The sequence below is a fragment of the Anomaloglossus baeobatrachus genome, chromosome 5 (assembly GCF_048569485.1).
Source record: "Anomaloglossus baeobatrachus isolate aAnoBae1 chromosome 5, aAnoBae1.hap1, whole genome shotgun sequence".
Classification (NCBI taxonomy): domain Eukaryota; kingdom Metazoa; phylum Chordata; class Amphibia; order Anura; family Aromobatidae; genus Anomaloglossus; species Anomaloglossus baeobatrachus.
In genome coordinates, this window is record NC_134357.1 from 384,426,730 (window position 1) to 384,498,818 (window position 72,089).

Sequence of the window (72,089 nt, forward strand, 5' to 3'; positions counted from 1 at the left end):
GAGTGTGTGATCTGATGTATGCGAGTGTGTTGGCCAGAAGCAGGGGAGGACCGCGTGGATCATAGGTGGTGGAAGCGTCTGCCAAAGATCGCAGGAGGACCTGGGAGCCACGCAGTGGTCTGGTAAGTATGAGTCTCTTGGGAAGGGAGGGTGGTGTCTGCTTTTTTGGGGACGCGGGGGAACTTACCCCCGACCGTGTTTCCCCAAAAAGAAGACCTGCCTGAAAATGAGCCCTAGCGCTTCTTAAGGGTCAAAAATAGAAAAAAAATATAAGACCGTTTTAGTTTTTAGAAAAACAGTATATTATATAAGATTGTTTACCTGTAACCATGACTCGTACAAGAAAAAAAAAATGCGCGTCATTTTAAATGTTTAAGGTTAGCCCCTTATGTTACCGCTTTGCTAATCTTTGTATGCTGCAGAGCTATAAAGTCTTGGACCCAAGAAGAACATATCCTCGTAAAAAGTGAATTGTTTTGTTTGAAAACTTTCCTTTATTCTGTTCATAGTTGGAGATCTGAAGATCAAGTTGGTAAATTCTGAACCCAGGCTGACACCTGATTTCCTGATATACATTTAATTGCATTTGGACTTCTGCAATCCTTATTCATGAATGAGACTGGCTTAGAAATTCCTGCTGTGTGTGAAGATGACAATCATATTTTGTCCAGTTTCTCTGGACAAAATATGATCCTCTTAGCTAAGGATTTAGGGGGAAGGAGCATGACATAGGACTTCAAAGATAAGCAAAGCCCATTGTCATGGCCCAAACTAGGCATAAGTGTTATTTTTGCTTGGAGGGTTCCTTGAACTTGTCTGATGCTACTCAGACAGGGATGTGAATGCTAGGCAGAAGCACAGAGATAAGGGACACTCCACCTTTGATTGCATTTAAAGCATTCTCGCTTTATTTAGCCTAAACAAGAGATAAGCGTCAGGATTACGGCAGCTCTGTGGCTGATGAGGAGAAACATTGAATTCAGACTTCTACAGAAGGGAAATGGAGTACGGACCCTCAGAATATAATAGTTTTATAAACAATTAGCCAAAAATAAACTCCATGATAAGTTCACTTTAAGAAACAAAGTAGTACTCAACAATTACTAAGGAGTAAAACTGCACATATCCATTAGAAAGGAACATTCATGTGTCAGTGAGTTATATATATCTTTTCATGACAAGCTGTAAGAAGGAGAAAAAAATCTTGAAGCTTGCACCCGTTATATATTGTGATCATGTTAAATCCCCTCTTTTATTTAAATTATAAGGTTGGTGATTGCTAAAAATGCAAATACAACATAGGTCAGAGACTGTGACGGGAAAGGAACAATGATTTTCTGGTATAAATAGAAGTACACGGGTCTCTACGCTATGGAAAGCTGTGGAAATTCCTGTCCTGGCAACAGGTATGAATGCAACTATAATTGAAGCTTTTACACTTAAAAACATTGGAAGAGGGGAGATATTAAGGCACCTTCCTTTAGGGGAGAGAGCAGCGTAAACACAGGAATGTTCTAGTCCAGCCAACAGCATGGGGTCAGGTAATGTAGATACGCTCTCCCCCCAGCTAAATCCTTCATGTTTAACAGCAATAGTAAATCCTATGCTGAAAAGTGCTGACATACACATAGCGGATGTGTAGTCCAGACGTGGACACATTGGTGGTCTTGAAAACTCTACAATTTGCTTGATGAGGACCCACCAGCAGTATGATGGCTTCTACAGAGTGGTGACAATTACTATTAGCATTATTGGGCTTAGAGTCTCACACCGGATGATTCAGGGCAGCCCAAACATATCTGGAGGAGTTCCAACTTGGAACGCAATGGCATCACTTTTGGGGTCCCACAGAGTTAGGATGGTTTTCACTTGCATTACAGCTTCTTTGGCGCGAGGTGTGTCTTGAAGTGCTTGCTGACATGGTCGCTGCGTGTGAACCTCTTCTGACAGTGAGGACATTCAAAGCGCTTGTCACCTGTGCAGGGACAGCAGAGTAAAATCAGTATACATGTCATACATGTGGGACAGAGTGCCTTACACGTGCATGCGTGCATACATGCGCCACACCTGTGTGAGTGCGTGCGTGCCTTTGCAGCTCATCGCTGCGGGTGAACCTTTTAGTACAGAATCCCCAGTTGCACACGAATGGCCTCTCCCCGGTGTGCAGACGAACGTGGGCTCTCAAGAGTGAAGTCTTGCGAAACGTTCTCCCGCATTCAGGGATGTGACACACGTGCCTCTTCCTGCCAGGGGGACCCCACCTGCTGAGAGAGAGAGAGTGTCTCTCCTCAGCACAATAATCCCTCCATCAATCCCTTCCCACCCATGCCCCCTTATGGAACTAGCCTCACACAACTTTGCCTCCACTTTGTGAACACTCTCACCCCTTCTCCCCGTCCTTGCAGTTTGGACAAGTACAGGCCACCCTCCTCCTCTTCTCTCCCGGCTGTAGATCCCCAGACAAGGCCTGTTCCATCTGTAGCTGTATCTGGGAAGGGCTGAGGCCACTGATGGAAACGTTATTACTGGACACGTTCTGCACACTGATTTGCTGCTGCCCTGATTGGATACACAAACACAAGGGTGTGTTGATTCATTTAATAGAGGGATAAGATCAAGCAAATCATATTAATGTGGTAAATGTTCAGGAGGTAAGGGCAGTAGCTTAGCTTTTTGTTTGGCTACATATTCATATTGGGATATACACCTGCAGCATTGGTGATGGTAACAGGTACTCCTTGCACTGGGACTCCATTGATACTGATAGTCTGTATGCCCTGGGCAGTAGCTGAAAGTTGTGCTGTATTCAGGTTAATGACGCTCCCCGCTGGGGCAATTTTGGCTAAAGACCGCTCTTTACGAGTGACATTCTTCTTAGTGGGAGTAGCAGAGAGTGTTAAGGAACCTGTGCCTCCCATGGAGCATGGCGCAGGGGTAGACTCTTGCACCATCAGTGCTTGGACATCTCCTGATGAAGTGCGGAAGTAGAGCTGTGAAGAAGAAAAAAAATATCAGAAAAACAAAAGGACAAAAACAGCATCAACATAAACAAAGGACAAAAGTCTAGTTTCTGCTCTTAAGGCCGCTTTACACGCTGCGATATCGGTACCGATATCGCTAGCATGGGCACCCGCCCCCATCTGTTGTGCGACACGGACAAATCGCTGCCTGTGCCGCACAACATCGCCCAGACCCGTCACACGTACTTACCTGCCCGGCGACGTCGCTGTGACCGGCGAACCAAACTCCTTTCTAAGGGGGCGGTTCGTTCAGCGTCACAGCTGCGTCACTGAAACGCCGCCCAATAGAAGCAGAGGGGCGGAGATGAGCGGGACGTAACATCCCACCCACCTTCCTTCCTCATGGCAGGTAAGGAGAGCTTCCTTGTTCCTGCGGCGTCACATGGAGCGATGTGTGCTGCCGCAGGAACGAGGAACAACTTTGTTACTGCTGCAGTAACGATATTTGAGAATGGACCCCCATGTCACCGATGTGCGATTTTGCACGTTTTTGCGAAAATGCAAAATTGCTCATAGGTGTCACACGCAACGGCATCGCTAATGTGGCCGGATGTGCGTCACCAATTCAGTGACCCCAACGACTTCGCATTAGCGATGTCGTAGCGTGTAAAGCGGCCTTTATTCTATTTCCACTATTTCCCTGAGTATATTGATTTTAGTTTTTTTTAAAGACTATTGTTATCCAGGTATATGAGCCTTTTTAGTTAGTGATAGCTTTTATTGTCTTTTCCAAAGGGGTGTGGCTTATTTTATAGTAAAGGCCATAGAAAGTAGCACTAAAGCTGGCGGTCATATGACAAAATTGAAAAAAAACAAAAAAATTGGTTTGATTTTCATCCATTCTTACTCGTCATCCGTGTGCAATTTGTTTGAGTTCTTAATCATTTACAGGAACATCAATATATATAGTTTCCTATGTTACAGAATTGTAATCTATCCATAAAAAAAATTAGATGCTATAAAGTGACAATGAATTTTTTTTTTTCTCGCACCCATAGATTTGAAAGGGTGAGTAAAATTGCAACATGTGCAATCTGTTACCAGATCCGTTCTCAATAGACTCCAATGTTAAAAAAACCCAAACAAATCCGGCAGACATAATTTTACCAATGGATCTCTGCAGGATCCATTCTAAGGGATCATTACATGACATGTGAACTCAGCCTTATAGGAAAAAGAAGTACTGCACAGAGCACCAGAACAGCCCTGGCAATAATTCCTCTTGCTGTCTGATGAATAAATGGAATAGATGGAGAAATTAACATTCATATAATACAGCAGGGTGCATATTCATTACACAGAGTATACAGCAGTGTACATGTATACACACCCTGCTTTGCACATACAGATACAAGCAGGGACATATATAGAACTTCTGCTATGGGACCCCATGATTTCTAATTACCTCCCCACAGTCCTCCATATATTATAATAGACAACACAAAGACCTCTCACCCACATAATCCTACATATATTATAATGCACCCCCATAGTCCTCCATATATTGTAAAGCACCTCATAAGCTAGTATTATGGCCATTGGCCACCAGTGTACTTGCCGACTTAAAAAACCTCACCTCTGATCTTTCTTCCGCTGCTCCGGTCTCTGCAGTTCTAAATATCTCTGCACAATGGACACGCAGTAATGATATCATGTCGCCCCTGCTCTGAGACGTCAGAGCACAGACAGAGTGGTAGAGTGATGGAGGAGGGAGCGGATAAATCCCTCCATCATTGCTTTCAACTGTATCAGCATCCGAGATGCCAATACAGTTGACAGTGCGATGCTAGGCGGGGGAGGCTGATACTGGCATCGGGTCCCCCCAACTCATACTCTGCATTGGCATTACGCCACTGGATATGAGAGATAGAGCTGGTCTGCAGGAAGGGGTGTATGCAGCAGCATACGCAGGAACAGCAGACTGGAGCCACCCTTAGGCTGCTTTCACACATCCGTTTTTTGCTGAGCGGCACAATACAGCGCTTTGCAGAAAAAAACGCAACCGTTTTTTTTGCCGCCGGTTGCGTTTTTTCCGCATAGACTTGCATTATGCCGTATTGTGCCGCATCGCCTTGCGTTTCGTCCAGTTTTTGCCGGATGTGGCATATTTAGCCCATGCGGCAGCCGGATGGAACGTTGCCTGGCAAGTTTTTTTGTGTGGCGAAAAAAACGCATCACGCCGGATCCGGCGCGATTTACAATGCAAGCCTATGGACGCCGTCCTGCGGCAAAAAACGCATCCAACCGCGGTTTTTTGCACTGCACATGCTCAGTATCAAGCCGCATCCGTCAAAAAACGGACAGGCCGCATGGAAAAACGTATGCAACGGATCAATTTTTTTCGCCGCATCCGTTGCATAGGTTTTTGAGCCGGATTGAGCCACACTGCAAAAAACGGATGTGTGAAAGCAGCCTTACTCAACAAGTCCTGCCAATGCATCAGTTTCTACAGCCCAGAACTAACAAGAATCACAGAAGCCAGGAGATTCTCAGCCTGAGATCATGTGACCAGAAGAGCAGCTCAGGTTAGGATTGGATTTGACAAAGCAAGGTATTTAGTGAAGTACTTATCTATGGCGGTTCACAGGAAAAGGACGCTTTTAAAGGGAACTTAAAGGGAACCTGTTAGGTGCAATATGCACCCAGAACCACGAGCAGTTCTGGGTACATATTGCTAATCCTCGCCTAACTGTCCCTGTATATAATAGTAGAATAGATAAAGAGATCTTTAGAAAAAGTATTTGTCAAGATCCTTTCTGATATGCTAATGAGTGCAGGGGACTAGTCACAAGGGAGTTATATCCTGCACTCAGTCCGTCCTCTTAGCATGGTAGCACGCCCACAGGGGCATACTAACATGTTATTCAATGCAGCATCACCAGCGGTGACGCACATATCTGTGTCTGGAGTCCCGGCATTTCCAGTCATGCACATTAGACCTCTCTGATGCCAAGACGCGTACACCCGGCTTCATACTGTGCATGACCGGAAGTGCTAGGACTGGTGATGCATTGAACAGCAAGTTTGCACGCCCCTCTGGGTGTTCTAACATGCTAAGAGGGTGGAATGAGCACAGAAATTAACGCCCTTGCAACTAGTCGCTGCGCTCATTAACATATCATATAGGATCTTTAAAAATACTTTCTTCGGCGCTCCATTGGGAGACCCAGACGATTGGGTGTATAGTACTGCCTCCGGAGGCCACACAAAGCATTACACTAAAAAGTGTAAGGCCCCTCCCCTTCTGGCTATACACCCCCAGTGGGATCACTGGCTCACCAGTTTTCTGCTTTGTGCGAAGGAGGTCAGACATCCACGCATAGCTCCACTGTTTAGTCAGCAGCAGCTGCTGACTATGTCGGATGGAAGAAAAGAGGGCCCATACTAGGGCCCCCAGCATGCTCCCTTCTCACCCCACTTTATGTCGGCGGTGTTTGTTAAGGTTGAGGTACCCATTGTGGGTACGGAGGCTGGAGCCCACATGCTGTTTTCCTTCCCCATCCCCCTGAGGGGCTCTGAGGAAGTGGGATCTTACCGGCCCCCAAGCCCTGAGGCCGGGCTCCATCCACAGACCCATGGAACCTGCTGGATACGGAGCTGGGTACCGTTCAGGGACAAGGCCCTGCGACATTCAGGTACTCTGTGTCCCAAACAGGCCGCGCACATTCCACACTTGCTGGGTGTGCTAGTGCGCCGGGGACAGTAGCGCTGCGCGCTGGGGTTACAGTCACTACAGTTTTTCTGAGTGACTTTATGTGTTGGGGACTGCCGCGCCGGCCGCCCCTGGAGCGGCGGCGCGGCTGCGACTTGTAGTGCGCCGGGGACTTAGCGCCGACCGTGCTTTTACGACGGCGTCGCTTATAAATTTAGTCCCCGGCTTCTGCGGCCTAGCTCCGCTTCGTTCCCGCCCCCACCCTGTCAATCAGGGCAAGGGAGAGACGCTGTACGATTAATCAGCGCCGAGGGCTGGAGTCTTATTTACATGCTCCAGCCCTCTCACTGAGCACAGGGGGACGCAGGTTTCCCGCTCTTTGTCTGCACACGCCCAGGGCCCGCCCCTCTCCATAGGACGCCGGCAGCCATTCCTACATGCAGTCTGGCTGGAGAACGGACACAGGCTCTGGGAGACCCAGACAAGGGATTTCTGGCGACCACACACCCGCGTTAAGCGGGCGGTAAGCAGCACTTTAGTGCTGGCCCCACTAGTGCCACAGTGATATTTTGGTGTACCTTTTTTCTCTATACCCTATATATATGTATATATATATTGCACTGTAAGGTCGCTTCTTGGCTGTATACCCTATCTTGCTCTGAGGAGACGACAACATGTCATCCGCAAAACGCAAGGGTGCCAAGACACAGGCTGTAAGCGCTGCTTGTGCCGCTTGTGGGGCTGATCTACCGGCAGGTTACAATGACCCCCATTGTGTGCAATGTTCGGTCCCTGTGCCACTTCGTCAGCCGGAGTCTATGGTGGTAGTGGCCCAGGCAGAGTCGCCGGTGAACCCTGTCCCGGTGACGGGGACAGAGTTTGCAGTTTTTGCTGACAAGATGTCTGTCACTATGACAAAGATACTAGAGACCTTGCAGGCCAGGCCAGTTACTCAGACCATGGACACTGCTGCGGCAACGTTCCCCGGTCCCCCTCAGTTGGAGTTAATCCGTGATTCAAGGGGGTCCCAGGCATCTCAGCCTGACGGCTCTGATTCAGATGACAGTCCCAGGCAGCCTAAGCGTGCTCGCTGGGAGAGACCCTCCACGTCATCACGCGGATCAGGGTCTCAGCGAGAAGAGTCTCTACATGATGAGACAGAGGAGGGTGATCAGGAGTCTAATCCTGAAACCGCTCTCAATCTGGATACTCCTGATGGTGACGCCATGGTAAATGACCTTATAGCGGCCATCAATAGTCTATTGGAAATTTCTCCCCCTGCCCCTTCTGCAGAGGAGGCAGCTGCACAGCAGGAGAAGTTCCATTTCAGGTATCCCAAGCGTAAACTGAGTACTTTTCTGGACCACGCTGACTTCAGAGAATCAGTCCAGAAACACCATGCTTACCCAGACAAGCGTTTCTCCAAACGTCTTAAGGATACACGTTATCCCTTTCCCCCTGACGTGGTCAAACGCTGGACCCAGTGTCCAAAGGTGGACCCCCCAATCTCCAGGCTTGCGGCTAGATCCATAGTTGCAGTGGAGGATGGGGCTTCACTTAAAGATGCCAATGACAGACAGATGGACCTTTGGTTAAAGTCTGTCTATGAAGCTATCGGCGCGTCGTTTGCTCCAGCATTCGCGGCCGTGTGGGCACTCCAAGCTATTTCAGCCGGTCTGGCACAGGTGGACTCTATCATACGTCCAGCAGTGCCGCGAGTAGCGTCACTAACCTCGCAAATGTCTGCGTTTGCGACTTACGCTATCAACGCTGTCCTGGACTCTACAAGCCGTACCTCAATGGCGTCTGCCAACTCTGTGGTTTTGCGCAGAGCCTTGTGGTTAAAGGAATGGAAAGCGGATTCTGCTTCCAAAAAATGTTTAACCAGCTTGCCACTATCTGTAGATAGACTGTTTGGTGAACAATTGGCTGAAATCATTAAACAATCCAAGGGTAAAGACTCCTCCTTACCCCAGCCCAGATCAAGCAAACCTCAACAGAGGAAGTGGCAGTCGAGGTTTCGGTCCTTTCGAGGCTCCGGCAAGACCCAATTCTCCTCGTCCAAAGGGACTCAGAAGGAGCAAAGGAGCTCAGATTCCTGGCGGGCTCACTCACGCCCCAAGAAAGCAACCGGAGGAACCGCTTCCAAGGAGGCTGCCTCATGACTTTCGGCCTCATCCCTCCGCATCCTCGGTCGGTGGCAGGCTCTCCCGCTTTTGCGACATTTGGCTGCCACAGGTCAAAGACCGGTGGGTAACAGACATTTTGTCTCACGGGTACAGGATAGAGTTCAGTTCTCGTCCTCCGCCTCGGTTCTTCAGAACCTCCCCACATCCCGACCGAGCAGATGCCCTTCTGCAGGCGGTGTGCTCACTAAAAGCAGAAGGAGTGGTGATCCCTGTTCCTCAGCAGGAACAAGGGCAAGGTTTTTACTCCAATCTCTTTGTGGTTCCAAAAAAGGACGGCTCGTTTCGTCCTGTTCTGGACCTAAAGCTGCTCAACAAGCATGTGAACGCCAGGCGGTTCCGGATGGAATCCCTCCGCTCCGTCATTGCCTCAATGTCTCAAGGAGATTTCCTTGCATCAATAGACATCAAAGATGCTTATCTCCACGTGCCGATTGCTACAGAGCACCAACGTTTTCTACGTTTCGTGATAGGAGACGACCATCTCCAGTTCGTAGCTCTGCCATTTGGTCTGGCGACAGCCCCACGGGTTTTCACCAAGGTCATGGCGGCAGTGGTAGCAGTCTTGCATTCTCAGGGACATTCCGTGATCCCTTATTTAGACGATCTACTTGTCAAAGCACCCTCTCAAGAGGCATGCCAACACAGCCTGAATGTTGCGCTGGAGACTCTCCAGACTTTCGGGTGGATCATCAACTTTTCAAAGTCAAACCTGGCACCGACTCGATCACTAACGTATCTTGGCATGGAGTTTCATACTCTCTCAGCGATAGTGAAGCTTCCGCTGGACAAGCAGCGGTCACTACAGACAGGGGTGCAGTCTCTCCTTCGGGGTCAGTCGCACCCCTTAAGGCGCCTCATGCACTTCCTAGGGAAGATGGTGGCAGCAATGGAGGCAGTCCCGTTCGCGCAGTTTCATCTGCGCCCACTTCAATGGGACATTCTCCGCCAATGGGACGGGAAGACAACTTCCCTAGACAGGAAAGTCTCCCTTTCTCAGACGGCCAAGGACTCTCTGCAATGGTGGCTTCTTCCCACCTCATTATCACAGGGAAGATCATTCCTGCCCCCATCCTGGGCAGTGGTCACGACAGACGCGAGTCTGTCAGGGTGGGGAGCAGTTTTTCTCCACCACAGGGCTCAAGGGACGTGGACTCAGCAGGAGTCCACCCTTCAGATCAATGTTCTGGAAATCAGGGCAGTGTATCTTGCCCTATTAGCCTTCCAGCAGTGGCTGGAAGGAAAGCAGATCCGAATTCAGTCGGACAACTCCACAGCGGTGGCATACATCAACCACCAAGGAGGGACACGCAGTCGGCAAGCCTTCCAGGAAGTCAGGCGGATTCTGATGTGGGTGGAGGAAAGAGCATCCACCATATCAGCAGTTCACATCCCGGGCGTAGAAAACTGGGAAGCAGACTTCCTCAGTCGCCAGGGCATGGACGCAGGGGAATGGTCCCTTCACCCGGACGTGTTTCAGGAAATCTGCCGCCGCTGGGGGGTGCCGGACGTCGACCTAATGGCGTCTCGGCACAACAACAAGGTCCCGACCTTCATGGCGCGGTCTCGCGATCAAAGAGCTCTGGCGGCAGACGCCTTAGTGCAAGATTGGTCGCAGTTCCGGCTCCCTTATGTGTTTCCACCTCTGGCACTCTTGCCCAGAGTGTTACGCAAGATCAGATCCGATTGCGGCCGCGTCATACTCGTCGCCCCAGACTGGCCGAGGAGGTCGTGGTACCCGGATCTGTGGCATCTCACGATCGGCCAACCGTGGGCACTACCAGACCGTCCAGACTTACTGTCCCAAGGGCCGTTTTTCCATCGGAATTCTGCGGCCCTGAACCTGACTATGTGGCCATTGAGTCCTGGATCCTAGCGTCTTCAGGATTACCCCAAGGGGTCGTGGCCACCATGAGACAGGCTAGGAAGTCCACTTCTGCTAAGATCTACCACAGAACGTGGAAGATTTTCTTAGCCTGGTGCTCTGCACAAGGAGTATCCCCCTGGCCATTCGCGTTACCTGTCGTTCTTTCCTTCCTGCAATCTGGGTTGGAAAAGGGCTTGTCGCTCGGCTCCCTTAAAGGGCAAGTCTCGGCACTATCCGTGTTTTTTCAGAAGCGTCTAGCACGACTTTCTCAGGTGCGCATGTTCCTGCAGGGGGTTTGTCATATCGTACCTCCGTACAGGCGGCCGTTAGATCCGTGGGATCTAAACAAGGTCCTTGTTGCTCTCCAGAAGCCGCCCTTCGAGCCTCTGAGGGATGTGTCACTTTCTCGACTCTCACAGAAAGTGGCCTTTCTGGTAGCGGTCACGTCTCTTCGGAGAGTGTCTGAACTAGCAGCGCTGTCATCCAAAGCTCCTTTCCTGGTGTTCCACCAGGACAAGGTAGTGCTGCGCCCCATTCAGGAGTTTCTCCCTAAGGTGGTATCCTCTTTTCATCTTAATCAGGATATCTCCTTGCCTTCCTTTTATCCGCATGCAGTTCATCGGTATGAAAAGGATTTACATTTGTTGGATCTGGTGAGAGCACTCAGAATCTACATTTCCCGCACGGCGCCCCTGCGCCGCTCGGATGCACTCTTTGTCCTTGTCGCTGGTAAGCGCAAAGGGTCGCAGGCTTCCAAAGCCACCCTGGCTCGATGGATCAAAGAACCAATTCTTGAAGCCTACCGTTCTGCTGGGCTTCCGGTTCCATCAGGGCTGAAGGCCCATTCTACCAGAGCCGTGGGTGCGTCCTGGGCATTACGACACCAGGCTACGGCTCAACAGGTGTGCCAGGCAGCTACCTGGTCGAGTCTGCACACTTTCACCAAACATTATCAGGTGCATACCTATGCTTCGGCGGACGCCAGCCTAGGTAGAAGAGTCCTGCAGGCGGCAGTTGCCTCCCCGTAGGGGAGGGCTGTCTTTGCAGCTCTAACATGAGGTATTTCTTTACCCACCCAGGGACAGCTTTTGGACGTCCCAATCGTCTGGGTCTCCCAATGGAGCGCCGAAGAAGAAGGGAATTTTGTTACTTACCGTAAATTCCTTTTCTTCTAGCTCCTATTGGGAGACCCAGCACCCGCCCTGTTGTCCTTCGGGATTTTTGGTTGTTTTTCGGGTACACATGTTGTTCATGTTGAATGGTTTTCAGTTCTCCGATGTTACTTCGGAGTGAATTTGTTTAAACCAGTTATTGGCTTTCCTCCTTCTTGCTTTTGCACTAAAACTGGTGAGCCAGTGATCCCACTGGGGGTGTATAGCCAGAAGGGGAGGGGCCTTACACTTTTTAGTGTAATGCTTTGTGTGGCCTCCGGAGGCAGTACTATACACCAATCGTCTGGGTCTCCCAATAGGAGCTAGAAGAAAAGGAATTTACGGTAAGTAACAAAATTCCCTTCTTTTCTAAAGATCTCTTTATCTATGCTACTAGATACAGGAACAGTTAGGCAGAGATTAGCAATATGCACCCAGAACTGCTCATGGTTCTGGGTACATATTGAACCTCACAGGTTCACATTAATTAGGAAATCCATGTTGTAATAAAGCATAATAGTAAGTTCATGTTTTCAACAAAGAACCCCTAAAGGCCGCTTTACACGCTGTGATCTCGCTAGCGAGATTGCTAGCGTGCGTCCCCGCCCCCATCGGTTGTGCGCCACGGGCAAATCGCTGCCCGTGGCGCACAACATCGCTCGGACCCGTCACACGTACTTACCTGCCTAGCGACGTCGCTGTAAACGGCGAACCGCCTCCTTTCTAAGGGGGCGGTTTGTGCGGTGTCACAGCGGCGTCACTAAGCGGCCGCCCAATAGAAGCAGAGATGAGCGGGACGTAACATCCCGCCCACCTCCTTCCTTCCTCATTGCCGGCGGCCGCAGGTAAGGTGAGGTTCCTCGTTCCTGCGGTGTCACACATAGCGATATGTGCTGCCTCAGGAATGACGAACATCGTACCTGTAGCAGCAACGATATTTGGGAACTGGACAGAGTGTCAACGAGCAACGATAAGGTGAGTATTTTTGCTCGTTAGCAGTTGCTCGTACGTGTCACACGCAACAACGTCGCTAACGAGGCCGGATGTGCGTCACTAACGATGTGACCCCAACGACATCGCGTTAGTGATGTTGTTGCGTGTAAAGCGGCCTTAAGTGTTGGATATGGTTTGACTAAAGCTGGAATCACACATACTATTTCTGGCAGTTTTTTGAGTCAAAGCCAAAACTGGGTTAAAACAAACCCTGAAAATATAAAAGGAAAGACAACTTCTTCCATCTGGATCCGCTTCTAGCTTTGGCTAAAAACCTGCAGAACTAAATGTATGATCCCGGCCTGAGGGTGTGCGCAAACAACATCTATATTTCCCCATGGAGCTGCCAAGGTTTTCTAGGCAAAATTCATTCATGAAAACACCAGCGGTATTTTTCCTACAGAGGTGTCCCTACAGGTGCCTAGTCTTTGTGTTTTACACTATAGTGGCATAGAATGAATATGCTACTTCTTTGAACTGCATTTGTGACCTCTGAAGCAGAAAAGCACAGCATTGTCATTTTTACATTGCTGTGCACCATATTTACTTTTAGCTTCCGTTTTACAGTGCATTTTCAGGCAGGTAAGGCTACTTTCACACATCCGGCTTGAGCTGTGCGGCTCAATCCGGCTGTGCAAGCTATGCAACGGATGCAGTGTTTTCACCGCATCCTTTGCATAAGTTTTTCCCTTGCGGCCCATCCGGTTTGTGCCGCTTGCGGCATGCTACTGAGCATGCGCAGTGGCAAAAACCGCATGCGGCGGCCGGATGCGTTTTTTGCCGCATCCGGCCGCCATAGGCATGCATTGAAAAAATGCGCCGCATCGGCCAAATGCGGCGCGATGCGGTTTTTTTTTTGCCGCACGAAAAACGTGCCAGGCAACGTTCCATCCGGCCGCCGCATCGGCTAAATCTGCCGCATGCGGCAAAAACCGGATGGAACGCAAGGCCTTGCGGCACAATGCGGTACTAATTAAATTAAAGTGCCGGATTGTGCCGCATTGCAGAAATCGGAGGTGTGAAAGCAGCCTTACAGGCGTAATCCACCTGAAAAAGAATACGCATGCCCATATTCTAAAACTAACTAAATAAAACAATTAACTGTTTTGCAACCAGATTCCGAAAGGGCTGACCAGAGGCTTTAATAACAACCATTTGCCTAATGTTATAAGGATAAAAAAAAATTAATATAGCGCTCGCCTTCCTATGATTATTTTTTAATAATACACAATACCCCCCCCCAAAATATATTTGTTCAACTAACCAATCCCATGGTTCCTTTTCCAACACCACACGATTGCCCTGCCGGTCCATGTACATACTGTTCAGACCATACCATCCCATGACCGCTACAGCCACTCACTGGCATGGTCACCGCTGTGGCCGGCATTTAGCTGCAGTGATCTTACATCCATCCAGCCAGAAAAGGAAGCACAAAGATCGACGGGAGCCAAAGCACCAATGGGTAATGTCAGCCTACATCTTGTTTTCGAGGTTTCAGTATTCTGGCCATTTTATAATATTAATTCAACTAAATTAACCTTGAAACCAAGCAATGAAAAACATACAAGAGTTAAAAGACAGGAGAAAATGCCTTCATACCTGTGTGGGAAGCATTTCTGTGCTCTGGACAGTCTGTACTGGCTTTTGCGGCACCGTTGGCAGTGTAGCCGAGGCGGCTTGTACCACTCGCAGTGCCTGCTGTGGTATTTGCACCAGCTGCGTTTCAGCTTTGGGCTGTACAAGCTGTAGTACAGCATGCTGACCTGCATTGGGACTCTGGACGATCAGCAGGTTGTTTCCAGCTTGCAGGATATTGTCTGCAGTTGTTTCAATCACTACAGTCTCCACCTGCTCTTGGGTGGGAGAGCCGGGTGTTGGCCCCAGTGGCAGGGACTTCTTACGAGGCTTTTTACTTTGTCTGCTAGGGACAAGTTGGCTGCAAATTTCAGAGGTGGCGTCTCCCAGATTATTGAGAGGCAGTGCCAAAGTGAGGTTGTTGCCAGCAGTTCCAGTCAACTTCATAACATTGCTGTTTTTCTGCGGAGGGGCAGGCTTTATGGGCACATGTTTTGTGGAACTGGAGTGTGGGGTAAGCTGAAGAGTTGTTGCACCATCATTAGGGTTAATAATCTGAAACTGAGTGCTCACAGTCTGTTGAATTGCCTGAGGGGACGTCTGCAAAGCTTGATAGCGTCCAGCTTTACCCCCTGGGTTCTGTATGGTGAAGAAGAGCTGCCCGTTTCCTGTTCCCAATTGCGGAATCTGGATCACATTCCCTTTGGCATTTAATAGTCCTATACTTGTTTTTCCTGGACTCACTGGTAATGGTGCAGGTTTTATTGGTATCAACCTTTTGCGACTTGGTCGTTGTGGAACAGGGGTAGTCACAGCTGTTTCAACTGCAGGAGGACCGATCTTACTGCATGTGGCTGCCAGGAGAGCCAGAGGAGAGGGTTGTGTGTCCTACACGGATGGAAGAAAACACAGATAATAGCAACCAAACACACAAATAACCCGGACAGACTCATGTATACAATGTACTACCTGCATGATATAAAGCCAACCCCACTGTATATGTGTATGGCACAGATTTCATAAAAAGGGCCTTTATATAAAAGTCTTATGTTTCATCAGATGGCATATTGTAGAGATATCTTCTCCTAGATGAAGGAACTCTAGTTAAAAATACATGAGTAGTATCCTGCAGGAAACGGTGTTAAAAAAAATAAAATGTGACATTTATTTGGATAGACATTAAAAACTGGGAAAAAAGGAAAATCTTAGCAGTCCGCATCCACATGGAATCATGACAATGTGTATGGTGGAAAGAAACGTTATTTATAGGAAAGGAATTCCCAGGAAAAGAAGAGGCACGTAATGGAAGTGGTCACACCTATATGGAAACATGTATGAAAATAGCCAAACCAAGTGCATAAAACTGCAATGTAACAATACAATATGTAGGAGTATTGCTTTTATATGTAAGTATGTATGTATGTGTATATTATACATACATACATACATACATACATACATACATATATTATGCATGAGGTCAGTTCCTCTAAAAAAAAAAAAAAAAAAAAAGTCCTATGTTCCATAGGTGCCATATTATAGAGATTTTCTTCTAGATGGGTGAACACTAGTTATGAATATATGATGAATACGTTGGTACATAAAATACACATGATATTAGAATACAAATATTGCTCTGTTATTGCTGCGCCCCTATGCATAACTGGACAGAATTTTTGGAGACTTTTCAGAGAGTGGTACTGTACCAAGCGACTGGCACAGATTTAACGTGGTGCCCATTTTCAAAAAGGGCTCCAGGTCTTTCCTACGTAAATATAGACCAGTAAGCTTAGCATCCATTGTGGGATGTTTGAGGGACTTGTAAGGGGCTTTATACAGGGGCTTATATAAGCAAGAGCGAAATAGATGGGTGATAATGTGTCAAACAATATTTATGGCACCAAATACATGACACTAATTGTTTGGCACAATCAATTTGCTTGTCTAATTTTCTCATGATTGTAGACTCTTCACCAAGTTGGGTCCCTTGGTCTTCTGGCTCTGTATCCATCTGAAGGAAGGATACTGTGGGCAGCTATAGTGTTTATATATATTTTTATTTATTATATATACACATACATACACTAGTATGTTACACTCTACAATAAAGGCTTTTTTTTTTACTATACCTGGGAAGTGGAGACCGCAGGTTGTAAGTACTCACTGGGGCTCACCGCAGCAGTTGCAGTCATAATGAACTGTAAAGAATGGCAATATATTATTACACAGATAAGACATTTCTAAATTGCTAGTTTTCACATGAACTGTAGTAATATCTCATATAAATCCCATTTTCAACCTAAATTACTGGCCCTATCCCCCTCCCCAACAGAACAACTTAAAGGCGTCGTCCAGTACTAGGACAACCCCTTCTTTTTTAAATCAGATCTTTTTTTATTAAATCATTAGGGATCAATACAGAGAGTATTTCACTTTTCATATAACTGATAACAATAAACAGATAAACACATATGATTTATAAATCAGGTTCTTTCTCTGCATATATGTAAATATAATAATAGAGTTCTCAAATCATAATTATATTATATAACTTGAGCCTACAAACCTCGTGGCTCTACAAATAAACAAAACTTAAATTATGCAATAATGCCTCAGACTAACAGGAACACCTCCTCCATCAGCCGTGTCGCTCCACATCATATTGCTATACTCTCCCGCCCCTCCCTCTCCGTGCAGTCATCCATGAAACCGTTCCAGTCCTCTCTCACCTCTTCATTCAAAGTCCACTTCGTCACAGAAAAAACTAGTTTTAATTCCCTTCCTCACACATACCATCACTGCAGGCACAACAGTAACCGGTCCAGCATTGCATCCCGAACCAGTGCACTAGAGGGTAGGCCCGGCAACTCCATCCATGGCCGCCAAATGTTGTAAAACTTTTTCAATGTTTTTCTTTTTAAATAAACTCCCCTTTCCAATCTTATGACGTTATTTAATTTGTTTTTGAGCTCTGGTAATGTTGGTGGTAGAGGGTCTAACCAGTGATATGCAAGTAGCTTTCTTGCTTGGTACAAGATACGTGCTATTCCCAGGGCTGTTGGAGAATCCGGATCCACTTCTCCTTCCCATAGGCTCAACAGGCACAGGCGGGGCGACGGTTGTATTGTGATAGGATATATTTGACCTATAAGTCCCAGGGTTTGGTTCCAGAAATCACCAATGTGTCCACACTCCCACATAACATGCATCAAATGGGCATCATCCTGTCCACACCTAACACACTGTGTGTTTGGTCTGAGTCCCATCTTAAATAGTAGACTGGGAGTTTTATATACCCTGTGGATGAGATATATTTGAGACAGCTTTTGGCACTCCGATACCGCCAGTTTAGGAACTTGTTCCAATATATCAGACCACTGGCCTTCCGTCAGGGGACCGACGTCTCGTTCCCATTTGCTTTTAACAAGCAATGGATGTGTTTCCAGATGGGCAGGTAGTAATTTTTTATATAGTTCCAAAATAAGACCCTTAGAGGACTCAGATGTAAGCAGCCTATGTAATGTTTGATTATGTGTCACTGTGACCGGGTTTGTCCTCCCCTGTCTTTCCAGTGCGTGTCTCAGCTGCAAATACTGATAAAAGAAGACATGCGGAAGGTGAAACTCCGTTCTCAATTGTTCAAAGCTTTTAAGAGTATTATTTTGTAGTACTTGTGACACTAAATGGATCCCTTTATCCTCCCATCCTCTGAACCCTACTAATTTTTTAATTTCTGGCAAGTCGGGGTTCTGCCACAGTGGCCAGAGCTCTGTAGGTCCGCTTATCCCCAAAAGAGAATTACCCCTGTCCCACACCCGGAATATCATAGCCAGTGTGGGATATCGTGCCCCATTTATCTGTCTTTGTCCCACATCCAACCGGCAACCTGGGTACTTCCATACTGATCCCTCTCTCACTATATCACCACTGGTATCATACCCTCCTTCTTTGCCCCAACCCCTCAGATGTTGCATCTGGGAGGCTATATAGTATATATATGGGTTTGGTACCGCCAGTCCTCCCTCCTCCTTTCCCCGCTGTAGCACTTCCAGTCGAATCCTAGCTTGCTTTTTCTTCCAAATAAGTTCCCGGAATATTGTATTAATTTTTACAAAACATTCCCTACATATCCACACTGGAGAATTATGTATAAGGTATAGTAATTGTGGCATCATTACCATTTTAATTAAATTGGATCTGCCGACATTTGATAGCGGCAAACGGCACCAGGTATGCACTTTTGCTCTGAATCGCTGTAACAGGGGTTCCAGATTTAGGGCCTGGAAATCCTTCGGGATTGGGCTGACAATTACTCCCAGATATTTAAACTCCCGGACCACAGGAACTGGAATCTGTAAGTCCGAAAAGTCCCCCGGAAGGGGGTCCAACGGCATTAAAGCCGACTTGGACCAGTTGATTAGTAGACCAGACCTCTGTCCAAATTCCCGAATGATATTCATTGCCGGCAAAATCGAGGAACGTACCCTGTCTAAATATAAGAGTAGATCGTCTGCGTATAATGATATCTTTTGTTCCACGGCTCCACACCGAAATCCCTCTACCTCCCTGGATTTCCGTATTGCCACTGCCAACGGCTCCACTGCAGTTGCGAATAGCAAGGGTGAAAGCGGGCACCCCTGTCTAGTACCTCTTCCAAGAGGAAAAGACTCGGAGACCCTGCCATTAACCCTAACCTTTGCCACCGGTGAGTCATATAGCAGTTTTACCCAATTTATGAATCTATGTCCAAAGCCCATTTTCCGAAGTACAGCCCACATATATTCCCATTCAAGGCTATCGAACGCCTTAGCGGCGTCTAATGACAAAATTGCCCTTTCCCCCGGTACCTCAGAACTATGTTGAATTCCCAAATATAATTTCCTGAGATTCATAGATGTGGCTCTGCATGGAATGAAGCCTGTCTGATCACTCTGCACTATAGATGAGATGACTCGGGACATCCTATTGGCGAGCACCTTGGCCAGCAATTTAATGTCTGTTTGTAGGAGAGAGATTGGGCGATACGAATCCGGGATCTCTGGATCTTTTCCAGGTTTTAATATTAAGACTATTAAGGCTTCCCTCATAGAGGGCGGGAGGACCCTCTGCCTTTCAGCCTCTTCAAATACCTTAAGTAGTTTGGGTAGCAGTAAGGGTGCATACACTTTATAAAACTCTCCAGGCAGGCCATCCGTTCCCGGAGCTTTTTCATTTTGTGTCTGGCCAAGCGCTTCCTCCAGTTCTTCCAATGAGATGTCCCGGTCCAGCAATTCCCTGTTTACATCACTCAGTGAAGGAAGAGAGAGAGCATCCAAATACTGCTCAATCTCAGTCTCCGTGAGGTCACAGTCTGATGTGTATAGCCGCATATAATAGCTCTTTATTTCTCTTATTATATCCTCGCTTTCTGTTACAAAGTCACCTGATTCCGTCTTTAACCTATTTAATATAAGAAGATCCTTCCTGTGCTCTAATGACTGTGGCCAGTAGGTGCCCCACGCCCTCCCCCGCCATAAAATAATTTTGTTTAAGGAAATAGCGTTTATTTTCTGCCACCGACATGAGATTTTCTTTGAGTGACATCTGTGCCTTCTCTAGAGTGTTTTTAGTTTCTACTGTTGGGTTGAGCACCACCGCAGCCTCCGCATCAGATACCTCCTGAATCAGACTCTGGGTGTAACATTTGGTTTGATTTTTGCGTATGCATATTTCTCTAATATATATGCCCCTTACCACAGCTTTCATAGAGTCCCAAACTATGTGTGGCGGTGCAGAGCACTCATTAACATGGAAGTATTCTAGAATGTTATCATGTAAAGATCCCCCAATAAGCTGGATCCAGAAGGGATTAAGTTTCCAGATAGGCCTGGGCAGAGTGACGGGGTTTCCCCATGCAAGCGTAACATGTAATGGTGAGTGATCAGATACGCTTCTAGGTAGGTAGGCCACCTTTTGTGTATATGAGGCCATAAGTGCGTTTCCAATAGCCAGGTCTATCCGTGACATGGTGTGGTGGGAGCTAGAGTAACAGGAGAATTGTTTGGTTGTGGGGTGTTGGGCACGCCAAAGATCTACAAAACCCAGCTCCGTTAGCATTCTAGCAAATGAAGTCGGGGCGGCGTTCTCCGATATGTTTCCCGAGTGTAACTTATCTAGATAGGGATGTAAGTAATTATTAAAATCCCCTATCAAAAGCGTCGGCACAGATGGAAGGGAATCTAAAATAGACAATATCCTTTTTACCGGTTCGACTGAATATGGTGGAGGGATATATATCGCAACCAGAATAAATTGTATACCATATAGCGTGCAAAGCAAACATACAAATCTGCCCCCCGGGTCAATCACTGATTTGGTAGGACAACCCCTTCTGCTTCCATAGGTTTGCCCCCAGGTAAAATATAAAAGCCTATACTCTCCTGCTGTGCCAGCGCCATTCTAGAAGTGTCGGGGTTTGCGTTCCCGGGGCTTACAATAGGTTGTAACTTCACGCGAGCCCAGTGTCCAGTCACCACCAGCTTGTCTCTCCATGGCTTCGGACAAATAACAAATAATTAATAGGAAGTGTGCGCTGTGGCTGCCGCTCACTTCCTGTTGCTTGTTCCTGCGTCTGAAGGCAGGAAGCCAGTAGCGATTGGATGCAGGGCTCGTGTAACGTCACAACTTGACGTGAGCCCCGACACTGCTGCAACGACACTGACACGGGAGGGGAGTATAGGATTTTTTATTTTACCTGGGGGACACTTTTGGTCAGAAAGGGTTGTCATAAAAGTGGACAACACCTTTAAAGGGAACCTGTCAGGTGCAATATGCACCCAGAACCACGAGCAGTTCCGGGTGCATATTGCTAATCCCTGTCTAAAAGTCCCAGCCTATAGTAGCATACATGGAGTATTTCTAAAGATTCTTTAAAATATGCTAATGAGGCCAGGGACTAGTCACAAGGGCGTTCGTTCCCTTGGCTAGTCGGCCCCCTTATCACGTAAGCACGCCCCTGTGGGCGTGCTAGCATGATAATGAATGTGCAGCGTCGGAGGATGATCTCACTCCCCCCTCCGCTGCCATTGCCGCCCCACGCTGGATTTCTGCTCAGTGCACATGATCCAAGACTTCCGGTCATGCTCACTATGAAGCTTGGTGTACGTGTCCCGGCTTCAAACTGGTGTAGTGCAAATGACCGTAAGTCCAGGAACATCTGATCATGTGCACGGACCCCAAGCCCGTCATTCTGAGAAGGTGCAACTGCCAATGATGATATTGGGCATTGAAATGCATGTTAGCACGCCCTTGTGGTTGTACTAACATGTTAAGAGGGTGGAATGAGCGCAGGAACCCTGCACTTATTAGCATATCATAAAGGATCTTTAGAAATACTTTTTCGAAAGATCCCGTTATCTATGCTACTACCGTGTTTTTCCAAAAATAAGACAGTCTCATATTTTTTTTGCCCCCCAAAAAAGCGCTAGGGCTTATTTTTGGAGGAGGTCTTATTCTTGGAGAAACAAGGTTGGGGGTAAGTTTACCCCCCAAAAAAGCAGACCCCCCCCACTTCCCAGGAGACTCATACTCACCAGACCAGGACGTCTGCGTGGTTCCCAGGTCCTCCTGTGATCTCCGGTCGGTGCTGCACGCCGTCCTACCCTGCTTCTAGCTGACACACACAGCAGATCGCAGGCACACACAGCCGATGACAGATACACACACAGCAGATCGCAAGCACACACAGCAGATCTCAGGCACGCACAGCCATCACAGATACACACATCCGATCGCAGACACACACAGCCGATCACAGATACACACAGCAGATCACACACAGCCGATCACAGATACACAGCAGATCGCAAGCACACACAGCAGATCTCAGGCACGCACAGCCATCACAGATACACACATCCGATCGCAGACACACACAGCCGATCACAGATACACACAGCAGATCACACACAGCCGATCACAGATACACAGCAGATCGCAAATATACACAGCCGATCACACACAGCAGATCTCAGGCACGCACAGCCATCACAGATACACACATCCGATCACAGATACACACATCCGATCACAGATACACAGCAGATCACAGATATACACAGCAGATCACACACAGCAGATCTCAGGCACGCACAGCCGATCACAGATACACACATCCGATCACAGACACACACAGCAGATCACACACAGCAGAGCTCAGGCACGCACAGCCATCACAAATACACACATCCGATCACAGATACACACAGCAGATCACACACAGACACACAGCAGATCACACACAGCAGATCACAGATACACACAGCCGATCACAGATACACACAGCAGATCTCAGGCACACACAGCCGATCACAGATACACACAGCTGATCACAGATACACACAGCCGATCACAGATACACACAGCAGATCACACACAGCAGATCTCAGGCACGCACAGCCATCACAAATACACACATCCGATCGCAGACACACACAGCCGATCACAGATACACACAGCCGATCACAGATACACACAGCCGATCGCAGATACACACAGCCGATCACGCACAGCAGATCTCAGGCACGCACAGCCATCACAGATACACACATCCGATCGCAGACACACACAGCCGATCACAGATACACACAGCCGATCGCAGATACACACAGCCGATCGCAGATACACACAGCCGATCGCAGATACACACAGCCGATCACGCACAGCAGATCTCAGGCACGCACAGCCATCACAGATACACACATCCGATCACAGATACACACAGCAGATATCACACAGACACACAGCCGATCACAGATATACACAGCAGATCACAGATATACACAGCAGATCACACACAGCAGATCTCAGGCACACACAGCAGATCACAGATACACACACAGCAGATCACAGATACACAGCAGATCACACACAGACACACAGCAGGCACACACAGCCGATCACAGATACACACACAGCAGATCACAGATACACAGCAGATCGCAGATATACACAGCAGATCACACACAGCAGATCTCAGGCACGCACAGACATCACAAATACACACATCCGATCGCAGACACACACAGCCGATCACAGATACACACAGCCGATCACAGATACACACAGCCGATCACAGATACACACAGCAGATCACACACAGACACACAGCAGATCACAGATATACACAGCAGGCACACACAGCCGATCACACACAGCAGATCTCAGGCACGCACAGCCATCACAAATACACACATCCGATCACGGGATACGCACAGCAGATCACACACAGACACACAGCCGATCACAGATATACACAGCAGATCACACACAGCCGATCGCAGATACACACAGCAGATCGCAGATATACACAGCAGATCACACACAGCAGATCTCAGGCACACACAGCCGATCACAGATACACACAGCCGATCACAGATACACACAGCCGATCACAGATACACAAAGCCGATCACAGATACACAAAGCCGATCACAGATACACACAGCAGATCACAGATACACACAGCCGATCACAGATACACACAGCCGATCACAGATACACAGCCGATCACAGATACACACACAGCAGATCGCAGATATACACAGCCGATCACAGATACACACACAGCAGATCGCAGATATACACAGCCGATCACACACAGCAGATCTCAGGCACGCACAGCCATCACAGATACACACAGCAGATCACAGACAGACACACAGCCGATCACAGATATACACAGCAGATCACACACAGCAGATCACAGATACACACAGCAGATCACAGATACACACAGCCGATCACAGATATACACAGCAGATCACACACAGCAGATCACAGATACACACAGCAGATCACAGATACACACAGCCGATCACACACAGACACACAGCCGATCACAGATATACACAGCCGATCACACACAGTAGATCGCAGATCACACACAGCCGATCACAGATACACACACAGCAGATCGCAGATCACACACAGCCGATCACAGATACACACACAGCAGATCGCAGATATACACAGCAGATCACACACAGCAGATCTCAGGCACGCACAGCCATCACAGATACACACATCCGATCACAGATACACACAGCAGATCACACACAGACACACAGCCGATCACAGATATACACAGCAGATCACACACAGCAGATCACAGATACACACAGCCGATCACAGATACACACACAGCAGATCGCAGATATACACAGCCGATCACACACAGCAGATCTCAGGCACGCACAGCCATCACAGATACACACATCCGATCGCAGACACACACAGCAGATCACAGATACACACAGCAGATCACAGATACACACAGCAGATCACAGATACACACAGCCGATCACAGATACACACAGCAGATCACAGATACACACAGCCGATCACACACAGCAGATCTCAGGCACGCACAGCCATCACAGATACACACATCCGATCACAGATACACACAGCAGATCACACACAGACACACAGCCGATCACAGATATACACAGCAGATCACACACAGCAGATCACAGATACACACAGCCGATCACAGATACACACACAGCAGATCGCAGATATACACAGCCGATCACACACAGCAGATCTCAGGCACGCACAGCCATCACAGATACACACATCCGATCGCAGACACACACAGCAGATCACAGATACACACAGCAGATCACACACAGCAGATCTCAGGCACGCACAGCCATTACAGATACACACATCCGATCGCAGACACACACAGCAGATCACAGATACACACAGCAGATCACACACAGCAGATCTCAGGCACGCACAGCCATTACAGATACACACATCCGATCGCAGACACACACAGCAGATCACAGACACACACAGCAGATCACAGATACACACAGCAGATCACAGATACACACAGCAGATCACAGATACACACAGCAGATCACAGATACACACAGCAGATCACAGATACACACAGCAGATCACAGATACACACAGCAGATCACAGATACACACAGCAGATCACAGATACACACAGCAGATCACAGATACAAACAGCAGATCACAGATACAAACAGCAGATCACAGATACACACAGCAGATCACAGATACACACAGCAGATCACAGATACACACAGCAGATCACAGGCACGCACAGCCATCACAGATACACACATCCGATCACAGATACACACAGCAGATCACACACAGACACACAGCCGATCACAGATATACACAGCCGATCACAGATACACACAGCAGATCACAGATACACACAGCAGATCACAGATACACACAGCAGATCACAGATACACACAGCAGATCACAGATACACACAGCAGATCACAGATACACACAGCAGATCACAGATACACACAGCAGATCACAGATACACACAGCAGATCACACACAGCAGATCTCAGGCACGCACAGCCATCACAGATACACACATCCGATCACAGATACACACAGCAGATCACACACAGACACACAGCCGATCACAGATACACACAGCAGATCACAGATACACACAGCAGATCACAGATACACACAGCAGATCACAGATACACACAGCAGATCACAGATACACACAGCAGATCACAGATACACACAGCAGATCACAGATACACACAGCAGATCACAGATACACACAGCAGATCACACACAGCAGATCTCAGGCACGCACAGCCATCACAGATACACACATCCGATCACAGATACACACAGCAGATCACACACAGACACACAGCCGATCACAGATACACACAGCCGATCACAGATACACACAGCAGATCACAGATACACACAGCAGATCACAGATACACACAGCAGATCACAGATACACACAGCCGATCACAGATACACACAGCCGATCACAGATACACACAGCCGATCACAGATACACACAGCCGATCACAGATACACACAGCCGATCACAGATACACACAGCCGATCACAGATACACACAGCCGATCACAGATACACACAGCCGATCACAGATACACACAGCCGATCACAGATACACACAGCAGATCACAGATACACACAGCAGATCACAGATACACACAGCAGATCACAGATACACACAGCAGATCACACACAGCAGATCACACACAGCAGATCTCAGGCACGCACAGCCATCACAGATACACACATCCGATCACAGATACACACAGCAGATCACACACAGACACACAGCCGATCACAGATATACACAGCCGATCACAGATATACACAGCCGATCACAGATACACACAGCCGATCACAGATACACACAGCCGATCACAGATACACACAGCAGATCACAGATACACACAGCAGATCACAGATACACACAGCAGATCACAGATACACACAGCAGATCACAGATACACACAGCAGATCACAGATACACACAGCCGATCACAGATACACACAGCAGATCACAGATACACACAGCAGATCACAGATACACACAGCAGATCACAGATACACACAGCAGATCACAGATACACACAGCAGATCACAGATACACACAGCAGATCACAGATACACACAGCAGATCACAGATACACACAGCAGATCACAGATACACACAGCAGATCACAGATACACACAGCCGATCACAGATACACACAGCCGATCACAGATACACACAGCCGATCACAGATACACACAGCCGATCACAGATACACACAGCCGATCACAGATACACACAGCAGATCACAGATACACACAGCAGATCACAGATACACACAGCAGATCACAGATACACACAGCAGATCACAGATACACACAGCAGATCACAGATACACACAGCAGATCACAGATACACACAGCAGATCACACACAGCAGATCACACACAGCAGATCACACACAGCAGATCACACACAGCAGATCTCAGGCACGCACAGCCATCACAGATACACACATCCGATCACAGATACACACAGCAGATCACACACAGACACACAGCCGATCACAGATATACACAGCCGATCACAGATATACACAGCCGATCACAGATATACACAGCCGATCACAGATACACACAGCCGATCACAGATACACACAGCAGATCACAGATACACACAGCAGATCACAGATACACACAGCAGATCACAGATACACACAGCAGATCACAGATACACACAGCAGATCACAGATACACACAGCAGATCACACACAGCAGATCTCAGGCACGCACAGCCATCACAGATACACACATCCGATCACAGATACACACAGCAGATCACACACAGACACACAGCCGATTACAGATATACACAGCAGATCACACACAGACACAGATCACAGATATACACAGCAGATCACACACAGCAGATCGCAGATATACACAGCAGATAGCAGGCACGCACAGCCATCACAGAGACACATCCGATCGCAGGCACACACAGCCGATCACAGATACACACATTCGAACACAGACACACACAGCCGATCGCAGAAAAACACAGCCGATTGCAGACACACACACATCACATCACATCACATCCAGCACTTACGGCAGCAAAGAAATGAGAGCAAGTCACGTGTCCGGCCGCAGGTCCTGTTCGTCGCGCTGCACCACACTGCCTCTCAGGATTCTCCCGGCGAGAAGAGATCGGTGTCACTGGATGAGGTGAGTGTGTATGCGATCCGATGTGTGTGCGATCCGATGTGTGTGTGTGTGATTTGTTTTTTGCGTGTGCGATCTGATTATGTGTGCGATCTGACTGTGTGTGCGATCCGATGTTTGTGTGTGAGATCTGATTGTGTGTGTGATCACTGCAGGTCCTCTGCTCGGCGTCTGGTGAGTGTAATTGCCGGGTGCCGCTGTGTATAATGAAGTGTCCTGCAGTATCTGTATCTTTTTTAGTTGCACGGACACTTCATTATTGATCTGGGACTAGGGCTTATTTTCGGGGGAGGGCTTATTTTTGGCAAAACATGGTAGATACAGGGACAGGTAGGCAGGGATTAGCAATATGTACCCAGAACTGCCTGTGGTTCTGGGTGCATATTGGACCTGACAGGTTCTCTTTAAAAAGCAGCCTGTCACCTCCAGAAAACACTATTTACCTACAGATATAGGGGTAATATGTAGGTAAATAACATTTAACTTCTATGTAACAGCTTACTCAAAGCGCAATTACAGGGAGAAAATTAAGTTTTATTCTCTCTGCAGCCACTCGCCTCGTTGCAGTGCAGGGATTGATTACTGTTACCGCTCACTATACAGTGACTGCTATAATCATTCCCTGGCAGCGTGATTGATAGCCAGCTCTACAGTGTATGTGTGCAGCATATGTATGGGGGGGTACGCTTCCAATTAAAATGCAGGGGAGTGATTCCTCGTCCTGATGACTGGCAGCAGAATAAAACTTCATTTTCTCCCTGCAGCCACTGCCTTGCATATTAGCGCTATATTTCCAGGTTCTGGACATGACAGATTCCCTTTAATTGCTCTTTTATGCACCTTAATACAATTTATATACAGAAATAATCTCCATATAAAACTTGAGTAACTTTCTAAATAGATTGCACTACTTATCCAGGGCCAGTCACTAATATTATATATTCTATCCTAAAGCTGCACTGACGATTCTGCAGAGAGACGAGTCCAACACCAAACTGTACGGACAGTGCCAGCCGCTGCCATGTTGGGCACAACAAGGACCGGACCAACGCGAACCGACCGGGACCAGGTATAAAGAGATGTGAAGAGGTGACATCTGTGATACTGACCTCTACGCTAATGGGACTAGTAGAGGCAATGGAGCTGGCTCATCTCAATGACTATGGTCTTCACAAGATCTTCTCATATAATAAGTCTATCCGTGAGCGAAGAACGGACATTCCTGAACGTCTCCTCTTACTGCAGAACAAGCAAATCACAAACCTAAAATAGAAGAAACAATAAGTCACACAAAGCCTGAATAATGGGGAGCAGTGCAGCAGGTATAGGGGCTTATATGGGATATTCCACCCACTGCATAAGGACAGGCCCACTCAGTATAGTACACAGCCGTATATACTGGAGTAGAAGCACCTAAGTTTACCACAAAAACTGGGTAAACTTATTGACACTAGTACAAGACTAGGATTATAAAACGCACCCCAAGTGTAGAGAAGGAACATTGGAAATAATATACCTGTTAATGCTAAAATGGGGGTCTGTGTTATAATCCCAGTGTCTTATAATAATTAGCTCACCAGGGCGGAGCGGCGGTGCCGGAAGAGCGGCTCAGGAGGCTGGGGCGGAGATTCTACAGGCTCAGAAGATGGGGGTGTCCGCGGCTAAGGGGAGTCACAGGTCGGAAGGTCGGCAATACTTCTGGCTTGGGGGTGTCACGGCTCAGGAGGGTCGGCGATACTGAGGGATCAGGGTTGTCGCGGCGCTATTGAGCGACGCGATAGACCTCAAGAAAATGGCGGCGGCGCGTGCGCAGACTGAGATCTCGGAGTGCCGAGATTTCAATCTGCGCACGCGCCGCTTCCGCGGCCATTTTCTTGAAGTCTAGCTCGGCAACTACTAGCTGGCTCAACCCTCAGCCCGCTAGCAAATTCAATGAGGTCCCTCGCCCGCCCCGACACCCTTTAGCCCCCAGTATCGCTGACACTCCTGAGCTGCGACACCCTGTAGCCCCCAGTATCGCCAACCCTCCTGAGCTGCGACACCCTGTAGCCCCCAGTATCGCCGACCCTCCTGAGCTGCGACACCCTGTAGCCCCCAGTATCGCCGACCCTCCTGAGCCACAACACCATGTAGCCCCCAGTATCGCTGACCCTTCTGAGCTGCGACACCCCATAGCCCCCAGTATTGCCGACCCTCCTGAGCTGCGACACCCTGTAACCCCCAGTATCGCCGACCCTCCTGAGCCACAACACCCTGTAGCCCCCAGCATCACCGACCCTCCTGAGCTGCGACACCCTGTAGCCCCCAGTATCGCCGACCCTCCTGAGCTGCGACACCCTGTAACCCCCAGTATCGCCGACCCTCCTGAGCTGCGACACCCTGTAACCCCCAGTATCGCCGACCCTCCTGAGCTGCGACACCCTGTAGCCCCCAGCATCACCGACCCTCCTGAGCTGCGACACCCTGTAGCCACCAGTATCGCTGACCCTCCTGTGCTGCGACACCCTGTAGCCCCCAGTATCGCCGACCCTCCTAAGCGGCAACACCCCATAGCTGCGACACCCTGTAGCCCCCAGTATTGCCGACCCTCCTGAGCTGCGACACCCTGTAGCCACCAGTATCGCTGACCCTCCTGTGCTGCGACACCCTGTAGCCCCCAGTATCGCCGACCTTCCTGAGCCACAACACCCTGTAGACCCCAGTATCGCTGACCCTCCTGAGCTGCGACACCCTGTAGCCCCCAGTATCGCCGACCCTCCTGAGCTGCGACACCCTGTAACCCCCAGTATCGCCGACCCTCCTGAGCCACAACACCCTGTAGCCCCCAGCATCGCTGACCCTCCTGAGCTGCGACACCCTGTAGCCCCCAGTATCGCCGACCCTCCTGAGCTGCGACACCCTGTAACCCCCAGTATCGCCGACCCTCCTGAGCCACAACACCCTGTAGACCCCAGTATCGCTGACCCTCCTGAGCCACAACACCCTGTAGCCCCCAGTATCGCTGACCCTCCTGAGCTGCGACACCCTGTAGCCCCCAGTATCGCTGACCCTCCTGAGCTGCGACACCCTGTAGCCCCCAGTATCGCCGACCCTCCTGAGCTGCGACACCCTGTAGCCCCCAGTATCACTGACACTCCTGAGCTGCGACACCCCATAGCCCCCAGTATCACCGACCCTCCTGAGCTGCGACATCCTGTAGCCACCAGTATCGCTGACCCTCCTGTGCTGCGACACCCTGTAGCCCCCAGTATCGCCGACCCTCCTAAGCGGCAACACCCCGTAGCTGCGACACCCTGTAGCCCCCAGTATCGCCGACCCTCCTGAGCTGCGACACCCTGTAGCCACCAGTATCGCTGACCCTCCTGTGCTGCGACACCCTGTAGCCCCCAGTATCGCCGACCTTCCTGAGCCACAACACCCTGTAGACCCCAGTATCGCTGACCCTCCTGAGCTGCGACACCCTGTAGCCCCCAGTATCGCCGACCCTCCTGAGCTGCGACACCCTGTAACCCCCAGTATCGCCGACCCTCCTGAGCCACAACACTCTGTAGCCCCCAGCATCGCTGACCCTCCTGAGCTGCGACACCCTGTAGCCCCCAGTATCGCCGACCCTCCTGAGCTGCGACACCCTGTAACCCCCAGTATCGCTGACCCTCCTGAGCTGCGACACCCTGTAACCCCCAGTATCGCCGACCCTCCTGAGCCACAACACCCTGTAGACCCCAGTATCGCTGACCCTCCTGAGCCACAACACCCTGTAGCCCCCAGTATCGCTGACCCTCCTGAGCTGCGACACCCTGTAGCCCCCAGTATCGCTGACCCTCCTGAGCTGCGACACCCTGTAGCCCCCAGTATCGCCGACCCTCCTGAGCTGCGACACCCTGTAGCCCCCAGTATCACTGACACTCCTGAGCTGCGACACCCCATAGCCCCCAGTATCACCGACCCTCCTGAGCTGCGACACCCTGTAGCCACCAGTATCGCTGACCCTCCTGTGCTGCGACACCCTGTAGCCCCCAGTATCGCCGACCCTCCTAAGCGGCAACACCCCGTAGCTGCGACACCCTGTAGCACCCAGTATTGCCGACCCTCCTGAGCTGCGACACCCTGTAGCCCCCATTATCACCGACCATCGGCCGCTGCATCACCCCTTAGCCCCCAGTATCGCCGACCCTCCTAAGCCACAACACCCTGTAGCCCCCAGTATCGCCGACCCTCCTAAGCCACAACACCCTGTAGCCCCCAGTATCGCCGACCCTCCTAAGCCACAACACCCTGTAGCCCCCAGTATCGCTGACCATCCTAAGCTGTGCCACCCCATAGCCCCCAGTATCGCCGACCCTCCTAAGCTGCAACATCCTGTAGCCCCCAGTATCTCTGACCCTCTTGAGCCATGACAACCCGAGCCACAGTATCGCTGACCCTCTGTCCTGTGACCCCGTGGCAACCTGGTAAGCGTTATCCAGATTGCAAAACGCACCCCCATTTCCCCCCAGTTTTTTGGGGGTAAAAATGTGTTTTATAATCTGGGAGTTGGACCCTCATTCGAGTATAAGACAAAGGGGACTTTTTCAGCATAAAAAATGTGCTGAAAAACTCTGCTTATACACAAGTATATACGGTAATCTCATCAAAATGGAAAACTTGTTGAAGTTCCCTCAATTCCTGAAATTACAGAAAAAGTATCTCTTCATAATTTACATGAACTTGTTCATGCTGGAATCATCAATTATTTACACAAATACCCTAATAAATGGAGTTGTAACTCAATACATATATTTTTCTTATTTTATGTTTGTTAAATCATAGTACTAGAAACTATTTTTTAATATTTTTTAAAACACTTTTTTTTTACCGATTTCACTAGTCCTCCTAGGGGGACTTTCTGACTGCTGTCCCTGATTGCTTATCCTGATCAGAGCTCTGAAGCATCAGGAGAAATGCTGTGTTAGGGCTCTTGTCCACTTGCGAGTAAAAAATTCCTGCGATACTCAGTCAGAAAAGTGAGTCGAGTGTCCTGTGTATGGTCTGCGTATGGTGTGTGTTTTTTTCTCACAAAGCATCTGTATGACGTGAGCATCATGCGAGTGCTATGCAAGCAGCGTCACACTGGCTACTGGAGGAATCTCCAGTAATACCAGGCCTGGCCGTGGTTACATGCACTGAACTCCGGAGCTGTCACCTGAGCTCCAGAGATCAGCCCGGCCTGTCTGCAGCTGTCATGAACTGAACAGCAATCGCCGGGGAATCAATCACTCAGTGCTCGCTGTTTAGTCTAGGTGCACTCCAGAGCTCAGGTGAGCGGAGTTCAGAGCATGTAACCACGGCCGGGCCTGGTATTACTGGAGATTACTCCGGTAGCCAGTCCGACGCTGTATGCAAGTGTAGATTGTTAAGGATCCGTGTGACATGCGTATGCCATCTGTTTGCCATGCGCCACCTGTATTCTAATTTTTTTTTCTCGCTGCCATAGGCTTGCATGGTGGTGCGAGAGCTGAGACTCGGTGCAAATTGCAGCATGCTGCGATTTCACCGAGAGCACGAGACGTGTCTTATAAAATTAAGCTAGTGGACAATGCCTCCTAGCTTAACACTGGTGCGAGTGCGATCCGATTTTTTTATCGGATAGCACTCGCACATGAAAGTCGCAAGTGGACAAGAGCCCTTATTGTGTGTGTCGGCGGTCTGCCAGCATTCACAGGAAACGCGTTATGGCGGTGACAGGGGTCATTATCTGACCCTGCTCGTCATGGCCCACGAGGCCTCCAGTGGCAGCTGGGAACAGCATGATCCCCGCCAGGACGCGTTAGATCGGGGTGTCAGAGTTTGACAGCACGATCTAAGGGGTTAATAGGCGCAGGTAGATCTCCGATTCACCTGTAAGCCACACATGTCTGCTGTTCAGATCAGCAGACGTGTGGGTTGACCAATGGGAGGTGACCTAGGACATACACGTCCTAGGTGTCATGAAGGGGCTAATTGGTGAACAAGGGAGTGTGGGGAAATCTTTTTTTCACATAAACTATTTCTTCCTGTTTTTAACTGTACACTTCCCAAGTTAATAATATGGGTGTCTTCTAGGCGCCTCTCCATTAATAACCTCTAGGTTTGATGCCAGCTGTCAATTCACAGCTGACATCAACCCCAAAAGTATTACCACGATTGCCAGGGCAATCATGAAGAACCTGGCAAAGCGCCAGAACAGTTGCGGGCTACTATTATTAGGCTGGGAAGGACCAAATAACCATGGCCTAATAATACCAGTCCCCAGCTGTCTGCTGTACCTTAGTTATTGAAACTAAGAAAATGATGTGGGGTCCCTCCTATTTATTTATTTCCTTTCTCTTACCCGCATTTACCCGCAGGTTGAACTCCCAGCCACCACTCCATTCATTCTCTATGGGACTGCTGGAAAAAGCAGAGCTCAGGGAATGAGTGAAATGGCGATTGAGCATGTGTACTGCGACTCTGTTCTAGCGGGGATAAAAGTGTCTTGTTCTACTCATTGCTGAATTTGCCTTCAAGGATTGTATGTAGTCCATTTTAATAAATCATATAATCCATGACAATGAAGTCTTGGATCCACCTTTAAAGGTGTCACCTCATATTTGTTCTTCAGGAGCATGCCACTCACCTGCTTCCTGTTTGCCATTAGGCTTTGTACTCCTAAAAATTGATAGTTTGGACCAGCAGCATAGCTGAGTTGCTGGTCCAACCTGTGTGCTCTCCCTTGCTGATAGCAGATATAGGGGGAACGAGGCTGGTTGGATCCAGCGATCTCACCACCTTCAGTGCAATCTTTACAGCTAGCAAGTAGAGTTGAGCGATGTTCGAGGTTCCCCAATTTCATGTTCGAGTGATTTTGGGGGGTGCTCGAGATCGAACTCGAACGCGAGCTTTTTGCTAAAAGCTCGACAGCTCGAGTTACGTTCAAGAACGGTTCGATCAGCAAAAAGCTTAGCTAGTTACTAGCTGGCTTTTCACTGTAATAGTGTGAGTCACTCTGTGATTCACACTATTATCAAATTTCAGCGTATAGTGTGCGGGGGAAGGGGGGGCGCGTTTAGATCAGTGCTGCTGGGATAATGGCGATCGCCTTTTTTTTTTTTTTCTTCCCTAAGCGCGCGTGCAGTGGGGCAGGCCAGCATGTCAGCCAATCCCAGACACACACACAGCTAAGTGGACTTTTTGCCAGACAAGCAAGGGCATGTGTCATAGGCTGTGACATATGACATGTGTCATAGGCCTACTCCACACTGATGAGGGGCAAATACCCCGAAACGGCTGTCTGTGGATGGATACCATGTTTGGTATAGGTGGTCTCCTTGACTGGAGACTGCCCTTCCCGTGGTTGTTCCTTCCCGGTGAAAGACCTGGCTAGTTTCCTGGCAGCGTTGAGAAACACGTGATGGTGTCTCCGCGGCTTTCTCATTTGCATACTTCCCAGGGGGCTTTGCTCTAGAATCACTGCGTTGAGAAACACGCGATGGTGTCTCCGCAGTGGATATGTTGATCTCCCTAAGGTCAACAATGCTTGCTTAAGTAGTCTTTTACTAGGCATTGCCCCCACTAGCCAGATTCCTACTCCACACTGATGAGGGGCAAATACCCCGAAACGGCTGTCTGTGGATGGATACCATGTTTGGTATAGGTGGTCTCCTTGACTGGAGACTGCCCTTCCCGTGGTTGTTCCTTCCTGGTGAAAGACCTGGCTAGTTTCCTGGCAGCATTGAGAAACACGTGACGGTGTCTCCGCGGCTTTCTCATTTGCATTCTTCCCAGGGGGCTTTGCTCTAGAATCACTGCATTGAGAAACACGTGATGGTGTCTCCGCAGTGGATATGTTGATCTCCCTAAGGTCAACAATGCTTGCTTAAGTAGTCTTTTACTAGGCATTGCCCCCACTAGCCAGATTCCTACTCCACACTGATGAGGGGAAAATACCCCGAAACGGCTGTCTATGGATGGATACCATGTTTGGAATAGGTGGTCTCCTTGACTGGAGACTGCCCTTCCCGTGGTTGTTCCTTCCCGGTGAAAGACCTGGCTAGTTTCCTGGCAGCGTTGAGAAACACGTGATGGTGTCTCCGCGGCTATCTCATTTGCATAGGCTGTTTATGTCACATGTCCTTGCATTATAATTACGGCCATTTTCCCTCACGGCGCCATTATCTGCCTTTTGCATGTAGGTATAAACTGAAAAATAAGGAGCGCTGATAGTGTAATACCAACAGATCAGTGAGGTAGATCAGGAAAAATACACTCACCTGAAAAGGTTGTGAGATAGTCACAACCACTGATAGAGCATAGGATGAAGGCGTCTGCTGCAGCCCCACAAGGATGTGCATACAAATCAGAGTGAAGAGGGGGTTAATGCCGCGCATCAGCCAAAATGAATAATGTTCACACCTAGAAAAGGTTTTTTTTTTTTTCTTTTTTTTTTTTCTTTATATAATGATTTCTGTTTTCTATTTTTCTTTTCAATATAATTTGTCACTCCTATAACTTTTATATTTGTTATTCATTATTATCTATTAGTCTATATGTGAATTTGAGTTCTACTAAATATCTGTTATGTCACTGAATCAGTGGTTCCTCCCACTAGTTTTTTTTTTTTTTCTTTCATCTAATGGGCGGTGCTCTCTGTTATCAGCTGTATATATATGTCTGACATCTTCATTTATGCTATACTATGTTGATGCACTGGTCCTGAAGAAGAGGTGTATCCTCGAAACGCGTAGACCGATGGAATAAAAGAATACGTTTATAACATCAACGTGCTACATCTTCATTTTGGCTGATGCGCGGCATTAACCCCCTCTTCACTCTGATTTTGCATGTAGGTGACAGTCACTGCTCATGCAGCTCCTGTCGCCGCTCCTGCTGTGTACGCTACACACACAGCGCTGTACAGATTAGGGACAGAAGTCTGTGTACTTAAGCTCAGGGAATTCCTTGCTGCATTTCACCATTAGGAGGAAGAGAGTGAGGCTTCCTTTCCTGTCCACTGACCCAGAGAACCCGGCCACTGTACCCACCTGCCCACTTTTGCCACGCTATTTTTATAGCAAACAGTGCTGAAACTTAGTGGCATCCAAAAAGTGGCTGCTATACTCCATTGTTGTCCCACTGGTGCCAAGCAATTTCCAGCACCTCTGCATTCAACCCTCATGCACATTTTGCTACTCTATTTTTATAGCAAACAGTGCTGAAAATTAGTGGCATTCACAAAGTGTCTGCTATACTAATTTAGTGTCCCACTTGTGCCAAGCAAGTCCCACCACCTCTGCATTCTACCCTCATGCACATTTTGCTACGCTATTTTTATAGCAAACAGTGCTGAAAAGTAGTGGCATCCACAAAGTGTCTGCTATACTAATTTAGTGTCCCACTTGTGCCAAGCAAGTCCCACCACCTCTGCATTCTACCCTCATGCACATTTTGCTACGCTATTTTTTATAGCAAACAGTGCTGAACATAAGTGGCATCCAAAAAGTGTCTGCTATACTAATTTAGTGTCCCACTTGTGCCAAGCAAGTCCCATCACCTCTGCATTTTACCCTCATGCACATTTTGCTACGCTATTTTTATAGCAAACAGTGCTGAAAATTAGTGGCATTCACAAAGTGTCTGCTATACTAATTTTGTGTCCCACTTGTGCCAAGCAAGTCCCACCACCTCTGCATTCTACCCTCATGCACATTTTGCTACGCTATTTTTATAACAAACAGTGCTGAAAATTAGTGGCATCCACAAAGTGTCTGCTATACTAATTTTGTGTCCCACTAGTGCCAAGCAATTTCCACCACCTTTGCTTTCTACCCTCCAGCACATTTTGCTACGCTATTTTTATAGTAAACAGTGCTGCACATAAGTGGCATGCAAAAAGTGTCTGCTATACTAATTTTGTGTCCCACTAGTGCCAAACAAGTTCCACCACCTCTGCTTTCTACCCTCCTGCACATTTTTCTATGCTATTTTTTATAGCAAACAGTGCTGCCAGTTTTAGGACCATAGTTGCATTGTCAGGGATAGTCTGTGTTGTTTCTTCTGCTGTCAATAAAGCTAGACCACCTCTGCAATCTACACCACCTCTCAATTTTTGCTACCACATTTTAAGTGGCTAATCTTGTCGCTAACAAAATGAGTGGCAAAAGGACAGATGCTGGTGGAAAGGGGAACAGGCGTGTTGGAAAAGGAAAAAAGTTTGTGTCCGTGGGGAAGGTGTCAAAGCTACATTAACATCTGCTGAAGATAAGCCATCTTCCAGCAAAAGTAAGATGTCTACTACTTTCCGTGGACAATCCGATGTGCTCCCTTTGTTACGGACCCAAACAACTGTAAGAAAGGTAAATGATGCACAAAAAAAGAACATGCTTGAATGGATCTCAAGTGCTCCAACAAGTGCCCTCTCCTCCACCTCAACTACCACATAAAAAAAAACAGTCCTCTGAGTTGTCATCCCAATCACACTTGCTTTCTCCCAGCTCTCAAGCCTCCACCCGCCCTGCACAGTATGGTGTAACAGAGATGGCTGAGTCTGCAGAGCTGTTCAGTCACACTATAGGCTGGGAATCAGAGGTCTGCTCCCAAGCTACAGTGAGTATAGACCAGGAAATGGTCTGCAGTGATGCCCAGAAGCTTTGTGACTCCGATTCAGGCCCTGATGACCAAGTTTCTGAGCAGAATGTAGACCCTAATTGACAAACTGTAACACCTGTTGGTGGAGACAATGAGGAACATACTGATGACGATGAGACGCAAAGTCAGGGCAGGAAGAGGCTAGGTCTGAGGGCGAGGAGAGTGCAAACACAACGCTTGATGATGAAGTTCTAGATCCCACTTACTGTCAACCCACAGTCAGGCACTTGAGGAGGTCAACAGAGGCGGTGGAGGAGGATGCAACTGACGACGAAGTTACCTTGCGCCTTCCTGGACAGAGTCGGAGTACTGGTAGCACATCTACAACCTCATCCTCAGCCACCACTCTGCCTCTGAGCACAAATCGGGGTGGCTCTGCAGGTCGCATGTCCTCTAAGCCTTGCCTAGCCTGGTCCTTTTTTGACTTTGCAAAGGATCTCCCAAATCATGTGATCTGTAAAATTTGTCGGGAATGTATAAGTAGAGGCAAAAAGCTCACCAGTTTGACAACTTCCATGAATCGTCACATGAATACCAAGCATAATTCCCAGTGGGAAGCTCACTGTGCTGCAATGCGGCCTAGCATAGCGGGCCAACCACCGCCTGCCCCTTCCAGTGCATCCGCGACTCTTCATCTTCTATGACTGTGGGGACAGCTGTCACACCTGGTTTTCCACGCACACCTTCCACCACTGTAACCGCAACAGGCAGTTTGCTTGGTAGGTCGTCAGTTAGTTTGGAAGGGGGAAACAAGTGCGGGTGTACAGCTCTCTCAGACATCGATAGCACTAACTTTGGATGAAGGCAACATCATGTCTCCGCCTGTACTTTCCTCACAAGCCTGCATTTTTCCAGGGACACACTACTCACCACCGTCTCCACACAGCAGCCAGATCTCTGTCCCTTAGATGTGGACAAATAAAAGGCCATTTCCTGCAACCCATGACAAAGCTAAGAGGTTTAGATGACCGATGGAATAAAAGAATACGTTTATAACATCAACGTGCTACATCTTCATTTTGGCTGATGCGCGGCATTAACCCCCTCTTCACTCTGATTTGAAAGCTAAGAGGTTGACGTTATCCCTCTGTAAGCTCTTGGCTACCGAAATGCTGCCTTTCCGCCTGGTGGGCACACAGGATTTTCGAGACCTTATGTCTGTCGCTGTGCCCCAGTACCAGATGCCCAGTCGCCACTACTTCTCTAAGAAAGGTGTGCCTGCGCTACACCAGCATGTCGCACACAATATCACCGCTTGCTTCAGAAGCTCTGTATGTGAATGGTTGCATTTCACCACCGATACTTGGACCAGTAAGCATGGACAGGGGCGTTACATGTCGCTGACTGGGCACTGGGTAACTATGGTGATAGATGGAGAAGGGTCTGCTGAACAAGTCTTGCCGTCCCCACGACTTGTGCGTCAATCCTCTGTATGTATAAGTTCCTCCAACGCTTCTGCCTCCTCAACCTCGTGAGGGTCCTCCACCTCCGCCCCAAGCCTGCCTGGTCAGGCCACCAGCGTTGTAACTGCACACAAGGAATCACGCACACCTCCTTACTATGCTGGCAGCAGAGTGCAACGGCATCAGGCGGTCTTTAGCTTGAAATGTCTTGAAAATAAGAGTCACACAGCGGCTGAGTTGTGGGCAGCTCTGTGGTCCGTGTTTCGTAAATGGTTGTCTCCACTCAACCTGCAGCCAGGTAAGGCCGTGAGCGACAATGCTGCAAACCTGGGTGCGGCCCTTCGCCTGGGCAAGGTGACACACATACCTTGTATGGCTCACGTGTTGAACCTTGTTGTCCAGCAATTTTTAACACACTATCCCGGCCTAGATGGCCTTCTGCACAGGGCACGAAAACTGTCTGCTCACTTCCGCCGTTCAACCGCCGTAGCTGAGCTACTTGCATCGCTCCAGAAGTCTTTCGGCCTGCTGGTTCATCACCTGAAATGCGATGTGCCGACACGCTGGAATTCGACTCTCCACATGATACAGCGACTGTGGCAGCACCGCCGAGCACTGGTGCAATACGTCATGACGTATAGCCTGGGCCAACGAGATGCAGAGGTGGGGCAGATCACCCAGATGGAGTGGTTTCAGATCAAGGACCTATGTACCCTTCTGCACAGTTTCGACATGGCGACGAATATGTTTAGCGCTGACAATGCCATTATCAGCATGACAATTCCAGTCATTTTCATGCTGGAGCACACGCTAAACACTATTCGGAGTCAGGGGGTGGGACAACAGGAAGGGGAGGAAGTACAGGAGGATTCATATGCGCAAGGGATAACAACATCACCAAGGTCCAGACGTTCATCATCACCAAGGAGGCAGGTATGGGACGATGGGGGAGAGGCATTAACAAGGGCGCATGGTAGCAGGCAAAATGTTGAAGAAGATGCAGGAGAACATGAAGAAATGGAGAACGAACTGTCCATGGACATGGAAGACTCAGCAGATGAGGGAGACCTTGGTCAAATTTCAGTTGAAAGAGGTTGGGGGGGAGATGTCAGAGGAAGAAAGCACGGTTAGCACCTCTATGCCACAAACATAGCAAGGACTTAGTCCGCATGGATGCGCAAGACACATGAGCGCCTTCTTGCTGCACTACCTACAACATGACCCTCGGATTGTCAAAATTAGAAGTGATGATGACTACTGGGTTGCCACACTATTAGATCCCCGGTACAAGTTCAAATTTTGTGAAATAATTCCAGCCATAGAAAGGGACGCACGTATGCAGGAGTATCAGCAGAAGCTGTTACTCAATCTTAGCTCGGCTTTTCCACCAAACACCAGTGGTGCACGGAGTGAATCTACCAGTTGTAACTTGACAAACATGGGACTGTCTCGTCATCAACAGTCTAACTGTACCAGCAGCACCGTATCTGTTGCTGGTAACAGGAATTTTATTGAATCGTTTCATAATTTTTTTAGACCATCCTTTGCAAGGCCAACAGAGAAAAGAAGTCTGACACATAGTCAACGGCTGCAGAGGATGATACAGGAGTATCTCCAAATGAATATCGATGCCATGACTTTGCAACTGGGCTTCAAATCTTGAAAAATGGCCTGAGCTCTCCACTTACGCCTTGGAGATCTTGTCGTGTCCAGCTGCCAGCGTTGTCTATGAACGTGTCTTCAGTGCTGCTGGGTGTGTGCTGACAGATAAGCGCACGCGTCTGTCCAGTGACAATATGGACAGACTAATGTTAATCAAGATGAACAAGTCATGGATCCGCAAGGACTTTACTACCCCTGTGTCATCCTGGGGAGAGTAAAGGCTTGTGGATTTGGAATGTGCTTCATGCAAATGTACCTGTCAAGTTTGCAACTGGGCCACAAGTACTGCCACTGAAGGGGTGTCTGTGTGGCCCAATTTTTGGAATAAAAAGGGAGACTCTGCTTGGACTCCCCCTGCTGTGTTTTTAAAAACGAGCCAAGATGAACAAGTCATGGTTCAGCAAAGACTTTGCTACTTACCCCGGTGTCATCCTGGGGACAGTTAAGGCTGGCGTATTTTGGAATGTGCTTGATGCAAATCTACCTGTGAAGTGTACAACAGGGGCACAAGTGATGCCACTGAAGTGGTGTCTGTGGGGCCCAATTTTTGGAAAAAAGGGTGACTCTGCTTGGAGTCTCCCTGCTGTGTTTTGAAAAACGAGCCAAGATGAACAAGTCATGGATCCGCAAGGACTTTACTACCCCTGTGTCATCCTGGGGAGAGTAAAGGCTTGTGGATTTGGAAGGTGCTTGATGCAAATGTACCTGTCAAGTTTGCAACTGGGCCACAAGTGCTCCACTGAAGGGGTGTCTGTGTGGCCCAATTTTTGGAATAAAAAGGGAGACTCTGCTTGGAGTTCCCATGCTGTGTTTTTAAAAGCGAGCCAAGATGAACAAGTCATGGTTCAGCAAAGACTTTGCTACCTATCCCTGTGTCATCCTGGGGACAGCTAAGCCTGGCATATTTTTGAATGTGCTTGATGCAAATCTACTTGTGAAGTATACAACAGGGGCACAAGTGCTGCCACTGAAGGGGTGTCTGTGTGGCCCAATTTTTGGAATAAAAAGGGAGACTCTGCTTGGAGTCCCCCTGCTGTGTTTTTAAAAACGAGCCAAGATGAACAAGTCATGGTTCCGCAAATACTTTGCTACCTACCCCGGTGTCATCCTGGGGACAGCTAAGGCTGGCGTATTTTTTAATGTGCTTGATGCAAATCTGCTTGTGAAGTATACAACAGGGGCACAAGTGCTGCCACTGAAGGGGTGTCTGTGGGGCCCAATTTTTGGAAAAAAGGGCGACTCTGCTTGGAGTCCCCCTGCTGTGTTTTTAAAAACGAGCTAAGATGAGCAAGTCATGGATCCGCAAGGACTTTACTACCCCTGTGTCATCCTGGGGAGAGTAAAGGCTTGTGTATTTGGAATGTGCTTTATGCAAATGTACCTGTCAAGTTTGCAACTGGGCCACAAGTGATGCCACTGAAGGGGTGTCTGTGTGGCCCAATTTTTGGAAAAAAGGGCAACTCTGCTTGGAGTCCCCCTGCTGTGTTTTTAAAAACGAGCCAAGATGAACAAGTCATGGTTCAGCAAAGACTTTGCTACCTAGGCCAGTGTCATCCTGGGGACAGCTAAGGCTGGCGTATTTTTGAATGTGCTTGATGCAAATCTACCTGTGAAGTGTACAACAGGGGCACAAGTGATGCCACTGTAGTGGTGTCTGTGGGGCCCAATTTTTGGAAAAAAAGAGTGACTCTGCTTGGAGTCCCCCTGCTGTGTTTTTAACAACGAGCCAAGATGAACAAGTCATGGATCCGCAAGGACTTTACTACCCCTGTGTCATCCTGGGGAGAGTAAAGGCTTGTAGATTTGGAATGTGCTTGATGCAAATCTACCTGTGAAGTGTACAACAGGGGCACAAGTGCTGCCACTGAAGGGGTGTCTGTGTGGCTCAATTTTTGGAATAAAAAGGGCGACTCTGCTTGGACTCCCCCTGCTGTGTTTTTAAAAACGAGCCAAGATGAACAAGTCATGGTTCAGCAAAGACTTTGCAACCTATCCTTGTGTCATCCTGGGGACAGCTAAGGCTGGCGTATTTTTGAATGTGCTTGATGCAAACCTACCTGTCAAGTTTGCAAATGGGGCACAAGTGATGCCACTGAAGGGGTGTCTGTATGGCCCAATTTTTGGAAAAAAGGGAGACTCTGCTTGGAGTAACCCTTGCTGTGTTTTTAAAAATGATCCAAGATGAACAGATCTGGGATCAGCAAAGACTTTGCTAACTACCTCGGTGTCATCCGGGCGACAGTTAAGGCTGGCGTATTTTGGAATGTGCTTGATGCAAATCAACCTGTGAAGTTTGCAAATGGGGCACAAGTGATGCCACTGAAGGGGTTTCTGTGTGGCCCAATTTTTGGAATAAAAAGGGAGACTCTGCTTGGAGTCTGCTTGCTGTGTGTTACCTGATTTTAGAAGGGCATGCCATGCCTATATCTGTGCCTCGTCCTCTTTTTCCTCGTCCAGCTGTTTTGTTTTCGCATAAGTATATGTCCTTGTCACTTTCCCATGTGTTTGTGTTGTCTTGCGAGTTGTTTGTCACCTTTTTGACATATTTGAGGGTGTTTTCCAGGCGTTTTTAGGTGTTTGTGATTGCCTCCCATTGTTTTCAATGGGGTTCGAGAGGTTCGTCGAACGGCTCGTCAAACAGGGCACCGTTCGACGAACCGAACCGAACTCGAACTCTAGGGGGGTGTCTCATCTCTACTAGCAAGTGCACCATCATTGCCTACATAACCATCCACTGCAGAGGTGGCCGGTACACTAGGTATCGAGTGGTAATCTATAAAACTTTTTTTTTTTTTTAGTTTGAGAAGAAGTTTTATAAGTAGTAAGATGCACACTTGGTTATTTTTACAAGCCATTTGCATAACTTAACTATTTATAAACATGAGACAGACACTAATAATACATTATGCAACTGAATCAGTAGCAATTCCTTGCTATAACATCTTTCTTTCAACTTGTTCTGATAATAATCTTAGCTGTACAAGGTATTTAGAAAAAGCCTTCCCTATCAGTATTACAGGGTTGTGGCAACTATTGCAGAGTAGTGAATCACCCCTTTAAAGCACGGCTTCCTATCTGTATGTGCCGATGATAGCTTCAGCAATCCCGGTCTTGGTGAGTCTCCTGCTCATGGTGATCTGTGCTGCGCTTCTGAGTTGTTCCATTCTCCCCTTTTTCGTTACTCTCCTGTACAGATATTGTCTCCCCTTTGTGTTTGAGTGTTGTGTGTATTAGTTTCCGTTCTCCCTTGTCCGTGCCTTTTAATGGGAGTTTCATCTTTGTATTTCCCGGCCTGCCCCGAGGGTGTGGGAGAGGGGGAGCAAGATCAGGGACCGGACAGTTGTCAGGGTCACGCTGGGGGCTCGGATCTGGCTACCATGAAACCTACAGTCATATGAAAAATTTTGGGCACCCCTATTAATGTTAACATTTGTTCTTTATAACAATTTGGGTTTTTGCAACAGCTATTTCAGTTTCATATATCTAGTAACTGATGGACTCAGTAATTTCTGAATTGAAATGAGGTTTATTGTACTAACAGAAAATGTGCAATCCGCATTTAAACTAAATTTGACAGGTGCATAAGTATGGGCACCTCAACATAAAAGTGACATTAATATTTTGTAGATCCTCCTTTTGCAAAAATCACAGCCTCTAGTCGCTTTCTGTAGCTTTAAATAAGTTCTTGGATCCTGGATGAAGGTATATTTAACCATTCCTGTTTACAAAACATTTCCAGTTCAGTAAAGTTTGATGGTCGCCGAGCATGGACAGCACGCCTCAAATCATCCTACAGATATTCAATGATATTCAGGTCTGGGGACTGGGATGGCCATTCCAGAACATTGTAATTCTTCCTCTGCATGAATGCCTGAGTAGATTTGGAGCGGTGTTTTGGATCATTGTCTTGCTGAAATATCCATCCCCTGCGTAACTTCAACTTCGTCACTGATTCTTGCACATTATTGTCAAGAATCTGATGATACTGAGTTGAATCCATGCAACCCTCAACTTTAACAAGATTCCGGTGCCGGCATTGGCTACACAGCCCCAAAGCATGATGGAACCTCCACCAAATTTTACTGTGGGTAGCAAGTGCTTTTCTTGGAATGCCGTGTTTTTTTGCCTTCATGCATAACGCCTTTTTGTATGACCAAACAACTCAATCTTTGTTTCATCAGTCCACAGGATCTTCTTCCAAAATGTAACTGGCTTGTCCAAACGTGCTTTGGCATACCTCAGGTGACTCTGTTTGTGGCGTGCTTGCAGAAACGGCTTCTTTCGCATCACTCTCCCATACAGCTTCTCCTAGTGCAAAGTGCGCTGTATTGTTGACCGATGCACAGTGACACCATCTACAGCAATATGATACTGCAGGCCTTTGGAGGTGGTCTGTGGATTGTCCTTGACTGTTCTCACCATTCTTCTTCTCTGCCTTTCTGATATTTTTCTTGGCCTGCCACTTCTGGGCTTAACAAGACCTGTACCTGTGTTCTTCCATTTCCTTACTATGTTCCTCACAGTGGAACCTGACAGTTTAAATCTCTGAGACAACTTTTTGTATCCTTCCCCTGAACAACTATGTTGAATAATCTTTGTTTTCAGATCATTTGAGAGTTGTTTTGAGGAGCCCATGATGCCACTCTTCATAGGAGATTCAAATAGGAGAACTACTTGCAAGTGGCCACCTTAAATACCTTTTCTCATGATTGGATACACCTGCCTATGAAGTTCAAAGCTCAATGAGGTTACAAAACCAATTTAGTGCTTCAGTAAGTCAGTAAAAAAAAGTTAGGAGTGTTCAGAACAAGAAATTGATAAGGGTGCCCATACTTATGCATCTGTCAAATTTAGTTTTTTTTCTGTTAGTACAATAAACCTCATTTCAATTCAGAAATATTACTGAGTCCATCATTTATTAGATATATGAAACTGAAAAAGCTGTTGCAAAAACCCTAATTGTTATAAAGAAAAAAGGTTAACATTAATAGGGGTGCCCAAACTTTTTCATATGACTGTACCTCCGAGATTAGGGACAGTGCAGGGTCTCAAGTCTAAGGGCCTGCCTAGGGGCCCGTGTCCTGTCTTTAACCCCTTCACGACCGTGGGCAGTAAAGTTACGTCCTATTTATACGTGACTTAACGACCAGGGACGTAACTTTACTGCCTAAAATTCATTTGATTGCCGTGGCCATAGCAACGGCTTTCAAATTATGTCCCCTGCTGTTTCTTACAGCAGGAGACCTTTGCTTGACCCCAGGAGGGATGGCATCGCCACCCCCCATCGAAGATCGTTGTGATTGGCTTTTCAAATCTGAACCGCCAACCACATCGATCTCACTGGTTTCGGCTAAAACAATACCTGAACCAGTGTGATACTGTGAAATCGTGAGATCCTGCTATGAGGTGCTGCAGCAGCTGCAGTAGATCATAGCTGGAGCTCAAACATGGCATCCCCCCCCCCAGCCCCTGCAGCACTGATTGGAGCGATCGTGCTATGACACGCAATTGCTCCAATCAGAGTGCAGTGGGGCGGGCTGATCTGGAGGTGACCGCCCTTCCCAGGCTTGTGTTGGTCTGGAAAGCCCTTCCCCAGCATGTCTGCGGCGTGCACTAGCTGGTACTTGTAGTACCACACCGCCGCGGCTGCTACCACCGCCGCCGCTGTCCGATCGTCGCTCCTGCTCCACGTGAGTATTGCGCGCTCCCCCTGATGGCCCCTGCGCACTCCCGTGATGGCCCCTGCGCGCTCCCGAGATGCCCCTGCCCCCTGCCGATGTGCCCCCCTGCTGATCTGACCCCCCCCCCGCAATCTCTATTCTGCTCCCTTTCTCCTGCCTCTGCTTTTCTGGTCTCCTCCTCCCCCTATCCATCTCCTCTCCCTCCGACGTCCCATACCTGCCTTCACCGGGTCGTCCGAGGTCTTCACTGGCCCGATCAAATCTTCCTCCATCGCTGGGTCCTTCCTGGGACTTCCGATGAGCTGTCCAACTTCCTGCTTGCTGCTCCTGTAAGAAGCTGTCCACTTGCTGCCTTCTATTCCTCCTGCAGTTCCTCTGGTCAGTGATCCTCTTGCTAATCCTCTGGGTACTGTGAGTATAATTTTTTTTTTTTTATTTGTATCCCCTGTCCGTTTTTACACCTCATCCGTTCGTGCGTCCCTTTTTTTTTTGTCCGTATCTTGCGTCGTTTTTTTGCATCTCATCCATGTGTGCGTCCTGCAGCGGCCGAGCGCTGATCAGGGATGCACATAATGGATCGGCATCCTTGCTCAATTTTTGGCGTGCCTTTTTTTTTCTGTATCCCCGACGCTTTTTGTATCTCATCTGACCGTGCGTCCTGCAGCGGACGATCAGTGATGCACGGCATCTGTGCGTTTGAAAAGTCAAATGGCGCTCCTTCTCTACCAAGCCCTGCTGTGCCCCCAAACAATTGATTTCTACCACATATGAGTTAACTGCGTACTCAAGAAAAATTGCACAATACGTTTTATGGTGCGTTTTTTTCTGATACCTGGTCGAAGCAAACATTTTGTGGTAAAAAAAAAAATAATAATTTTCACAGTTAATTGTTATCAACTTCTGTGGAGCCCTTGGTGCAAGATAAATTCCTTGAGGGGTCTAGTTCCAAAATGGGTCATTTGTGGGGGAGCTCCACTGTTTAGGCACCATAGGGGGTCTCCAAACGTGACATGGCGTCCGCTAATGATTCCAACCAATTTTGCTGTCTAATGGTGCTCCTTCTCTTCTGAGCCCCGCCATGCTCCCAAACAATTACTTTCCACCACATATGAGGTATGTGTGTACTCATGAAAAATTGCACAATACGTTTTATGGTGCATTTTTTCCTGATACCCTTGTGGAAAAAAAAAAACTACCTGGTTCAAGTAACAGTTTTGTGGTAAAAAAAAAAAAAAATTATTCATGGCTCAACATTATCAACTTATGTGGAGCCCCTTGGGGCTCACTAAACATCTAGATAAATTTCTTGAGGGGTCTAGTTTCCAAAATGGGGTCACTTGTGGTGGAGCTCCATTGTTTAGGCACCATAGGGGGTCTCCAAACATGACATGTTGTCTGCTAATGATTCCAACCAATTTTGCTGCCAAATGGTGCTCCTTCCCTTCTGTGCGCCCAAACAATCACTTTCCACCACAAATGAGGTATCTGCATACTCAGGGGAAATTGCAGAACTTGCACAATACGTTTTATGGTGCATTTTTTCCTGATACTTTTGTGAAAAAAAATTACCTGGTTCAAGTAACAGTTTTGTGGTAAAAAAAATATATATATATTTTCACGGCTCAACGTTATCAACTGCTGTGAAGCCCCCGGGGGTTCAAAATGTTCACAAAACATCTAGATACATTTATTAAGAGGTCTAGTTTCCAAAATGGGGTCACTTGTGGGGGAGCTCCATTGTTTAGGCACCTCAAGGGGTCTTCAAACCCGACATGGTGTCCGCTAATGAGTCCAACTAATTTTGCGCTCAAAAATTCGAATGGCACTCCTTCCCTTCAGAACCTTGCTGTGCGCCCAAGCAATTGATTCTTACCACATATGGGGTATCGTCGTACTCAGGACAAAATGCACGATACATTTTATGGTGCATTTTTTCCTGATACCCTTGTGAAAAAAAAGCTACCTAGTTGAAGCAACAGTTTTGTGGTAAAAAATTTTTTTTTTTCTTTTCATAGCTCAATGTTATAAACTTCTGTGAAGCTCCCAAGGGTTCAAAGTGCTCATCAAACATCTAGAAAAATTATTTGAGGGCTCTAGTTTCCAAAATGGGGTCACTTGTGGGGGAGTTACATTGTTTAGGCACCTCAGGGGGTCTTCAAACGCCACATGGCGTCCGCTAATGATTGCAGCTAATTTTGCGTTAAAAAATTCAAATGGCTCGCCTTCCCTTCCGAGCTCTGCCGTGCGCCCAAACAATTGATTTGTACCACATATGAGGTATCAGCGTAGTCAGGAGAAATTGTACAATAAATTGAATGGTGCATTTTCTTTTTTCTCGCTTGTGAAAATGCCAAATTTTATGGCTAAAGTAACATTTTTGTGTTAAAAAGTAAAATTTTCATTTTTTCCTTCCACATTGCTTTGGTTCCTATGAAACACCTGAAGGGTTAATAAACTTCTTGGATGTGGTTTTGAGCAGTGTGAGGGGTGCAGTTTTTAGAATGGGGTCACTTTTGGGTATTTTCTGTCACCTCGGCCTTTCAAAGTCACTTCAAATGTGATGTGGTCCCTAAAAAAATTATTTTGTAAATTTTGTTGGAAAAATGAGAAATTGCTGATGAACTTTGACCCCTTCTAACTTCCTAACGAAAACAAATTTTGTTTCGAAAATTGCGCTGGTGTAAAGTAGACATGTGGTAAATTTTATTTAGCAACTATTTTGTGTGACATAATTCTCGGATTCATGGGCATAAATTTTCAAAGTTTGAAAATTGCGAAATTTTCACCAAATTTCCCAAATTTTCACAAATAAACGCAAAAAATATCAGCCTAAATTTACCACTATAATGAAATACAATTTGTCACAAAAAAACAATGTCAGAATCGCCGGGATCTGTTGAAGCGTTCCAGAGTTATAACCTGTCAAAGTGACACTGGTCAGAATTGCAAAAAATGGCCCGGTCATTAGGGTGTTTTAGTGGCCGGGGGGTGAAGGGGTTAAATACTCCGTGACAGAATTATAGGGATTCCAGTGTATTGTGTGAAGATCTACCCTTCATTACAGGCTTGGGAATTTCACGCAGATTTGCAATAAAAGTAGTTTTGACCGTGCCATAAGAAGATGAAGTAGCTCTGATTACAGTTTCCTAATACAATGATTGCGTTCCATCATACCATACGAGTGGGAGTGCGTGTGGGCAACATGCTACATTGCTAGTGGAGTCCGATATTACTGCAAGAGCAGTCACACAAACAGAACAGTTTTGCTGCTCAATTTCCAGATCTTCCTGTTATAGCAAAAAGCAATATACTTGGTTTGTTGGCCGGACCAGTTTGTGACTGTAATACAAGTTAGATCTTGTGGATACGACTAATTTTCTAGTGCTATATGCAGTTTTCACAGATCGCATTCTTAGCTATTCTATGTGGATGTGCACGTCTAATTTTTTCTTCAGTATTCAATACATGTCCAACTTTGATCTCAGTGGTTGGATCAAAATCGGCCACTCTAAAGGTCCATGAAATAAAATCGGACCTCACTCTGATGACATCCAAGTGCAGCACAATTTTTAGGAACTGTCACAATGGAGAAGGCGGAGACATTTTTTTTTCCCTTTCTCCTCATATGAGAAAAACTGACGCGACTCTGATCATAATAATCCTAATTATTATTATTTATTGACAGAGCACCATTGTTTTAATGGTGCTGTACATAAGATTGGTCACATACAAAATACTTAAATACTAATATAAATTACAGTAAACAAGCTAACAATGAGAGACTGGTACAGGGTTGAGAGGGCCCTGGCTGTGCGGGCTTAGGCTGGGTTCACATGTCCTAGTGTCACGGTCGTTTCCCTGCTGTTTTGAGACCAGTGACAGCCTTAGGACTGGTGCCTCCCATCTCTATCTTGACTGCTCATTTAAACAAACTTTCCTTTCCTTTGGCATCTCATGAGTTAATTTCAGGTGTTGTTGCCGGCAGCTCTTTGCTGTGCAGGTCAGCTTTAGCTGCTTTGGGTCCATGTCCATTTAGGTTAATTACTGGAGCCTTCCCAGCAGTCCTGGCTGCTATTAGAATAATTTCTACTTTGGCCAGCCTGGTGGAAGGAACTGCTGAGGAATTGTCTTGTACCCATCCATCTGCTACTGTGAAGTTTGGTGTTGTGTATCCTTCTGTTTATTGCCCTGTCTGTCTTTCCTTTCCCTCCGTGTTTATTAGTGTAGTGGCGAGTCTAGTGTATTCGTTGGCCTACTCACTAGGCAGGGTGAGTTTAGAGACAGCTGAGGAACCCAGGTATCCTGCTCGCCGACAGGTTGAAAGAACCTGTACAGGGACGCTAGGGAGCGCAGGAGTCAGCTTGAGGACAGTTCAGTAGGTGGCCTCTCACACCTCTCCCTAGAGGCAGGGACCTCTGTTGTATTGTGACCCCAGTGTTCCCCTCTTCTTTGTTTGTGGTGTTTTTGTAGTGCATCAGACGCCGGTTGGTCTGAGCTCGTGTGTCACGCGTTATATACCGACATCTACTCCGTGCGTGACATTTGGAGTCATCCATTCACACAGATCCGTTATAGATCCATTTGCAAAAAAGTTCTGCAAACACAACTTTTTTGTCTGTTGTTAAATAATGGATGTCGGCCAGATCCATTTTTAACAAGTGGAGTCTATGGAGAGCGGATCCGTTAGCGTATTGCTACTGATCATCCATTTTTTGTAACGGATCTGTTACACATGCAAGTACAACGATTGGCTAAATAGCAATCCGTTAACGCATCCATTGTCCATAGATTCCCATGTTACAAAAAAACGGATCTGGCAAAAATCATTTTCCCAACTGATCCATTTTAACAGATGACTACAAGACCTGTGATCTTAGCCTTATATTCTATAGGATGATGGAGAAGGAGACAGCAGGTCTATTTTTCTCATATGTAGTGTGAAGCTACCCATGGGCTTTTTGGCTCATCACAGATAACGTTGGTAGTAGAATTTAGAAAATTAACAAAATATTGCTCATGTTTTCCTAAATTATAACATATAGACCATGTGGTATTTTTGATGAATTTTTTTTTGTATTTTGAGTGTGGATTAAATGACATTATAAAAATGGCCACTAGGAGGCGCAAAAACCTCATGAAACTCTACAGTCCTGGTCGACTTCTGTCTTTTTTTTTTTACTCATCGAAAATGACTGTGCTCCAGCACTGTACAGCCTTGCAGTTTACAGAACAGTTGAATTGTACCCATAGAAGTCTACAACACCCCACCGTTAATAGAATTTTTTTTTTACTGTTTGCAAAAAAGCATGCAATTTTCCATTGGATGCTGTAATGTAGAGATGTTCTCAATTATATTGAGTGTAATTGACATTTGAGGAGAACTTGCAGCATAATGTCTGCCTCTTGCTCCTTTTCTCTCCATAGAATGTTACAATCACCAACTGTCATCTTCTGTCTCAGCAATGGTAATATCTGTTGAGAACAAACTTTATCCATGAATGGAGTGAAAGCTGAATCCAAGAGGCGATAAAGGTAGATATTTCTGATTAAAATATTTTACACAGTTGCTTATTTTCATATTGATGAATGAATAAAAATGACTGTTACGCTTTAAAGGGGTTGTCCAGGTTTGAGAGCAATGTCTGCAGTCACTCTGTGATTGCAGATCTCTGAACCAGACTTTTGAATTTGTACACTGTCACAATTTCCTGGAATTGGTTGCACCGGCAATCGGTCATATGACCATGGGTATGTAATTTTTATGAGGTCTCGTGCTGACTAGTCTCATCTGTCGTCTCTTAATAGAATCGCATGATGTCATGATTCAAAATACTGGAGACTTTGCTTTCAAACCTGGACAATCCCTTTAAGGTGATAGGGGGTTGTCTGGTATAAAATGATCGAAATTGTGCGATATGCATGTTCTTGGGCAAAACCCAACTAAAGGGGATGGCCTCACTCAATACAAGTGTATTGATTGAGCGCGAATTACTAGTAGGCGCCGCCATCTAGTTATTCGCTTTGCTCTATACACTTGTATTGTGCGAGGTCTAGCCATCTAGTTGGGTTCTGCCCAGGAACATGCATAGCCCAATCGTGTGTGCGCTGGGAGGATTCAGAAGTCTGCAGTGACATCACATCACATCAGGGTGCTTTACACGCTGCGACATCGCTACCGATATATCGTCGGGGTCACGACGTTAGTGACGCACATCCGGCGCTGATAGCGACATCGCAGCATGTGACACAAAGGAGCAACGATCAACGATCGCAAAATCGTCCAAAACAGTGATCGTTGACACATCGCTCCTTTTCTTAATATCGTTGTTGCTGCAGTAAGATGTTGTTTGTTGTTCCTGCGGAACCACAAATCGCTATGTGTGACACCGCAGGAACGACAAACATCTCCTTACCTGCGTCTACCGGCAATGCGGAAGGAAGGAGGTGGGCCGGATGTTACGTCCTGCTCATCTCCGCCCCTCCGATTCTATTGGACGGCCGCTTAGTGACGCCGCGGTGACGTCGCTATGACGCCGAACGCACCTCCCCCTTGAAGGAGGGATTGTTCGGCGGTCACAGCGACGTCGCTGCACAGGTATGTGCGTGTGACGCTGCCGTGGGGCGGGTGCTATCGCGCTCGACGTCGCTAGCAATCGCTAGCGATGTCGCAGCGTGTAAAGCACCCTATAGAGTGACTGCAGACTTATCATTTTAGACCGGACAACCCTTTTAAACCCTTCACGTCCAATGACGAATAAGTACTTCATTGGTCGTGTCTCTCCCTTGGATGTGCTTTAACGTGACAATGGGGATCGTGCCATTCCCCAACACCATCGGCTGCTCTGTCACATTATCATGTGGTGCCGATGAGTTGTTATGACTGCTGGGGGTCAGCTGATGACCCCTGTTGCTATCATGATTCACTTCTTGAGCGCCTTCATTCACAGGAGATCAGCACGGCTCTGTGCAGAACAAGCGATCACACAGTACAGGCTTCAAGTCCACTTAAGGGTGCTTTACACGCTGCGACATCGCTAACGATATATCGTTGGGGTCACGTCGTTAGTGACGCACATCTGGCGCCGTTAGCGACATCGCAGCGTGTGATACCAATGAGCGACGATCAACGAGCGCAAAAACGTGAAAAATCATTGCTCATTGACACGTTAATTTCCTTAATATCGTTTATGCTGCAGGTACGATGTTGTTTGTCGTTCCTGCGGCATCACACATCGCTATGTGTGACACCGCAGGAACGACGAACATCTCCTTACCTGCATCCACCAGCAATGAGGAAGGAATGAGGTGGGCAGCATGTTCCGGCCGCTCATCTCCGCCCTTCCTCTGCTATTGGACGGCTGCCGTGTGACGTCGCTGTGACGCCGCACGAACCGCCCCCTTAGAAAGGAGGCGATTCGTCGGCCAGAGCGACGTCACAGGGAAGGTAAGTCCGTGTGACGGGTGTTAGCGATGTTGTGCGCCACGGGCAGCGATTTGCCCGTGTCGCACAACCGACGGGGCAAGTACGCTCGCTAGCGATAAAAAAAAAAATATATGAAAATTAAAAAAAAAAAAAACACAAGTTCAAATTGTCCCCTTTTTGCCTCATTAAAAATAAAACAACAATACATTTTTCTTTTTTTTGCATATTTAGTATTGTCGCCTTCAGAACGGCCCGATCTATCAAAATATAAAATAAAGTAATTCGATTGGTAAACTGAGTAACGGAAAAAAAATTAAAAACACCAAAATTCCAGGGTTTTTTTGGTCGCCGCAACCTTGCAAAAAAATGCAGTAGCAGGCGATCAAAACATTGCATTTACACGAAAATTGTTTAATTTAAAAGGTCAGCTCAAGATGCAAAAAATAAAGGGTCACTGACCCTAGATCCTGAAAAATTAGAACGCTAACAGTCACGTAAAATGGTGGAAAATTTCTGAAGTTTTTTCACCACTTAGATGAAAGTAAATCTATACATGTCTGGTATCTACAAACTCGTACTAACCTGGGGAATCATAATGCCAGGTCAGTTTTACCATATAGTGAACATGGTAATTAAAAAACACTAAAAAACACTTGTGGAATTGCACTTTTTTTTGCAATTTCAACACACTTGGAATTTTTCCGTTTTCCAGTACAATATGGTTAAAGGAGTTATAGCTATCTCCAAGATACTATCCCAATATGTAGTAGGTGTAATAGTAATATTATTAGCAAATACCGCCAATTAGAAATGTAGTATAGTTCTACTGATTATAGTTATGTCTCTTACCTCTTGTGCAGGGCATACAGTTAGGTCCAGAAATATTTGGACAGTGACACAAGTTTTGTTATTTTAGCTGTTTACAAAAACATGTTCAGAAATACAATTATATATATAATATGGGCTGAAAGTGCACACTCCCAGCTGCAATATGAGAGTTTTCACATCCAAATCGAAGAAAGGGTTTAGGAATCATAGCTCTGTAATGCAGAGCCTCCTCTTTTTCAAGGGACCAAAAGTAATTGGACAAGGGACTCTAAGGGCTGCAATTAACTCTGAAGGCGTCTCCCTCGTTAACCTGTAATCAATGAAGTAGTTAAAAGGTCTGGGGTTGATTACAGGTGTGTGGTTTTGCATTTGGAAGCTGTTGCTGTGACCAGACAACATGCGGTCTAAGGAACTCTCAATTAAGGTGAAGCAGAACATCCTGAGGCTGAAAAAAAAGAAAAAATCCATCAGAGAGATAGCAGACATGCTTGGAGTAGCAAAATCAACAGTCGGGTACATTCTGAGAAAAAAGGAATTGACTGGTGAGCTTGGGAACTCAAAAAGGCCTGGGCGTCCACGGATGACAACAGTGGTGGATGATCACCGCATACTTTCTTTGGTGAAGAAGAACCCGTTCACAACATCAACTGAAGTCCAGAACACTCTCAGTGAAGTAGGTGTATCTGTCTCTAAGTCAACTGTAAAGAGAAGACTCCATGAAAGTAAATACAAAGGGTTCACATCTAGATGCAAACCATTCATCAATTCCAAAAATAGACAGGCCAGACTTAAATTTGCTGAAAAACACCTCATGAAGCCAGCTCAGTTCTGGAAAAGTATTCTATGGACAGATGAGACAAAGATCAACCTGTACCAGAATGATGGGAAGAAAAAAGTTTGGAGAAGAAAGGGAATGGCACATGATCCAAGGCACACCACATCCTCTGTAAAACATGGTGGAGGCAACGTGATGGCATGGGCATGCAAGGCTTTCAATGGCACTGGGTCACTTGTGTTTATTGATGACATAACAGCAGACAAGAGTAGCCGGATGAATTCTGAAGTGTACCGGGATATACTTTCAGCCCAGATTCAGCCGAATGCCGCAAAGTTGATCGGACGGCGCTTCATAGTACAGATGGACAATGACCCCAAGCATACAGCCAAAGCTACCCAGGAGTTCATGAGTGCAAAAAAGTGGAACATTCTGCAATGGCCAAGTCAATCACCAGATCTTAACCCAATTGAGCATGCATTTCACTTGCTCAAATCCAGACTTAAGACGGAAAGACCCACAAACAAGCAAGACCTGAAGGCTGCGGCTGTAAAGGCCTGGCAAAGCATTAAGAAGGAGGAAACCCAGCGTTTGGTGATGTCCATGGGTTCCAGACTTAAGGCAGTGATTGCCTCCAAAGGATTCACAACAAAATATTGAAAATAAAAATATTTTGTTTGGGTTTGGTTTATTTGTCCAATTACTTTTGACCTCCTAAAATATGGAGTGTTTGTGAAGAAATGTGTACAATTCCTACAATTTCTATCCGATATTTTTTATTAAACCTTCAAATTAAACGTTACAATCTGCACTTGAATTCTGTTGTAGAGGTTTCATTTCAAATCCAATGTGGTGGCATGCAGAGCCCAACTCGCGAAAATTGTGTCACTGTCCAAATATTTCTGGACCTAACTGTACCAGCTTAGACATCCACATCAAAATTCATGCATTTTTTTCTTTATGTTGGCTTGTCTTGGTTGTGTATCAAAATAAGAAAAACCACATGCGACTTTTTTTTTTTTTAAATTATATAAATAAATCATTTTTAAAAATGGCGTGTGGTCGCTCCAATTTTGATGCCCAGCCTTGATAAAGCACAACAGCTGAGGGATGGCATTCTCAGGCTGGGGAGACATATGGTTATTGCCCCCCCCAGCCTAAAAATAGCGTACTACAGCTGCCCAAAATCGCTGCATCCATTGGATGTGACAGTCCCGGAACTTTACCCGGCTCTTCCTGATTGCCCTGGTCCTGTGGCAATTGGGGTAATAAGGGGTTAATGACAGGTTACAGCTGCCACTAAGCCCTAGATTAGTAATGTAAGGCATCTATAAGACCCCCCATTACTAATCTGTAAGTGAAAAGAAATAAACACAAATACCAGATAAAAACCTTTATTTGATATTAAATACAAAATCCCCCACCCTCTTTCACCAATTTATTAACCCCAAAACACACAGGTACAACGTAATCCACACGAAGTCTCACGACAATTTCAGCTCTGCTACATCTGAAGTCACAGCAAGCGGCCATAGAACATGACTGCCCACTGTGAGCTTCAGGCAGAGAATGAACGAGCTGCTCGATGAGTGCTGACGTCACTCAGGTGATTTGCGGTTACAGCTGGAGGTTTCCACTGCCCTCCAATTATGATCAAAAGTAACCTTATCTGTGGTCACTCAGTTTAATGACATCACCTCAGATGACGTTACCAGTGGTCACAGGTGGAGGACCGTGGGAACCTCCAACTGTGATCACAAATAACTTTAGTGATGTCACCGCTGATCGCGCTGCTTACTCAGTCTCTGCCTGGCGCTCACAGCGGGCGGTCATGTTCTATGGCTGCTCGTGTGACTTCAGATGTAGCAGAACCGGAATCATCGTGGGATCTTGTCTGGATTACGTCGGACATGGGTGCTTTTGGGGTTAATAAAGTGGTGAAAGAGGGTGTGTTTATTATTGTATTTTATTTCAAATAAAGGAATTTTTCAGTGTTTGTGTTTATGATTTTTCACTTACAGATTATTAATGGGAGTAGTCTCATAGACGCCTCCCATTACCAATCTAGGGCTTAGTGGCAGCTGTGAGCTGCAATTAACCCTTTATTGCCCCGATTGCCACCGTAACAAGGAAATCGGGAAGCGTCGGGTAAAGTGCTGGGTTTGTCACATCTAATGGATGCGGCAACTCCAGGTGGCTGCAGGCTGCTATTTTTAAGCTGGGGAGTGTCCAATAAGCATGGGTCTCCCCAGCCTGAAAATACCAGCCCCTAGCTGTAGGGCTTTATCATGGCTGGGTATCAAAATTGGGGGCACCACATGCCTTTTTTTAAAATGAATTAAATTATTTTAAAAAAGCCTCATGCGGTTCCTCTTTGATACACAACCAAACTAAGTGCACAGCTGAGGGCTGCAGCTTGTAGCCATATGCTTTCTGTGCTGGCTGTCATAATTTGGGTGCACCCTATCCCATTTTTTTTTGTTTAAATTTATTTATTTTTACACCACGATAGGGTCCCGCAGACAGGGACTGTGATTGCTTGCAGTCAGACGCTGTCACACTCAATGGCTGCGCGTCTGACTGCAACCAATTACATATGCGGACACTGCCGGTGGACATGGGTAGCAGTGAATATGGATGAGCGATAATGAGCGGCACTTGAAGCAGTTAGAGCCGAACCAGAGATTCAGTAAGTATGAAGCGCTTGCTTCATTCTTATTTTCTTTACTTTTGCTTTATTTTATTTTTTTTTTTATTTCCCGAGTTGCCGGACCCAGATCATTACCCTGAGTTCCCTGAGCACTCGGGTACATTTGAAACCTCTGGAATCAGGACTTGTACACTCCGTGTCCGCCCATGACTAATTGTCAGTAGTTTTTTTAAAAGATTTCAATGTGAGGTTTTTTGTTGTTTTGTATGTCCTTCAGTGTCAAATTTAGAGCAGATTTCATTAGTTTCTTTTTTCCCGTTGCAATTTCTTAAAAACTCAAAAACTGTGTGAACAGTTAGTAGATTTCCCACTGAAATGAATAGGAAGTGTAGTCTTAGGGGTACTTTGCACGCTGCGACATCGCAAGCCGATGCTTGCGATGCTGAGCGCGATAGTACCCGCCCCCGTCGCAGCAGCGATATCTTGTGATCGCTGCCGTAGTGAACATTATTGCTACGGCAGCTTCACATGGACTTACCTGCCCTGCGACGTCGCTCTGGCAAGCAACCCGCCTCCTTCCTAAGGGGGCGGGTCGTGCGGCGTTACAGCGACGTCACACGGCAGCCGGCCAATAGAAGCGGAGGGGCGGAGATGAGCGGGACGTAAACATCCTGCCCACCTTCGTCCTTCCGCATAGCCGGCGTGAGCCGCGGTGACTCAGGTTGGAGATGTTCCTCGCTCCTGCGGCTTCTCACACAGCGATGTGTGCTGCTGCAGGAACGAGGAACAACATCGTACTGTCGCTGCCGCGCAATTATGAAAATGTCGGAAACTACACCGATTACGACGCTTTTGCGCTCGTTAATCGTATCAAAAACGCTTTACACACTACGATATCGACAGCGACGCCGGATGTGCGTCACTTTCGATTTGACCCCACCGACATCGCAGCTGCGATGTCGTAGTGTGCAAAGTACCCCTTAGAGTTTTTGGCTTCAAAATCCGTGTCAAAATAGCCCACAAATATCTTGACATTTTTATCACTACAAATGGGCAGGAAAAAGCAGTCTCTAATCTGCATACATTGTCATTTGCACAGCACGTACGGTACATGGACAGGTTTTATGAGGGTGTTCTTTGGTTTTGTTTGTTTGGGTTTTTTTGCAGCGGTAGCAGCAATTATCTTTTTTCTTTTTGACTAATAGAACAATGGAACAGCATTTTCTTGTTCTCCATAACTATGAAATCCCAGCACACTGTTGCTAACACCGAAATGTTGGCAATATAAAATAAAGTGAGGTTCAGTTTCTGATCTATTAGGATAAAAAGCCAATTTGCTTTTTCCCTGTCAAAATTGAGGAGCCTGAACTCAGGGTGTCCACCAATGTTAAGAAAGACATATTTTAAAGTTTTTTTTATTTAGCTTCTTCTTATCTCAGTGCATGCAATAAATTTAAGTGGATTTTGTCATCTGACATTAAACAGAAAGATATATATCTGCCTTTAATGCAAAGTGTACGCCTATGTCGATTTACCGAAACATAGGGTCTATTTGTCTAAAAGTTACACGGCAGCATTCCTCAGTAATGAATGCTTATTAGAGAGAAAAAGAGCTATATACTTATAAATCTCAGATCACTAGGCATCTATATGAAAGCAAGTCTACAGAAAAAATAAATAAAATTAAAGTGGTGGCTAGTATATGGCAACAGTCGGTGGAGGTTGTACCCAGAGCTGGACTCCCCCAGTTATGTCCCAGTAATATGCCATATTATAGGAGTATAAAATCCCATTTTTCAAGCATTTTATGTGTTTTTCATAACATGTTTATTGGAGTTTTTATATTGTAATGTATTTTTCTTGTCTTTTTTTTAAAAAACTATTCAGAAGCCTATGCAAAAAAACTCTTGAACAGGTACACACTACTTTTTTTTTTAGTCCAAGGGCCACATTGTCAGATAGAACCAATTTTAAAGCTCACAATAAAATCTAAAGGGTTATAGCCATCTTGGACATGTTTAGCATATTGAAGACATATGGCTTAAAAATCTCATATAAAATAGACTTAAAACAATGCGCAAATAGAAAGATAAATATGGCACAAGTTTAAAAAAAATGAAAACACTAAAATATCAACAAAAATCAAGCGCAAATACTATGAGTTAGGCTGGTTTCACATCTCCGGTATTTTGCCGGAAGCCGGATCCAGCACAAATGCAGTACAGTTACATTAATTTACAAAGGAAGCCCGACACCATGCGGACACATGCTTCATACGCAACCGCATGTGTCATGCTTCCATTGTAAATGAATGTAACTGTACTGCATGTGTGCCGGATCTGGCTTCCGGCAAAATACCGGATATGTGAAACCAGCCTAACGGTGCTTGCACTAGATCTGGGTCAGGAGAAGCAGGTCACAGAAAGAAGAGTGAGCTGTCAATCACTGACAGCTGGTAAGGAGGCTGTACGTGTGGTGCCCCGCATGTAGTTGATCAGTGGGTCCCCAGAGTCAATGTTACTGGTGGGTCCCTGCCGCCCAGTCTGGCACTGGCCATAGCCTACAATGTTTAGCTCTGTGGTCTCCAGTAAGACGCTCTCCAGTTGTGATGGCTGTCTGGACAAGCTGGGAGTAGAAAGTAACAGCTGGAGAGTCACAGACTGAACACATTAGCCTATACATTGCTAAATAAAGACAACCGCAAGGATTCTCTATTACCTACGACTTCATTCTGTTGTGTTGGAATTGCTCTTAATGCTCATTTACACGCTATAATATTGCTAGCGATATCGCTAGCGAGCGTACCCGCCCCCGTCGTTTGTGCGTCACGGGCAAATCGCCACACACAATATCGCTAACACCCGTCACACTTACCTTCCCTAGCAACGTCGCTGTGGGCGGCGAACAACCTCTTTGTTAAGGGGGAGGTTCGTGCGATGTCACACAGTGGCCGACCAATAGAAGCGGAGGGGCGGAGACCAGCCACATTATCGACACGCCCACCTCGTTGCTGGAGGACGCAGGTAAGCTGTTGTTCGTCGTTCCTGGGGTGTCGCACGTAGAGATGTGTGCTGCCTCAGGAACGACGAACAACCTATGTCCACAACGACCAACGAGATTTTAAAAATGAACAACGTGTCAACGATCAACGATTAGGTGAGTATTTTTGATCGTTAACACTCGCTCAGAGCTGTTACACGCAATGACGTCGCTAACAACGCCGGATGTGCGTCTCGAATTCCGTGACCCCGACGACATATCGTTAGCGATATCGTTGTGTGTAAATGGGCCTTTACTTCCTTCCCTAATGATTTGACTAATCACTGTCATATTAAGGTATTTCATGGAATGCTATTTAGCTATATTTTAGACCATGTATGCTTTAAGTAGCCTGTCACGGGGTCCTTCTCCGGTATCACACAATCAACAAAGCGAGAGATGAGTGAGCAATCCAAAGAACATTTATTCCAAGCAAATCAGAATGTCCATAAAAATAATCCACCACACAGAGGGTAAAATGGTCCATGAACATGGATACAGTCCAGTAAGCGAAAAATGTCCAGGTCTCTCTGGGGAGCCACAGCTTCTCTCCCAGAGGATGAATCTTCCTGCTTGTCTTTTGTCCTTCTCAAGACTAAATAATCCTCAAGGTAAGCAGAGAGTTTGGGTGGGTTCCAGGCCTCCCTCTCTCACACCTAGGGACAGAAGCACTGCAGGGGGTTATAAACCTGCAGACAGGACAGATAATAATAATGATAATAATAATTAATAATAATACATAGAATGGACAGAGCACCACGTCTAAAATATGAACCTAAACAAAATTATACACAATTCACAATATTACACCATCACATAGCCAAACTATATTTGTTACATTTTTGGACATAATAGAGATGTTTATAATCTGTTCTTCCACAATTGACACAATCTGATGCCATTACTATTCATGTCACATACATAACCTGTTACTGCTACATGCACCTCTAGCTAGTATTACTGCTCCTCTTGAGGATGCATCACTAGTCACTACCACTAATCCTCATTAAACACATCCTCCAAAATCCAACTAATACTGCTCTATCACAAGTGCTATCTTACAGATTTTCAATGATCACAGTATCTGTGACTCAGGCTGTTCATAGATACTTGCAGACAGATGTGGTATTAGTGGACATTGGTCACTACAGACCCTCTAAGGAGGAGTGCGCACAATCAGCCATTGAGTTTTTGATGCTGTGTATTTTCAGCATGTCAAAAACGCAGCATCTTACAGTTACAACAAACTGGATGGGATTTATAGAAATCTCCTGCTCACTGCGCTTCTTTTTTACTCAAGTTAAACTGACCTGCGGTGTAGGTTTCAAATCCGCAGCATGTCAATTTGTCTCGCATTAGATGCAGGTAATCCACAGGTAAATAACGCACATGCATTTCTAGTGCATTTCCGCTGCGGTAATGCATCACAAATGCAAGTAATCTGCACCCAAGTATATCAATAATGTTTTGTCAAAGCGAAATACTAGGAAGAATCATAAACAAAAGAACTTTGTTTAAAAGGAACCTGTCACCTAGAATATGCGTTCTGACCTATCAGCAGACGCATGTGTGCCCTAATTACACTTCCCTACCCATCCCTGTGCTGTAAAATTGTATAATATGAAAGTAAAAAAAAACAACGTTTTATTACCTTCATATTTCGTATGTAAATAGCAGGGAATGTGGTCACAGGGGCAGCACCTTGCCCTATGGACGTCTGCATATTTCCGTGGTATCACGCCCCTCTGGGCGTGATACCATGGAGCGACGTCCCCGTCGCTCATTCTATCCTGCACGCATTGCAGCAGGCTTCTTTTCCGGCTGTTCAATCGCCGACTTCAGATGCGCACTGCGCATGCGCAGTGCGCGTCTGAAACTGACAAGGAGAACCCGGAAGAGAAGCCTGCCGCAATGCTCGCAGGATAGAATGAGCGACGGGGACGTCGCTCCATGGTATCACTCCATGATATCACGCCCACAGGTGACCACCAGTCACGTTCTATATAGCCGATCCATATTTTTTTAACGCCCTAGAACAGCCTCTCTTATAGGGAATCTGTCAAAAACGTTTTGCTGTGGAATCTGAGAGAAGGCTGATGTATGGACACAAAGCCTGATTCCAGTGATGTGTCACTTACTGGATTGCTTAGTGTTGTTTGGATAGAATCCTTGTTTTCTCTGTTGTAAATGTAGCAGTGGTCAGAATGCTTACCTGTGTATAACCCTGCCAGCACCCCTGATTGGCAGCTTCCTGTGTATACTTTACATTGTCAGCAAGCTGCCAAACAGTGGAGGGGATTACACAGATTAACTGGACTGTCCTGCATGTGAGACCAAGTCCTAGTGATAATCTCTTGCTGGTAAAACACTGATTGTATTGAAAATACAATACACAGCCTAATAAGTGACACATCCCTGTAATTGAGTCTGCTCATACATTTTGCTGCTCTCAGATGGGGTAAAAAAAACATAGTGATAGATTCCCTTTAAGAGATAGATACTGTATGTATGTATCATATGTGATCTGGAGGTACACTATTCATGGATTTCTACCCAACATCATTAGGGATGATCGAATACCTCATATATTCGGCTTCGCGAATATTTTCCGAATAGGTCACCGATATGCGAATATTCGATGCGCAGTGTAAGTCTATGGGAAGCCCAAATAGTTCTGAATAGTTGTTATTCGGGTTTCTCATAAACTTACATTGTGCATCAAATATTCGCGAATAGTCGAATAGCAGCGACCTATTCGGAAAATATTCACGAAGCCGAATATTTGAGGTATTCGATCATCCATAATAATTGTCACGCTCCCGGTGTCCCAGCAGCGCTCCTTACCTACTGAGCCGGTCTCACCATCCAGGCACCGCTCCGTAACCACTGAGCCAGTCACACTTGCGTCACGCCACCGCTCCGTACCCACTGAGCCAGCCTCGCCAGCGTACCACCGCTCCTTCCTCACTGGTCCAGTCCATGCGTCCACCGGTCACGCCTGCCATTCCCGCTCTTGCTCCCCAGAGTCCTGTTCCTGGTCTCAGGAGTCTGATTCTGACTAATGTTCTGTATAGGACCAGGCCGCGCCCACTCACCTGGTCTTATAGCCCCAGCACTGCTGCAACAGGAAATGACCTGAGGCTGTGCTGAGTATATAAGACTGGCCTCTCCATGTGGGCGGCGCCTGATCATCGCTTGTGTTTCTATGCCTTGTGAGCTAAGTGCTCAGGTCTTTGTTCCTGTTTCCTATTACTGCCTTAAAGTACGCTGTGACCTTAGTGACCTGGTCCTGTCTTTGCTTCCTGATACCTGCACCCGTTCCTGCCACGTTAGTGCTCCAGCTACCGTGTACCCTGCCCTCCAGGTGGGGTGCTCGGTCCAGTGGATCCACCTCCTGGGCCTACCAGTCCTCCCCGGCCCTCACAGTATGATCAGGCCATGGATCCCGCTGGAGCACAGGCCATGGATCCTGCTGAGGCACAGAAATCAGAGCTGGCTGAGCTGCGTCAGGAGCTGGCGCAACCGCGTGGAACCCTGAACCGGATGCTGAAGTTCATGACGTCCGTGGACCACCGGTTGTATACGCTGCAGACCGCCGTCTCGTCCACGCAGCAACCAGTCTCCAGGTCTGAACCAGGTTCGTCCACAGCCTCGCAACTTCGCCTTGCTGCTCCGCCTCGCTACGCAGGGGATCCCAAGTCCTGCTGAGGCTTCCTGAACCAGTGCTCCCTGCACTTCCAGTTGCTCCCGCACTTGTTTGCCTCAGACCAGGCCAAGGTGGCGTTCCTGATGTCACACCTGGAAGGCGAAGCCCTGGTCTGGATTAACCCCCTGTGGGAGAACAAGGACCCGATGACCACAGACATCCAGGAGTTCCTGCGAGCCTTCAGGAGTACCTTCGACGAACCCGGACGAACTACCGCAGCGACCTCTACGCTCCTCCGGCTACGCCAAGGGACCCAAACAGTTGGCCAGTATGCCATACAGTTCCGCACGCTCGCTTCGGAGCTGGGTTGGAACAATGAAGCCTCTCTGGTTCGCCTCAGTGGACAGTGGACGGCAAACCGCTCTACGAACCTGTCCGGTATGCCACCGAGCCCGTGAACCTCCAGGTTGGCACTTCGCATACAGAGACCATCGCCTTCTATGTGATCCCGAGGGTGGCTCCTGAGCTCCTGTTGGGCCTGCCCTGGCTGAAACTCCATGACCCTGTTATTAGTTGGCGCTCTGGCGCGATTACCCGCTGGAGTCCCTTGTGCCACGAAACCTGCTTGCAGCCTGTTCCTCAGCCCCTGGCACTTGACTCAGTCAAACTGCAGGATCCTGAAGAAGAGACTACGCTATCCAGTGACGTTTCACCGCCCCAGGCATCCGAGACCTTGATTCTACCATCTTCTGGAGATGAGACTTTGATTTCACCGCCTTCTAGAGTTGAGACTTTGAGTCCAGCGGCTACTGAGGATGAGACTATGACCGATACCCGGTCCGAGACGCCCGATCCGGTCGTCCAGGATTCCAGTCCTGCTTCTGACTGTCCTTCCCTTTCCGTTGCTTCCGTTACCACTGCTAGAAAATCTTCGGTTAAGCGTGTTGCGGTCCGGAAGGGTGCATGGGGTCAGCCGTCCCTCCTTTCCTTTGCACTGGGTTACGGTCCGGGGGCTCGGTCCCGGGTGCCCCGGGGGTCTTTTGCTCGGAGAGGGGGGCTTCAAGGGGGGGGTACTGTCACGCTCCCGGTGTCCCAGCAGCGCTCCTTACCTACTGAGCCGGTCTCACCATCCAGGTACCGCTCCGTAACCACTGAGCCAGTCACACCTGCGTCACACCACCGCTCTGTACCCACTGAGCCAGCCTCGCCAGCGTACCACCGCTCCTTCCTCACTGGTCCAGTCCATGCGTCCACCAGTCACGCCTGCCATTCCCGCTCTTGCTCCCCAGAGTCCTGTTCCTGGTCTCAGGAGTCTGATTCTGACTAATGTTCTGTATAGGACCGGGCCGCGCCCACTCACCTGGTCTTATAGCCCCAGCACTGCTGCAACAGGAAATGACCTGAGGCTGTGCTGAGTATATAAGACTGGCCTCTCCATGTGGGTGGCGCCTGATCATCGCTTGTGTTTCTATGCCTTGTGAGCTAAGTGCTCAGGTCTTTGTTCCTGTTTCCTATTACTGCCTTAAAGTACGCTGTGACCTTAGTGACCTGGTCCTGTCTTTGCTTCCTGATACCTGCACCCGTTCCTGCCACGTTAGTGCTCCAGCTACCGTGTACCCTGCCCTCCAGGTGGGGTGCTCGGTCCAGTGGATCCACCTCCTGGGCCTACCAGTCCTCCCCGGCCCTCACAATAATCATCAGAAACATAGAGATTTAAGGCTTGGAACAGACAGACTATATGACATTGCCTAATATTAATTGAACCCCAATTGATCATATACTGTACCAGATAATGGAATAATTTGGGGTTGATTCTGCTTTATTTATTACTAGCTGTATTACCCAGCATTGCCTGTGATATTAAGTAACTTCTTAACTATAACAAAATAAAAGATGTTAACAAAAAATTATTTTTGCATATAAGTCACAAAGTAAACAGGCGTCACCACCCAAATCAAATGAACTTACCATAAGCTGTCCTTTACTAACAATATCCTTCGCTGCCTATAGCAGCCAATCAGAGCTCCTTGACCTCTAACAAAATAGAACCAGAGCAGTGATTTTTTTTTGCTATAGGCCACCTGATAAATATTCAGGGTAATTGTCAAAAGAGCCAATATATTACCTCAAACATCCAAACAGTTTCTGTGTATGTGTCTCTTTCTGTCTGTGTCTCTTTCTGTCTGTGTGTCTGTGTGTGTGTCGCTTTCTGTGTGTGTGTCACTTTCTGTGTGTGTTTCTTTCTGCGTCTCATTTTCTGCCCATAATAGGAGTCTGTAATAAAAGATCCGTTCCCAGCTCCATTGACTTCAATATAAGCAGGTTTTTTGGTAAATAACTAAAACGCGGGGTTATATGTTACCCTGAAAAACCTAGTATATGACGTTCCCTGAGTCAAATGAGGTGGCTGTGCAAAACTTCATAATTGTAAATGTGATGGTGCGGATTCCTTTAACAGAGACACACACGCGCGCACGCACACACACACACACACACACACACACACACACACACACACACACACACACACACACACACACACACACACGCACACACTTGTGCTCAAAAGTTTACATACCCAGGCAGATTTTTTGCTTTCTCACAGTAGTTTGACAATAAATGACTTCACCCAAACCTTAACCATGAGTGGAAAATCATACTCGTACATACATACGTACACTCAGCTTTATATATTAGATCAGGATAGAAGACAGCAGGAAATATCATTTTGCGATCTTTCACAATTAATATTCCAGATGTACATGTCATATATTACTCCGGTGAGGAAGGTGCACGCCAAGCCTGAAGTTATAGGGTCCTGGAAGGATTTCGGCTGCTGCCTGGGGCTTTGATGTTGGAGGGCAGGTGCCTGTGAACTTCTTCAGTACAGGCCTAAGCCTGTTACATCTTGGTTCCTGTTGTGTTATGACATGGGAGATTAGGAAGGGAGATCGCCATATATTGTTGTGACATTAAGGAACTATTGTGAGTTCTTACATTCAGGAAAATAGCTAAAAATTCTCAGATATTGCCATAACTTGTAGTCTCTGGCATAGCATACTGCAAAACCGCTCTAATGAACCTGACGTACAATTGTAAGCACAGTGGTCCTGGGCACAGTTCCCACCAAGAACAACATCTGCATGGAGTTTGTGTGTTTTCCTCGTATTTGTGTGTTTTTATTCAGGACGAATTTGTCTGTAAAACGCCATAGAATATATAGGTCCTATATACAGTAAGCATGCATATAAAATAGATAAATGCATTGGAGCCATTTGTAATATTAGATGGTATTGGTGTGTGTTATATATAGACTTTTTGCTGTTTCTTTGGGCTTCTATAAAAATATTGAATTGTGTCACTGGAAGCCATTAAACTCATTGCATGTTTTTGGAATGTAGATAGAAGCCCATGCAAATCTACTTAGTCACATAGGTTGAAAAAAAGTCATAGGCCCATCCATTTAAACATTTCTCGGCCAACAACATATTATCTATTGCTAGGTGATGTATAACCCACAATAACATTGGTTATTAGAAAAGCATCCTGGCCTTTTTCAATGCTGATATACAGTATACTCCAACACTGAAATTTAATCTCCAAGAAGGAAAAATTGTGAAATTATGAAAGTCACAGGATCGATAGACATGTTAATGATATGCAAATGATTGAGAAATGGAAACAAAAATGAATCTTTTTTTTATTATTTTTTTTTATTCAGTACGGCCGTTTTCACATTGTGTTCTGATCTCCATTCAGCGGTCCCATCGGGGCCTCCGTCCAACCCCCCCCCCCAAAACCGGTTTCGGAAGTAAGTGCTGACGGGGCCATTGACTATAATGCTGCAGACGGAGTCACCGTTTGCTCTGTTGTGCACCATTTTCGTGAGTGTACGCTTTCTGGCAGCGGACACCTAGACACAGTCTACTACTTCAAGGTCATTAATATTGGGACTAACAAGAATTGAACCTAGCATAGATCCTTGTGGTCCCTGCTGCTGACTTTAGCCCATTTAGAATTTCCCATATATGGCTCATTACCTCCTGGTTCTTACCCCTTACCCATGCCCATATAATTGTCCTTTAGTCCCTGCTACAGAAGCTTCAATACAGTGATATAACCTCACATGCGTTTGCAAACTCAAGATATATCATATCAGCCACGTGACCAACATCCAGATTAAATTGTGGGGTTTTTTTTTAATTCGTTTTTTATTTCCTTTTGCAGGTCATCTCTTATAATGCCTTCAATAATTTTGCACACCATTGATGTCAAACTTACAGGACAGTAGTAGCATGGATCCATCTTCTTACAGGACAGTAGTAGCATGGATCCATCTTCTTACAGGACAGTAGTAGCATGGATCCATCTTCTTACAGGACGGTAGTAGCATGGATCCATCTTCTTACAGGACGGTAGTAGCATGGATCCATCTTCTTACAGGACAGTAGTAGCATGGATCCATCTTCTTACAGGACAGTAGTAGCATGGATCCATCTTCTTACAGGACAGTAGTAGCATGGATCCATCTTCTTACAGGACGGTAGTAGCATGGATCCATCTTCTTACAGGACAGTAGTAGCATGGATCCATCTTCTTACAGGACAGTAGTAGCATGGATCCATCTTCTTCTTACAGGACAGTAGTAGCATGGATCCATCTTCTTACAGAACAGTAGTAGGATGGATCCATCTTCGTCTTACAGGACAGTAGTAGCATGGATCCATCTCCTTACAGGACGGTAGTAGCATGGATCCATCTTCTTACAGGATGGTAGTAGCATGAATCCATCTTCTTTTTACAGGACAGTAGTAGCATGGATCCATCTTCTTCTTACAGAACAGTAGTAGCATGGATCCATCTTCTTCTTACAGGACAGTAGTAGTATGGATCCATCTTCTTACAGGACAGTAGTAGCATGGATCCATCTTTTTACAGGACAGTAGTAGCATGGATCCATCTTTTTACAGGACAGTAGTAGCATGGATCCATCTTCTTACAGGACGGTAGTAGCATGGATCCGTCTTCTTACAGGACAGTAGTAGCAGGGATCCATTTTCTTCTTACAGGAAAGTAGTAGCATGGATCCATCTTCTTACCCTTCTATAATATTGGTACCAAATCAGCCATTCTCCAATCTTGTAGAACTAACCCTGTAATGAGAGAGACAAAGAAGATGAGATACAGCAGTCTGACAATTACCGAGGACAACTCCCTCTATACCTGTGGATGAATATCTTCTGGCCCTGGGTCTTTATCAATATTTAATTTGCTGGACTTTTTAAGATACAGCAATATAATGCAGGATTCTCGCGGAGTGCCATGGTTAGGGTCTAACTTAAAATCTAAAGACACATACACATTAGATTTAGGTATATTGCTGGTTGAACGATCATGTAACCTAGTCACAATAATTTTCCTGGCCTACAGAATGGATCCAGCAACAGTGTCACATATAATACCTATGCCTGATACTGACCTCGGATATAGTGTAACTACATAACTGGAATTGTGTAAATCACTTATGTAACTTTTACTTAAAGGGGTACTGTCAAGTTTGGAAGTTATCCCTTATCTGTAGGCTATGGGATAACGTTTCTATCACTGAGGGTCCAATCGCTAGGACTCCCACCAATTCTGAGAACTGAGGCTGTGAAGTGGCCCGTGTGGATGGGGTAGAGTTTGAGTCTGTGCACTGCTGTTCCATTACTTTTTAATGTAACCCCCAAAGATAGTGCAGAGCAGCGCTCAGCAGGTCTTTAGCACTCCTATCAGAATGAATGGAGTGGTAATGCCCATGATAAACCAACGCTCCATTCACACAGGGATCTTCAGACCCCAAGATCTCGCGATCGCTGTGATTTCCAGTTATAGGATCTCCAGGTATCAGGAATTTGTCCTCTATCCCACGGACATGGGACAGCTCCAAACTTGAGAATATTTTTGTAAGTAGTTTTCAACAGTACTACATTTCCAGTTATATAGTTCCAATATATCGGACGTCTCTCTAATGGGTTGGACTGCAGTATCATTAATTCTGCCGCTGTTCCTGGATCCATGCTGCTGGCCAGGTAAAATATTGATTGGCTCATGGTGTTATATATAGACATAATGGGTCCACCAAAACAAGAGCTGTTGTTAGATAGGGGAATCAAGTGGAGTATCCACCTCCATGACATCTACATGACCTTAGTATCATGAGGAGCCAGTCTCACTGTGTGTAACTATTTTATTACGTGGGAGGGAAGCCTGTGGACTCCCAAGTTATATGGACCTGGGTGCAATAGTAACCTCTACGCCCTTTATTG

The 72,089-nt window shown here is 46.8% G+C and overlaps 1 protein-coding gene across 3 annotated transcripts; it reads right to left on the bottom strand.

The window, feature by feature from the left end:
- Positions 1–471: 471 nt before the first annotated feature.
- Positions 472–29,822, bottom strand: SP2 (Sp2 transcription factor). Of its 3 annotated transcripts, none has more exons than XM_075350068.1 (8): positions 29,611–29,822; positions 29,143–29,296; positions 16,577–16,645; positions 14,472–15,335; positions 2,708–2,990; positions 2,385–2,559; positions 2,068–2,261; positions 472–1,975 (listed from the first exon to the last, which is right to left on the bottom strand). In XM_075350068.1, exons 3-8 carry the CDS (start codon positions 16,637–16,639, stop codon positions 1,875–1,877), a joined length of 1,680 nt encoding a protein of 559 aa, XP_075206183.1. In that variant the 5' UTR covers positions 16,640–16,645; positions 29,143–29,296; positions 29,611–29,822; the 3' UTR covers positions 472–1,874. The 3 variants fall into 3 exon arrangements, with proteins under 3 accessions (XP_075206183.1, XP_075206182.1, XP_075206184.1); XM_075350067.1 differs by having other exon boundaries at positions 2,068–2,264; XM_075350069.1 differs by lacking the exon at positions 2,068–2,261 and having other exon boundaries at positions 1,887–1,975.
- Between the last annotated feature and the right edge of the window lie 42,267 nt (positions 29,823–72,089).

Coding starts and splice junctions, on each gene's coding strand:
- SP2 (XM_075350067.1), bottom strand. CDS start 16,639: ATGACTGCAACTGCTGCGGTGAGCCCCAGTGAGTACTTACAACCTGCG. Junction 2,265..2,384: donor TGCAAGGACGGGGAGAAGGG/GTGAGAGTGTTC, acceptor TCTCTCTCTCAG/CAGGTGGGGTCCCCCTGGCA. Junction 1,976..2,067: donor GCACGCACGCACTCACACAG/GTGTGGCGCATG, acceptor GTCCCTGCACAG/GTGACAAGCGCTTTGAATGT.